The 68,934-nt window shown below is 38.9% G+C and overlaps 1 pseudogene; it reads right to left on the bottom strand.

The window, feature by feature from the left end:
- Positions 1-25,512: 25,512 nt before the first annotated feature.
- Positions 25,513-61,926, bottom strand: LOC104854340 (annotated as a pseudogene).
- Between the last annotated feature and the right edge of the window lie 7,008 nt (positions 61,927-68,934).

The raw sequence follows: 68,934 nt of genomic DNA, 5'->3' as shown, positions 1-68,934 counted from the left end.
TACCAGGGATCAAACTCAGGTCCTTGCACTTGCGAGGCAGGTGCTAGAACCGAACTAAATCCCTGGTACAACATCAATTTTTTTTTAAATGATGCCTGAAGTTACTCTAGTATGCAGACAAATTTTTTAAATTGGTGCTATAGATGCTTGTTTCTCAAAGTGATCTTCAAACCATCATCTTCACCTCACCTGAGTAAGTTAGAGTTTTTTTGGTCCCCATCCTGGATCTATTGAATCAGAACCTGAATTTTAATAAGATCTCCAAATGGCTCACAAGCATATAAACATTCAAAGAAGATTGCAATGGAATGAATTCGTCATAAACAGTTTGCCTCCCTGTATTTAATAATCTCACAAGTACAGAATACTTTGCCAGTGTCTCTTGCAGCTAGAGCCTGTGTGTGTCACCTACACAGGACCAGTGATGTGCACTGACCCTAAATTTTGAGCAGGAGACTAATGATTCCTTAAAGCAGAGACTGCAAGAGAATACATTTTGGAGAGCAGTGCTCTAAGCACCAGCAACAGCAACAGCATCTTGAACTGCATTTATGCAAACTGTGATGTAATTCAGGGCCCAGTGGTGGTGGCTGAGACTTCTTTACTGGATAGTTCTCCAGCGTGATTTCATGTGTCATTATGGGAGACATATACTTTCAACTTGGTTGTTCAATCCTTTTTGACACCTTGTGAGCTATCTACTAAAATTTAATAAATTCCTTTCCTGCTTAAATTAGCCAGACCTTCTGTACCTATTGCTTGGCTGAAATAGGTAATGAACAAGGTTGGTCAAAGTATTTTTAAGGTTAACAGCTAAAACACTTATGTTTTATGACTCGTTGCACTGCGATTATGTAAAAGAATGTCCTTCTCTTGCTTTGAAACTTTTGTAAGTTTCCACTACTTTCACAAAAGCCTTGTGCCAGTGATGTTTTGTGAGGCATTATCAAGGGAAGGGCCTAGTTTCCTTCTCTTTTGTAACATGGTGTAGATATGGCTTGTTTGCTGGACCACAAAATAATTCACAGATGAAGTGATTTATCAGGAACAGAGGCTTGGAGCCAGAAGCAACCTAGAAAAGCATAAATTATACTCTTAGAATTTTCAGAGAGCTAAGAAGAATTATGTTCTTTTTCTACTGAATATAAACTAGGGTTTGAGCCAATTCTATCTAAATTTCAAGGTATGATGCCTCATTTTCTACTTGATTTGTATCATATGGTCCAGCATAGCAACACACATCTAACACACACTTGGACATATTTGCAAAGCAATGTTGTGTAAGCTGTGCTTGCTCACCTTTAACCCTAGAACCTGTACAATAATCTGTTAACTCAACACTTAATCTCCTAAGAAAGTCATCTGAATTTTGGAGTTGATTTGAACTAAGCTTACCTAATGTTAATAATGGCCTTGTACAACTTGTTTCATTGTGTAACTCTGAAAAGTGATTGACTTGGAGGTGCTGGGGATTTAGCTTACTGGTGCTTACACCTGCCTTGCAAGCACAAGGTCCTGAGCTCCATCTCCAGTACCAATAAAAAGAAAAAAAAAAGTAACCATGGAACATGGTAGCACATGCTTGTAATTTCAGCCCTCTGGGAGGCTGGGGGAGGAGGATCTTAGTTCAATCACACAGCCTGGGCAACTTAGTGACTTAGTAAGACCCTGTCTCAAAATTTAAAAAAGGGGGAGCTGGGAATGTAGCTTAGTGCAAAGGCCCTGGGTTCAATTCCCTGTAACACACACACACACACACACACACACACACACCCGAAAACCAGTACTGACAATAGGCACTGATATGGATATAGTACTTATTATGTGCAAGTCATTGTTATAAACATCTTCTCTTAGTTCATCTAATCTTTATAATAATGCTGCGTACTATTATCTTCATTTTACAGAGGAGAAAGCAGAGGTAAACAGAGGTTAAATAAACTGCCTTAGGTCACACCCTTGGGAAATATCTGAGCTGCAGTTAAAACCAAATCTGCAGTCTTTTTCAAGCACTATGATATATTAACAAACTACATGGAGGAAGAAATAACTAATGTGCTATGACAAAGTTTTATATATTCCATAGTTTCTGTAACATTAGCCAAATAAAGGAGCTGTGAAATCCTTTATGATTAAAGTGGTTTTTCTGTCATTTCTGGTATATCTGTATTAAGTAGGCTTAGTAACAGAATGTCACACATTCCATCAAAATAAAGCAAAATCCTAATCTAAACCCAAGCTAACTGCTATGACCTAAATATTTGTGTTTACCTTCCTCCATTCATGAGTGAAAATCCTAGCCCTTAAGACATTGGCATTAGGAAGTGGGGTCTTTGGGAGGTGATTAGGTCCTGAGAAGAGAGGTTTATGAATGGGATTACTATCCTTATAAATGAGGTCCAAGGGGACTTACTTGCTCTGTCTATCATGGAGGACACAGCAAAATTTGGCAGCGTAAAGCCCAGAAAAGGACCCTTACTGAAAACTGACTATGCTGGCACCTTTACCTTGTACCTCCCAGCCTCTAGAACTATGACAAGTAAAATTCTGTTGTTTATGAGCCACTCGGTTTAAGATTTTTCTGTTATAGTAGGTCAGACAGAGACAGTAAATTGGTATGAGGTGTGGCATGTTCTTTTAATGAATACTTAATAATGGGGAAGTGCTTTTGGAACTAGGTAATAGTAAAGGCAAGAAGTTTTCAAGTGCATTCCCTTGAAAGTACCTGGTTGTAAAGATTGATTCTGGTAAGGGCTCAGAAGGAGAAAAAGGAAGCTGTAGAGAAACCTCAATCTTAGAATATACCTAGATATTTGTGAACAGATGTTGACAGAAATATGGACATTAAAGCCATTCTGATAAAGTGTTTGGTGGAAATGAGGAACTTGTTTTGGAAACTGGAGGAAAAGCAATCCATATAAGGTGGCAGGGAACCATCATGTTCATCATGTCCTAGTATTTTGTGGAGTGTGATTTTGTTACTGCAGCTTGAACAGACTAAGGACATTGTCTTAGTCCATTTTGTACTGCTGTTACAGAACATCTGAGACTGGGCAATTCATAAAGAATACAAATTTATTTTTGACAGTTCTGGAGTTTGGGAAATCCAGAGTTTCAGCCTCAGGTGAGGGCCTATTTGCTGCATCATCCCATGGCAGAAAGCAGAAGGGCAGTAGAACTGCAAGCAAGTAAAGATGCGGGAGACAGAGAAAAGAGGGGAAGGGCACCAAACTTATCCTTTTATTGGGAACTGACCTCCCTCAGTTGCTAACTCATGCCTGTGGTAACATTAATTTCATTAACTCCCTAAGGATCTAAGGTCCTACCTTTCAACACTATTATATTGGGGGTTAAGTTTCCGACACATGAATTGTAGGGGACATATCCAAACCATAGCAGGCCCAAATTTAAACCATGACTCAACTGACCATTGAGGAAGTTATCCACTTGCTAAGAAAATTACCACATTTCCTTTGGAATTTTGTCTTTTGGCAACCCTCCTAGTACTTTCCTTAAAGTGTTGGGGTCAAATCTAAAGCGTTTGACAACTTGATCTCTAGCTTTGATCTACCCCAGTGGCTCCCTAGTGAGATATTGTTCCCCGTCATGTTGAGGCTGCTGCTTCTGTGTTAAAGTGTCACTGAGCAAACCTGTGCAAATTAGAAGCAGCTGTTGAACATTTGAAGACGCAGAGAGAAAATGCTGACAGAACTTATTCCTCCTCTTTCCTTAGCCCTATTCACAGTAATCTCCATTTCTATAGTTTTGTTTCATGTTTTTTTTCTCTTATCCACTCTTGCAAATACAAGTCATACATAAATATGTTTCTCTTCCTTAAAACCATTAAAGCTAAGGTTTAAACCTTCCTTTAACTACCATCACTTGCATGTCATTTCCCTTCCCAGAGGTAACCACTGTTAGTAGTTTCCCATGAACTCCTTCAGGTCTTTTCCTAAGGATTTTCATATACACTGATATAAAATAGTTGGTATTTTTACTTAATAGGAAATATGTATGTGTAGTATGTATGTATGTAGTTAGTATCTGCAGTACTGAGGATTGAACCCAGGGCCTTTGCACTGAACTACATCCCCGAATTAGGCAGCGTTCTTATCACTGGGATGTATGTAATACCCGACATTCACAACTTAAAGGAAAAAGGTTGTGTTAGTTACTTTTCTCTCTTTGTTGAGGCAAAATACCAGACACTCAAAGTTAAAGGGGAAAGAGTTAATTTTGCTCACAGTTTGCAGAGATTTCAGTCCGTAATCAGCTGGGTCCAAGGCAGAGTGGCCCATGGCAGAGGGGCATCACAGAGGAGAAACAGTTCATGGCACCCACATGGTAGCAAAAGTAATAAGGGGACCTTAACAGCATCTTTCTGCCCCTTTTATCTTACCCAGACTACTGAGATCAGTGTGGTGCCAAACCAATCAGTGTACTGGTTTAATAATCACATGCCCTTAATACTAGCATTACATATTCTAGATTCAGCTACCTCTGAAAAAGCCACCTATGGCTACGTGAGGCTTTTAAACCATAATGGAAGTATAATTTAGCTCGTGGTTCAGGAAATTTAGGCCATGGTTAGCTGGCTCCAAGGCAGAAACATCATGGTGAAAGGGCATGAAGGAAAGCTGCTCACTTTGTGGTGTCCAGGAAGTAGAGGGAGAAGGGAGGACTTGGGGGAAAGACACAACCCCAGTGACATACCTCTTCCAGCTAGGCCCTGCCTCCTAACACTACATTTATCTATGAATTCGTCAGTAGATTAATCCCTTAATGAGTATAGTGTCCCCTTCATCCAATCACCTTTCAAAAGCCCTCCCTCTGCATACATGAGATTTTTGGAGGATATTTTAAATATAAACCATAGCGTTCTTCCCTTGGTTTCCAAAAAGCTCATGTCCATCTCATTATCCAAAATATATTTAGTCCATCTTCAGGAGTCACCAGTCTTAACAGCTTCAGCAGTGTTGAAAACTTCTAGACCAAAGTCTCCTCTGAGACTCAAGGCAAACATTTAGCTGTGAGCCCCTGTGGAAAAAAACAAAATGACATGCTTCTAACATACAATGGCACAGGGTAAACATTTTCTTTAAAAAAAAAAGAGAGGAATAAGGGGATAGAAAGGAACCAAACCCCAAACTATGAGGGCAAACACTAAATCCTGTAATTTTATGTCCAACACCTGGACAAGTTATAGCTAGATGTGAACAGAAAAGGGCTTGGGTAGCCCTACCCCTATGGCCTTGCTGGTTAAAGCCTATGCAACCTCTCTTTTGGGATGGCTTTTCTTACTGCTTATGGCTTTCCTTGGCAGATGTTCCACATTCCTGGCATCTCAGACATCCTGGGATCTCCAGTATACCTTTGGTTTCATTCTCAGAGTTTTAGGGACTGCTCTCTTAGGGACTCCTTGCCAGGCCTACCAAACCTTCCTTTGAAATCTAGGGTAGAAGCCTCCCTGACCCCACAACTCTTATATTGTGCATGCCAGTAAAATCAGCATCATACAAATAATGTCAAGGTCTGCTGCCAGTTTGAGCAGTTGCTGGGCCCCCTTGGGCCATGGCTGTAGTGACTTCTGAGTACCAGAAAGACTGAGCACAATGAAATGTATCCTAGGGATCTAGTTCCCTAGGAGGCCCTTCTTGAGCAGGAATACAAGGAACTCTCTTAAATGAAAGATTTATACTTTTGCACCATTGAGTCTGGAATGAGTGGGATCTTGCTGGTTTATGAGAAGCTCTGAAGCTTTTATCTCTGTACAAAGTAATTGATTTATTTTTTTCTGGTGCTTGTCTCTTTAGCAGCCATACTTCTTTGGCTCCAAATTTACATATTATTCCTCTGGGCCAAAACTTAAATTTTTCAAATTTTTCTGTTCTGCCCTTTGCCCCAGATTCTCACTATAAATATGGCTGTCAGCACTCAGCAGTACTTATACCACATCCTGAATATTAGGCTGTCTTGAAATTTCCTCTACCAGATTCATTAGTCCACTTTACTTATGTATTTATACATTTTTGTATCAGGGATCGAACTCAAGACCTTGCACTTGTGAGGCAGATGGTGGCACCACTGAGCTACATCCCCGGACTCCACTATATTTAAATATAGTCTCCAGGGCTGGGGATTTAGTGGTTCCACCACCTGCCTTGCAAGCGCAAGGACCCGAGTTCAATTCCCGGTACCCAAATAAATAAATAAATAAAATCTCCCACAAAGTTTTAAGACAGACAAAACAGATTTTTTTTTTTTTTTTTTTTTTACCGGAATGAAACACATTTTAGTCAGCTTTCCCTTTGCTGAACACAATACCCAACAGTTTAAAGGAAAAGAGGTGTAATTCAATTCATAGTCAAGGGATTTAGTCCATAGTCAGCTGGCTCCAAGGCAGAGACATCACAGTGGAAGGGCCTGGCAGAGGAAACCTGCTTGTCTCATGGCAGCCAGGAAGCAGAGAGAAAAGGGAAGAGCCAACGACATGCCTCATGACATACTTCTTCCAACCAGGTGTTACCTAATATCACATTTAGCTTTGAATTAATTTAACAGTGAATCAATCCACTGATGAGTATAATGCCCCCATAATCAAATCATTTCTCCAAAGCCCCACTGTTTGGGACCTGACGCTGCCATCACGGGTTGTATTTTCCAGGTTCTTCATGTCCTTAAAATGACATCATGCTCTTATCTTAAATTTCCTCCTGTTTCCTTCTCCCAAGACTGCAGTAGCTTAGAGAAGTTGAAGTTCAAGTTTCTGCAAGGCTGAGTCCTAAAAAGGCAACCTGGCCTGCAGTAGGTTAAAAGTAGCCTGCCTTCTCACAGATATGCAGTAGCCCAGCCCAAAACCAATAAAAGGACCTTCCTTTCTTTGTTCTCTCTCTCCTCTCTCTCTGATCTGCTCTCCTGAATAAAGTCTCCTGAACAAAGTTTCCTGTGGGACCTTTCAGTGTGTGGCCTTGTTGTTGAGCGTCATCGCTGTTCCTCTTCACCCACTTCTACATATATGAGGCTTTTTTTGTACTTTTAGCTATAAATCATAACAATCCGTAGGGCTTTTAAGTTTACCAATTCTTAAATGTTGAGACCAGATCTTATGAAGTTGCTTAGTTGCCCATGATGGGCTTTTTTTTTTTTTTTTTGGTACCAGGGATTGAACTCAGGTCCTTGTGCTTGTGAGGCAGGCAGTGGAACCACTGAGCTAAATCCCTGGCCCTGAGCTTGAACTTTTGATCCTCCTGCCTCAGCTTCCCAGAGTACTGGGATTATAGGCATGTCCCACAACATTCAGTTTAGAAAGTACTTGTACTGTTAGAAAACATGTAGTACTTTTACTATACTTATAGAATATACTTTTGCTACATAGCTATACTTTCGTAGTATATAGAGAGAACATTAGTTTGCTGTGTATATTTTTAACATAAATGTAATCATAATGTCTACAACATGATTTTTCATTTAATAATAGAACTCAGAAATTTCTAATATCAGTATATAGATTTATATAATTGTTTGTAACCATGGCATACTTTTACATGATATGTATATGCCTCAGTTGTTTGTTGCTCCCTGGTCAATGGATAGATTTTTTGGTACTTTTGCATTGCAAATAATATATAATATGTCTATTTCATTGGACTCACTCAGATATTTTTCTGGAATGAACAACAAGAAGTATAAACTCCTGGGTCATGGGATATGGATGTGTTGGGACATAGTAAAGCTTGACATACTGATTGCTTTGCACTAACAAAGAAGCTCCAAAGCTTCTCTGACTTTCTCCCCTAATATCCTTCATCCCGTATCTCAGGCCTCTTTCTCTCCCAGACTACATGGAGGGACTTCCTGTGAAATTCCCTTATCTGACTAAGGGTGTTCCTCCAGAGGAGTGAAATTATTTTGGGCTTTCATCCTTACATCTCATTAAACAGAAGATTGACTCCCAGAAAAAGGACATCTGACACCTGGCCTCAAGAGATTACCATAAAAACTATCCATTCTTTTGAAGGCTCTTATCTGCCTGAGAGACTTTATTTGCAAAGCAAGAGAGATTTTGTTTGTCATGCATTCCCTCCCTTCACTTCTCCTTCACTATGATGAGTTACCTGAGGTAGTTAATTTATAAGGAGAAAAGGTTTATTTTGGCAAATGTGGCAAACAATGGGGAAAGTATGTGATAGAGAAGAACTACTTACATCATAAGCTAGGAGGCAAAGAAGAAGATAGGCTGGGGTCGTACAGTCCCCTGTGGGGAAGTCCTAAATGACCTAAGGACCTCTGACAAAATCCCTCCTCATAAAGGCTCATAGTGAACCAGGAATCAAGCCTCTAACACACTGGAGCTATTCAACATCTAAGCTATAGCACTGTTCCATGGCCTTTTCCTCCTTGTGGAGCCTCCGGGCATCTCCATTCTTTCTTGTGACCACTTTCTACCCAAAACTCTAAGGCCCTACTTCCTTCTTTAGCTTAGAATGCCATCTTAGCTTCAACCATCTGGCCCTGCCTTGAGTTTCGTACTTTGCCACCTATGTGCTTGGGTGTTAATAAACTTGTATGCTTTTTCTTTTGTTGTCTATTGTCAGTTTGTTTTATAAACTGACATTACCAAATCTTCAGAGTGGAAAGAGACGTTTCTTCTCTCCTCCCTATATGCATTCCAAATTTTAACATATACCATGAAACTATTGTTTAAAGTGTTATACCAGTATATACCAGTTTATACTCTACTAGCTGTGACTGAGGGTCCTCATTATCCAATTGCCAATATTTTTTTTTTTTTGGTACCAGGGATTGAACTCAGGTCCTTGTGCTTGCAAGGCTGGCAGCGGCACCACTGAGCTAAATCCCTGGCCCCTCCAATTGCCAATATTGATATTACCTTTTTTAAATTTACCAATTGATTGCAAGAAATGGCACCTTATTTTCATTTTCCTGATTGCTTGTGGAGTTTGCCTTTTTCTACTGGTTGTTGAATGTTCAGATTTCTCTTCTACAAATGGTCTGTTCATCGTCTTTGCTTTTTGGGGGGGCGGGGTGTTGCTTGTCTTTCTCATTTTGTTTTGTAGGAGTCTAACTTCCATCTTTATTTTCCTCCTTAATTTCTCAGGCAGTGGGTTCAATAGCACTGGTGTCTTTATGAAGTTCTAGTCTAGTATAATGAGCTAGAATTATACTCATTTTTAAGAATTTCTCCCTAATCCAGGCATGATGGTGCATGCTTGTAATCTCATCCCTCTGGGAAGGAAGTTGATATAGGAGGATTGCAAGTTAGACAAAGTCCAGGCTGGGCCATTTAGTGACTTAGTGAGAACTTGTCTCAAATTAAAAAATAAAAAAGACCTCCTGGGGTGGGGAAGTATAGCTCAGTAGAAGGCCCTAGATTCAATTTTCAGTCCCCCACCCTACACCCAATAGAGAAAGAGAAAAGCAGTGCTGGTGGTTGGGGTGGGAGGATTTCCTCCTAAATTCAAGAGGTTTAAACTACAAACAAGCAAAAATGAAATCTCTGATATAAGTATCAAGAATGTTTTGGTGTCTTTAAGCATCATCTCTTTTCCTGGACATCATCCTAATAAACCAGGTAAGAGATGTTATTCATGTCAGTCCATTCCTCACTTTCAGACTGTTTTTTTAAGGAATGCAAAGAGATTCCAAAGAGAACTGTGGAGTGTGATCCCTAAAATAGTTTTTTGATTTGTTGTATTTGAAAAGGCAGTGCAACAATCTAAAGGAACTTTGCTGGGGGGCAACAATATGTTGAGGTCCAACAAACTTTGAAATTCTGTTCTTGCCCTTGACCTCAATTTAGAGTGAGAATATCTCCAGAGAAAAGAACCGAGATGCCAAGTGAGCAAATACAACATTCACAGGCCAACATTTAGAGATCAGCAAGAAAGCTTCTGACAAAAGCTTGATTTATGTAAAGATAATTAATCTCTAATCACCCTAAAATGGAGAAGCTAAGATTTTCCTTTTTCCCTCAAAGGATTTTCCTGTTTCTTATGTGCATTTAACTGGAAAAAAAATGTCATTTTAGAATCCCTTTGGTAAAAGTTTTGTGTTTCTGCAGCTAGAATTTCAGTCAGAATGAACAAGAAAGAGGAAATAAGAGGACAGACGAATAAAAATGTATAGAGAGAATCACAAAATATACAAAGAAAAGATACATCATAAGAATATTTTTTTTAAAAGAGCGATAGTTGAAGGCAGCTTTCTTTTGACATTTCCCACTTTTGGTCAATCAACAGTTTTAGAAGGTCTTTCTTTTGATTCCTACCACTTTCTTTTAGAGCATAAGACATATCCTTGATTTTCAAACAAAAAAATCAGACCCTGTTCCCTTCATATTGTGCATAGGTGATTCCAGTTGCTATATGATTAATGTCCATGACACCTTAAATCTCCACCAAATTCTACTGTCAATGCATTGCTCTTTTTCCTCTGCTCTCTAATCTTCTGGGGTTCCCTAAAATCAATTTTATTATGTTAAATTTATTTTTTAGTCGGGCTCTTACAACTCTTTAAGGTGTGACCCTAACCTACCTAGTCCTCATCAGAGTGTTTCACCAACATTCCCTACTTATTCAGTCTCCTGTGCTCCTTTCATTAAGAATGTGCTCTCAGGACTAGCTAGCTGCGTGGGCGCCCCTGCAACACCCCCATCCTTGACCCCCCCAACCCTGCTCCCAGGCCTCATGATTGTGCCAGTCCTTGCATCCACTCAGCAGAGGCACAGGTGGTCATAAAGGGCATTTTTCTGAGCTCCAGACTTTGAACATCTTTAAAGAAAGGGCAGAGGGAACCTACAGTAGAACTTTGCAGAGTTCAACCCTGAAGGAGGTCAGGGAATTCACTTTGGCTCTTGCAGCCCGAAATCAGTCTGAATCTCAGGGGTCTGCCATCAGCTAACTGAGATCAAAAGACTTAGTTCTGTACACGGCTGCACACCTTGTATATTATGACAGCAGAGATATAGTGTGAAAGAGGCCCTTCAGATTCTTTTTTTTTCTTTCTTTTCCTCATTCCACTCTGCAGATTTTTTCTTTTTTCTGTTCTCTTATCCACCTCAGTCTCTTGCTCCACCATATTATTCCTCATCTCCCCTTCTGTTCCTTTTCCTTCGCTAACTCGGATTTCTTCTTTTATCATTTTTTTCTTTATGTTCTTTTCTTCTCTCATTTTACTTCACTCAAGGGTCAATAGTTCCAAAGGAAAGTGAGCCCCTATTACTGTTAAGTTGTTATATTCTTGTCTTTATTCTTGTACTCTTGTCTTTCCCTTTGACTTTAACAGTTCCCTAAAGATTGTGTGGTCGTTTTATGTCCTCTGGGTTCACTTGAAACCTTCTCCAATTCTTTCACTTATCTATTCCTCTCATCCTAACTCTGTCTAAGCCCCCATCCTACATGGTAAAGATGCTATATTGAAGAGTTTATTCACTGCAAACATATTTTGGGCTGCTTCTTGATTTTAATTTAATTCTCATAGTTTAAAGGTAATAGATTAATGACTACCACAAGTGGTCAGTTTGTAAGTTGTGCTTGATCTTATTGTGTTGCTGATTGTATCAATTGGGCTAAAGGATTGTGGTTGATTTGATGAGCTGTTTTCTCTGATGTTATGAAGATGAGTATGTCTGTGGGTCATTAGAAATCCAGAAGCTAGGGCACAACTATATCAGGAAGATTTGGGTGATAACCCAGAGATTAAACCAAGGACAGCCCAACAACAAAAATAAAAATGAGAAAACACTTAAGCAAGACACAAAGACAGACTTCCAGTTCACCAATGGCAAACAGTAGGGCAAATGAGGATGAAAAGGCCGATAGTGAAGAACCACCAGGACACCTGAACTCGAAGCACAGGAAGTAACAAAACAGATCAATCGGGCTCTGGAAAAATTCAAAACAGAAATAATTTCCCAAATAACCATAGAGATGGTGAGCACAATGAAAGTTGTGATTTGAGACTCTAGAGCAGAAACTGACAAAAAAAAATAGATGAGCTCAGGACTATGATAGAAGCCATGAAGGCCCAGCATAAGAAAGAAATGGAAACAATAAACACCCAACATAGGAAAGAAATGGAATCCATAAAACAGATTCAAACAGATATCCAGGAGATTAAACACTCTATTGAAAGTGTACGCAACAGAATAAAAAAATGCGAAGATAGAATCTCAGATATAGAAGATAGGATTGCAGTCAGTGACCATGAAAAGAGAGATCTCTTAAAAACAGTAAGGGATCATGAGAAATCCATCCAACAACTCCTAGTTGATGCAAAGAAGAGTAACGTAAGACTGATAGGAATCCATGAAGTAGCAGGAGAAAGTACAAATGACTTAAAAAAGCTGTTCATAGAATTAGGACAGAAAACTTCCCAAACAGAGGGGAAGAATTTGACATTCAGATAAGTGAGGCACAGAGGACTCCAACTAGCCATGATAAAAAAAAAATCTATACCTAGACAAAATAATCAAGATCCCAGAGACCAAACAGAAGAGCAAAATACTACAACAGTAAGAGAAAAGAAACAAATCACATGCAAAAGAAAGCCCATCAGAATCACAGCAGACTTTTCAACACAGACCCTCAGGTCAAGGAGAGCCTGGGTGAGGTATTTCAAGTCCTCCAACCTAGACTGATGTATCCTGCAAAACATCCTCCAATCAGACTGATATATCCTGCAAAAGTCTCTTTCAAAATGGATGGGGAAATAAGATACTTCCATGACAAAGAACACCGGAGAAACTTCATGAATACCAAACCAGTACTACAAGGAATTCTAAACAATATCCTAGAAAAAGATAATGAAGGTCACAACACCGTGAGGCCCAACAGAACAAGTCAAATAAGCAAGGCAAGAAACTAAATGGAGGAGGGGGGGAGTAAAAAGAGTCAACAAAAGGCCAATAACATGACAATAATAAGTCAGTACATATCAGTTATAATCATCAATGTCAATGGCCTCAATTCACCAATCAAGAGAAATAGACTGGCAGAATGGATTAAGAAGCAAATCCAACAATATATTGTATACAAGAAACATACCTAGTACAAAAAGAAGCCCATAGACTGAAAGTGAAAGGATGGAAAACAATTCTCCATGCGACAGGAGCCCAGAAAAAAGCATCTTTGACAAAGGAGCCAACCATCCTCACTGGAGGCAAGATAGCCTTTTTAATAAATAGTGTTGGAAAAACTGGATCTCAACCTGCCAAAGATTAAAACTAGACCCTTATCTTTCACCGTGCACTAAACTAAAATCCAAGTGGATTAAAGGTCTAAATATTAAAAAAGAGACACTAAATTTGCTGGAAGATAAGTTAGGCAGAACTCTTGAAGACATTGGCATAGGAAAAGACTTTATGAACAAATCCTCAGTAGCATGGGAAGTAGCAGAAAGAAACAACGACTGGGATCTCCTCTTATTAAAAAGCTTCTGCACTGCAAAAGAAACCATCAACAGAACTAAGAGACAACCTACAATATGGGAAAAAAATTTTACCAGCTGCTCCTCAGACAAAGTACTATTATCTAGAATATATAAAGAAGTAAAAAAAATCACCCCCCCAAATAGAAAGACCTGATTCAAAAATGGGCATCTGAAATGAACAGACATTTCTCAGACAAAGAAGAAAAATTGGTAAGTAAATATATGAAAAATGTTCCTATCACTGGTCATTTGAGATATTCAGATAAAAACAACACTGAGATTCCACCTCACCCCACAAAGAATGGCTGCTATCAATAAATCAACCAATAATAAATGTTGGTGGGGTTGTGGGGAGAAAGGAACCCTTCTCCATTGTTGGTGGGAGGGCAGACTAGTGCAACCACTATGGAAAATCAATATGGAGATATCTCAAAGAACTAGATTTAGAGGTTCCATTTGATGCAGCCATCTCTCTGTTGTGTATCTTTCCAAAAGAATTAAAAGAATCATATCACAGTGATATATGCACACCTATGTTTATATCGGCACAGTTTGTAATAGCTAAAACTTGGAAACAGCCCATTTGCCCATCAGTTGGAAACTGGATAAAGAAGAGGTGGTTTTTCTATAAAATGGAATACTACTCAGCCATAAAGAATGAGAAATTAAACTCATTCATAGGAAAATGGATGCATACTGAGGATATACTCCTAAAGGAAATAAATAAATTGCACATGTGTAAATACCAAAGTTTCTCTGGTGTGAAAAACTACAATAGTACATAAGATCTTAATGATATAATTGACAATGTGACATAGGAAGAAAGGGATAAAGGTGTAGGGAAAATGGGAGGGGTAGGGGAAAGTTAAGGGAAAAGGAAAAAAATGAGAAAATGAAAAAATGGAAATAAAGTATTTGTAAATGGGAAGGGAGAAGAGGGTGAAGGGAGGGCAGGGATAAGGGGAAGAAATGAGAACCAAGACCTGTCATGTAAAGGCACAAGATCCCAATGATGAAGGTAACTGTACTGTATACCTAAAATGTACCAATAAACTCAATGAGGAAAAAAAAATGTCCTCCCAGCTTTGCTTTTCCTCTCTAAATTCTTACCTATTCTTAAAGAGCTAATCGAGCTTTCCCCTTCTCTGTGAAATTTTGTATCCCGCTTTCATCTCCCCTTCTTACAGCCTGTTAAAGTACCTGCACTATGTAATGTGCAGTTTTGGATGGCAGCACCTGTGAAACAGAGCGGGAGTACAAGTGTTTGGATTTACACCGAGTTAGCATTGTCAGTGCAAATAGAAATCTGCAATGTTGTTTCTTGAGATTAGATTAACTTTTTATTAAAGCCACAGCCTCACTTATATGGTCTCCATTAGTCATCACTAAGATAATACATAGTGTAATATTAACTATCTTAATTTTATCTTTTAATGATTCCGCCTGTTGTAGAAATCCCTGAAGGCAGAACTATATACATTATTTTCCATAGGAGTGTGTGTGTGTGTGTGTGTGTGTGTGTGTGTGTGTAACTAGGAGTTAAACCCAGAGCCTTAACACAGTGCTACAACCCAGTCCTGTTAAAGTTTTTTAAATTTTGGGACAGGGTCTTGCTACATTGCCATGTTGTCCAGACTAGGCTTGAATTTACAGTCCTTCTGCCTCACCTCCCAGAGTGCTGGGGTTATAGGCATGTGCCATCATACCGACTTCCCACAGTTTTTAAGACAACATTAACCACAAGGTGTGATGAAACTCTCAATATTTGTTGATTAATTATTGGCTGGGTTTTTTTAACCCACTTTTAGTTAATATGGTAAGATGCCTCTATAAGATCAGTTCAGGTAGAGAAGCTCCAATACTACTGTGCAGAGATCTCTTTGGTTAGGTTCGGTTTTCCTGTGATGAGTCTTTGGTTGGGTGTTTATGCTCTTCTTAACATATTCAGCTTAATATTTGAGGGTCTTATCAGTGTTCGACCTCCTGGAGTCTTGATACTTAGCACTACTCTTGTGTTTGCAGAGAGGTTTCCCACCCCACTAGCTGGGCTTTGCTTTCTAGCCTGTTTCCTGTTTTCTTTCCATCTTTGCTTTGTCTTCAGTGTCTCCAGTTTATCTGTATTTTCTATTTTTTTCCTGTCAGTTCTTTCTTGATTCCTGATGCTCAAATTCTTTTTCTTTTTGCTAAATTGTTGCTTGGGTGACTTGATTCCAGTTCTGAGAGAGGCTTTATTTTTCTGTTGGTCTTTAAAATGTTGTCACCATTTTAAAATCTATTTGTATTTATTTTTGAGACAGTGTCTTATTAAATTGCCAAGTTGCTCAATTTGAGCTTGAACTTGTGATCTTCCTGCCTCAGCCTTCCAGAGGATGTTTCTGAATTTCCTTCTTTTTGTTTAAATGTTGGCTACACTACACATAAACTTCCACATTGGAGATACCAACTTTGGTATTAATTCAGTAGTATGTAAATTTGAATTTGATTTTTTATCTTAGAATAAATACTCTCAAAGTAAAGTTTAACACAATTTTAAGTACACATAATACTAAATTACAAATCTTGCCTTAGCTTTAGAAATTTTTACGTAATCTTAAACATTATTTAAAAGTTAACAAAAGATTTCTTGGCTATGTTTTAACTTGAAAATCGTTTAAATATTCTTGATGTTTCTCCTTATTGTTTAAAAGGAATGCTATTCTGTTAATAGTGCATCAAATGTTTAATGGGTATTTGTGTGAAATTTGCCAAGCAAAAACAAAATTCCCCCAGAATCCAGTATCACCAAAGCTTTTGTTTCATGCCACAAATTAAACAAATATTTTTTTCTAATACTGAACACTGAATTTTATATCAAACAGTCCCAGTTTAAGTAAATATCCATCCCTATAAAAGACAAAATTAATACTAGAAATCTTTTTTGTTTGTAAGAAGAGCTAAATTCAATAGGTTCCAGATGTTGCAACTGGACCACAGATGTATCCAAAATAACAAAGAAAGAAATACATTTTTTGTCTGATTCCTAGCAGAAACAATTGCTACTTATAAATTCACATTAGGGCCACAAAAGTTGTACTCTTGTACCCCATAAGTAAACACTAGTGTTTTAACACAGTGCTTCAAGACATAGTATTATAAAAGTACCACACCTTCCTATCACAGAATTGGCAGCAGATATACAAATTACTCAGATTTCTCTCTCTCTCCCCGCTCCTTTTTTTTTTGGAAAGGGTCTCACTATGTAGTCCAAGCTTTTTTTGAACTCACTGTGTAACCTAGGGTGGCCTCAAACTTGCAGTGACCCTCCTGCCTTAACCTCACGACTGCTGGGATTATAGGCTTGTGTCACCATACCTGGCACAATTTTCTCATTTTTAAAAGTCTACAGCTATCGATGCCATAGGAGCTGTCAGGGACATTACTGCATTTAGATGTGCAGAGTCCAGGTAATTTTCTTAAATTTAACTTTGAGCAACACTCTCCCACAAATTTCACAGAGAATGTGGGAATCTGGGTGAGGTATGCTTTCATTTGGCCTGTTGGCATGTGCGGTCATCAACATATACTGTGAATGTTCAAATTTTAAAAAATTATTACAGTAAAATGCATATTTCCATGACTCTTACTCAAAATACTCCCCTCTTGTTCTGAACACACTTATTCTATTGTTTGGGCGCTATATCTTTTACTGTAATTTTAAAACATTTTAAATGTTCACAGTATTTTTCAATATTGTGTGACAGCCTCTGCTGGAGTCATTCCTGTTGGGTAAGTTCAGTGTATGCCTCCCAAGATCAGCTGAGAGCCTCTTTCCATTGATTCTCTTGAAAATGGCTGCCAATTGACGATGTTTTGTAAGGCCTAATGATAGCAGAGGGATAAAGGGCACTGCTCTGTGCTGGACCCACACAGGCTGTGGCTGCAGGATGATCGCTGAGCCAGCACTTTGTTTTGCTGGCCCTGGGGAGGCCTGTCTGACTTAGCCTTTGTGTGGTTAATACTCCTGGTACCTGGCCCCACGCATATAGGCCCTCGCCATACTGCAGATCCCCTGGTTCTTGTAGTGCTGGGTCCATGGAGTGTCCACCCCCATGCCCCTCTGTGAACTCCATCTCTCTCTACCACATAGCATGGCAAGGTAGACAGGGTAGTTGGGGTCATGGGGGCACCCAACTTTTCCCCTGATCCAGCCCAGTTGCCCTGTCATCATTACTCTGAGCTGCTGCCCACCACAAGGCTGCTCCTTCAAGGATCTCTCAGCGTCTTTCTTTCTTGCTCACTCCTTCCTTCCTTCCTTCCCTCCCTCCCTCCCTCCCTTCCTTCTGTCCTGTCACACATATGCTGAATCTCAGAGCTTTGACTTGAAATGAGTCCTTTAGGATGCACTGATCTCACAGCCTGCCCTGCCCTTGTTTTTCCCACAATGCATCAATGCAGAAAAAGGGAGCGGATGCCTTTTATTTTTTCTGTCTTACTAACCTCTTTCTCCTTCATTCCAGGACTCCCCTCTTTTCTGGGGTTGTAATGGCGCCAGGAAAGGCCAGTTTTCCCTAACAATCTTTTATTTGTTCTCTAAATGTCTAAGGGTTAGTGTTATTTGGAGCACAGTCTCCAAACAATGGTGGTGTAAATATGGCTGAACATTATTATTTTTTAGTCAAAGTCTGGAGGTGGGCAATGTGGGACAGGTATGGCTCCCTGAAATTATTAATTCTTAGAGCTGCTCAGGTCCAGTAACTCCACCACATCTGTTTCCAAAATCACCTTATGGTTGAAGATGGAGGCTCTAATTCCACCTGTCAAGGCTGCATGTTAGATGGAAAAGGGACTTAAGAAGGGTGACACATGAACCTCAGTCAGTTTTTAAGCTTTCAGAAACAGCTGCAGCATATGTTTGATTTTATCTCACTTGCTTCCATGACCAGAATTTAGTCATATGGCCACATCCAGCTGCAAGGAGTGGTATAAAGTGGTACACAAAGGATAGCCAGAAGTATCTGCCTTGGTGAGCTTTCATTATTCCATCTTTAAGAGAGTTATAGGAAGACATTTTTGAGTTTCCAACTTTATGGTGATAGAGAAAGGGTGTTTGACTAAAAGTTATATTTCAGTTCAGCTTTTTTACTAGGTTATTGTGTGCTTTGAGAAAGTCAGTGCCCCTGATTTTGGTTTCTTTTTCTATAAAGTAAGGAGATATACTAGATGTTTCCTAAGGTTCCTTGGAGCTCTGATTATGCACATGGCCATAAATCCAATTGTAAAGACCTATATTTCATAACTTTTACTTGTGCTTTATATAAAAATATTTTATATAATATTTAAATCTAGATATAAGAATCTGTCACGAGGGCTGGGGATTTAGCTCAGTGGTTCCGCCACCTTCCTCACAAATGCAAGGACCCGAGTTCAATCCCTGACACCAAAAAAAAAAAAAAAAAAAACCTGTCATGACAGCCAAACATGGGAATGTATGTTTTTCAGTTCAATTTTATGCACATTATAAATGTTAATATATAGTGTTAATATAATAAAACCACCTGATACCTGTGGCATTTATCCTTAACTCTTAACTGTAGTTGTCTCTGATCTGATTTGTTGACAGATAAAGATCATCCTAACCTAAGTGAATGTAATAAGATGGCTAATGTATCGGTGACTACTGAACATATGACCTATTGGTATTAGTTCAGAGATGCTTTGAAAACATTATGAATAGTAAGTTTATAATAAACAGATTGATAAAGAAAAAATGACATCAGTTACATATTCTTAGGCTCTGAGACTAACCTCAACCTAAGGTCATAACTTACCTAGACTCACCCAGAAAAATTCTGCATGTTTTCAGGGACAAAATACTTGATTGAGATAAGCCACTGGTCCTGAGTGCTCTACTTTTTTAAGTCCTTAAGAATTAGACCTACAAATAAACCTGGAGTATAGCTCGGCAAATTCAGCAGACTGAGTGCATCATTTGGAGTGGGTGGAATTAACCCACTGTCCAAGTGCCCTCCTCAAGTGCAGATGGGGTTTCATGTTGATTCCACATCTGCTTTATCTTCAAGGCTTCTATAGAGGACATTTCCTGTGTAGGTGATTTTTTCAAGAATATAAATTTCAAAATAAAATTTTCTTTTTTTAATTGTATGTTTTTTGTGGTCAGGAGGAATTGGCAGAGAGTAAGACTTCAGTTTGTGTTAGCAACTTTTCTAGAAATCATGGTTAGCTACAATGTTGATCTAGAGTTTACAAACTGAAAATTAAGTGAACGCTTTGGTCTCCTATTTCTAGGATTTATTTTCTTCCTTGAGCTATAGACAGAAGATCTGAGGACAGCGTCTGTTAAGCCTTGACCTCCTCTGAAGATGGTAGATGAGAGACATCCCAAGGCACTCTCTTCTGTCTTCAATGCTACAACCCTGTGATTATTGTGAGGTTAGAAGGGGCATGATGGTACTACAAGAGTCAGGTGAGGACAGGCACATTGCAGATAACTGTGTTTACACTGAAAACACTGAATATTCAAATTTAAATATGTGTGTAGAACTTTGTTTGAAACTGAGATATGAATTCATTTCTTCTGTCTCCATTTTTTCCTGTATCTTACTAAACCCAAAGAATATTAGTCATAAGTATCTTGACAATAATCCCATTTGCCTTTGCCTTTTCCTCATAACCTGTGTTAACTATTGGCTTCAGCATGTAGACTATTTGAATTTATAGATTCTTATATTTTTCCATCCCATTTTAAAAATGTATTATTTTTAGACTAACTGGCTATACCCATCACTAGAAGAATCTACTGTACTAAGAAATACCCAGCAAATTATTTGGAAGCAATTTTTTCTTTATTTAGAGAAGAATCACTTAAAATGGTCTTCTCTGCTTACCTAGAGATACCCATTTTCTTGCAGAAAGAGTGCAGTCAGGTTTTTAAGTACTCTCTTAAAAGCCGATGATTCACATGAGATTTATTTTTACATACTAGGAAGTCAAATAGTGAACAGTAAAATTGAGAATAAAATATTAAATATGATCAAATTTAATTAGTATCCTGTAAACTAGTAGTCCAAGGAAAAGTGAGCTTTAACCAAGAATGGAATAAAAATACAAAAATGGCAAAAAAATAAAAGGTCAGGTTAAAACCTCTAAGATTTAACAGAAATCAAACATATAATTCTTTCACATAGCTTTCTTTGGGGGGCAGGGTCTCACTATGTAGGCTAGGCTGGCCTCAAACTAGAGATACTTCTGCCTCAACCTCCAAAATGGTGGGTTCACAGGAGTGTACCACCATGCCTGGCTTTTTTTTAATCATTTCAATCACTAAAGAATACTATGGCTTCCACACACTTGGATAAAAACCATTTGACATTAGGGCGTTCACCAAGAAAGGAAGGCAGAGGCATCAAATAAGGTAGCTTGGGACACCAACCTCTTCCCATAGCATAATCATGTGGTTTCATAAGGAGATGGATGTGGATGCTTAATCTGGGGGCAGAATTAGGTGACATCGTGGGGACTTACAGACCAGCCAAAGACATACTGGGTAATGGCACAAATTACAGGTTGGCTGACTTAAACTCAGCCTCCAGCTCCTTCTCCCTGACCTATCTCAGCTACAGAGTCTGTAAAACCTGAAAGTTTAGATCTCTAGCCTCTGTTACACCAGGAAGACCAAATAACACACTTCAGATGAATGAGAGATACAGGCAAAAATCGTCAGAGGGAGGCTTTAGAGCAGTGGTGGCGAAACTTTGAGAGCTTTCAAGGACAACAAACAGCTCACTGCGGCATGTGTGCCAATCGGTTCACCACTACTGCTCTAGAGTGTTACTTCCTGAAAAAAATGGGAAAACTTCTCATCAAGAAATGCCCTTACCCATTGTCCCTCCCTCTTTTCCTTCTTAGATGTGGTAGGGAGGCCTGGAGAAGGAGTGGCCACTGGAGGCAGTGAACTGACAGACATGGACACAAAATCCATTATGTTAAAAGTGGAGGGACAGAAAAAGAGAAAGCTTGATCCTTTGATAGCGTCACTGAGCTTCTCAAATATGTTTAACTCAAAACTTCATGTTACATGAAAAAACACATACTGCTCAAACTTTATGGCCACCCCAAAAGCACTCTCATAGCTGTGCGACCCACTGCACAGGTGGCATTCCTGGTCTTGGCATTACATCTGAGAGAATGGACAACCAATAGAATGACATACACATCGCTGAGAAGGAGGCCAGGAGCCTGGGGCCTTCTGGACAGGAAAAGCCTGAACCTCCAGGCCCGATTATTCGAGAACAAAGTCTTTGCAAATAGGGGAGTGTTGAGGAGGTGAAGGGAGGGCAGGAGTATGGGGGAAAAGTGAGAACCAAGATCTGTCATGTAAAGGTGCAAGATCCCAATGATGAATGTAACTGTACTGTATAACTAAAATGTACCAATAAACTCAATTAAAAAAAAAACCCAAAACAAAGTCAGGGAAACGAGGTGGGGTAGAATGAAATGGCCTTGAATAGGAGAAATGGTCCCAATGCAAAGGGGCCCAAAACATCCCAAAGAATTCACTGAGAGGAAGCGTAATTTAGGTAGTATGTGAGGATTTGGGGAGCTTGCTGATTCTGGTTCTGTAGATGACTTATTCACTGTTCACTGAAATTCAGTAGTTGTCCTCCATGGGAGAGGATCACTCCACCCTGTAAACTTGGACATGCTTTGGCCAGTGACATACAGGAGATGCTAATGTGTGTTACTTCTGGCAAGGCACAGAATGTGTGGTTTATCTTTTTTCTACGGCTGGCAATGTTCCAGAGAGTGGCTACTCTGTCAAGTGGGGACCAGACAAACCTACAGGGACATATGGCCAAGTGAGAAATAAACCTTTGTTAGTATAACCAATTCCATTTGGGTTTTGTTGTTGTATCTAAAACATAGCAAGCTCTCTGAGACCTCAGTTTGATCTAATCAAGGGCACATAATGATATCAAACTCGACAGATACATCCTGTGCAATGAATGTCTCATTTCCCAAACTGGGTTCCACTGAGGGCTGGGTTCCTATCACAGGCAGTGATAGGATTCAGTGGGAGAAAAATTGATACTACTGGATATCTTTCTTTCTTTCTTAATTATTGTCTTTAATAAAACTACTAAATACCGAACCTATGGTTATTATCAGATTCATGGAATAATGTCATTAAATGATCTAACATTACTGAGAACATTGTTGTGATGCGATAATATTGAGAACTATCTATTGGTACTTTTGTGACCTCTCTCCTTCCACTCCAAAGTTTTATACTAAAGTAGCTTTCTGTATTTGGAATTTTCATTGCTTACCTTGCCCAATCCAGTCAGTCAATCATGAGTCATCCTGTCCTCAGGGTAGATAGAGCCACAAAAGATAAGAAAATAGAGGTAGTATATTTGAATGTTAAACTCAAATATAGGTGAAAGGATGTAATTTAAAGACAGAATAGATCAAAGGAATCCTCCAAATAGAGGGACATATATGGGGAAGATTGGGAGAAACCACTTAGAGGGTTGCTGCATATGGGTGAGGGACCATAAACTTTCCAAGCATCAACATAATATGTCCTGGGTCTAGATGTCCTCCCAAAGCCTCATGCAGTCATAGATGTGTGATGCTAGGCTTATGGGCATGTGATCACTAAACCACTACACAAGAGTGATTGGTTTGGCACCACCCTAATCCAGGTAGTCTGGATTAGGTAGAATAAAAGGGGCAGAAAGATGCTGTTAAGGTCTCTTGTTGCTTTTGCTACTTTGTGTGTGCCATGTTGTTTCTCCTCTGCCTCTTTTCCAGTAGCCACTCTGCCTTGGAACCAGCTTATTATGGACTGAAACCTCTATGAGCTGTAAGCCAAATAAACTCTCCTTTAACTTTATATGTCAGGTACTTTGGCTCAGTGACAACAGAAAAGTAACACATGTCCCTAGTCCCAGGAAGCCCCCTACTTTCATGTGTGGGCTGGCTGTGCTTCCTACTGTGGTTGAGAGAAGACTGATGACAAATAATTTGTTAATCTTTCTAGCACTAGGGACCAGAATCTGTGCTCAGGGATTTTGTTCAAAGCCCTTTCTGACTTATGATGAGTGGAGAACAGGCAGTAATCAGGAGACTCTATGGAATGCAGAATAGGGCCTGGACACCAAGTAAAGGTGGTGTCTTGAAGAGAAACCTCCTGCTGGGACCAAGCTAGGGCCCAAAAAGATCAGTCAGAAATCTCCCAGTGTGGCCCTGCTCATACAAGAGTCAGATCTGGACTGACACAGAGACAGAATATTTAATCTAAATTTTGCTACCCAGACAGCATTTACCTAAGTCTGACTTAAGTATTTTGTCTTAAAATTTTAATTTGACCACAAAAATTGAAAACATACTTTTACACAAAAACTTGTTCATTAACTCTCATAGCAGTATTATTCCTAATAGCTAATAAGTAGAAACAATTCAAATGTCCATCAACTGATGAATAAACAAAATGCATTTTATACTCCGCATAATAGAATATTATTCACTGATACAAAAGGAATGAAGTTAACTGTTCATGCTGTTACATAGATGAACTTTGAAAATATGATGCTAAGTGAAATAAGCCAGACAAAAAAGGAGGCATATTACCTAATTCCATTTATAGGAAATGCTCAGGCAAACCCATGGAGACAAATTGCTTTGTAAAAACTGGAGGGAGAGGACGGGCAGCATCACTTCCCTCTTTTGGGGATGTTTCTTTTGGAAGTGATAAAAATATTTCAAAATTAGTAGTGATAGTTGCATGACTTGTGATTATGCTAAAAAGTACTTTTTTTTGGTACTGGGGATCAAACTTGGAACCTTGCACTTACGAGTCAGGCAGTGGCACCACTGAGCTAAATCCCTGACCCACTAAAATGTACTTTCAAAGGTTGTAGAACCTCACATCCTAATAAGAACACTTGTGTGATAATATTTAGTTTTACAAAAATATAAATTTTCAGTATCCCATAATTTATTTATCACAGTCCTCCTGACAAATGAACATTATTCACGAACATACTGTATACACAAATAGAAAGAAACATACAGTGTTTTAAATGATGCACAATAAAATCTGGTAATGTAAAATAATGTATGTGAACCCTTGCTTACTCTAAAGACTAAATTTAATCACTTATTTAAATAGTAATTAAACATAATATTTTATGGATCTTGTTCAGACTACAAAAGAGGGAAATTATTACCATATATATATGATTTTTATATTAGGCAGTTTTCTCTCATGTGACAATTCTAAATACAGAGGCAGAATGCTGTGTATTTTAAAGGAATTAATAGTGCTGTGAATTAGAGAGTTTATAGTTATTACTACTGCCATTTTTCACTATACAAATCACATTATCATCTTATATAACATATTTTTAAATATATTGGAGTGATAATTTTATAATATTAACATGCTGTGAGCTGCCTAAGGAGCAAGTTAAGTTGCTGCTTACATTGCTTCCTGTAGTGCTTTGTTGATGCTAATAAGGGCTGTTCATTGCAATTAAAAGAAATTAGATATGAGTATAAACAGTGATCCTAGAAACAAACACCATCATTGGTTAAAATTTTGTCCAAAGAAGTCAATTTCTGTGCTGAAAACTATTTTCACAGAACTGAAAGCCACTCAACTTTTAATATATGTACATCTTATCATCATACTTATGACTAACTTCTCTAAAACCTTTAAATTTTATCCTCACTTTAATGTGTGCTCCCATTTTCATCTTAACCATTTGCATTACCCGAAAATGCTTTGAGGTGGCACTGAAAAATTCACCAGAGAAACCCTTTGCTCACCAGGAATGTTCAGCTGCTGACCAGTGATCTAGACCACCGTGATGCAGAGTTGTACTTGACAAGAACGCTCAGGAAGTTCTCATGCTGTGAGCGTCACTTCTGGGAAAGCAGAGTACCTTGCCAAACTGTGCCCACAATTAGAAATATTATTGCTATGTGTTCAAGAGTGCTAGTAAATGATGTTCTCTTCCATGTTATCTGCTCACTGGAAAGTAGTTTGGGTCAAGGTAATTATAACTGATACTCTGGTAGTCTCCATCTACGAGTGTCTCCTTGGATATGTTTTATGCTGCAGTTATTACACACGAAGCCCACATTTGCACAAACCTACTTTCAGCTTGCATTTGTTGAAGTTTCTGCCTGTTAAAGTTTTTTAACTATAATGGTTCTTTATATTTGGTAAATTCCTCTATATAATAGGAATGCCTTCTTCACCTGATGCCTCCTCCCTAGCAGTGTTCATGTATCTGTGAAAACAGGATCATTAATCATCTTTATCAGTATACACTGGTGGTACATGTAAAGTCGTGAAAGTAGAAATTTTAAAGAAATTCTTATTACAGAAGTGCTGTCATCTGCTTGTTGAAGACTTTTTGGGAGTGTGTGTGTGTGTATGTGTGTGTGTGTGTGTGTGTGTGTTCTGCCTAGAACTAGTATGCCAGCTTTGAAATATCTCTTCTTGTCTGGTAACCTATTTTGCCATCCTGTTGTCAGTGCATCTGTAATTTTCTGTCAGTGCCAAGATTCTACTTTTTCAGGAGGGTGTGCATTTCAAAAGTAACTATTCAAAATTTTCTGTTCTTCAGCTTTCCACAACAGGTCAAATACTTCAGGTTTGGGATCACACAGGTGTCCTCTTACCATCTGAGAACAACTATTTGAGCCTTTTGAACCATCATTCAAAGGCAACAGAAAGTATGAAAAGGATTCTCCATCCTTCATAGGATCTAAAGGACTTTTTGATCTAGCAAGTAAACCTACTTTATCAAAACTAACTTGGGCCAGGGATGTAGCTTACAAATGTAAGGACCCGAGTCCTTACATTACCTGCCTTACAAATGTGAGGACCCGAGTTCAATCCCAAGTACGTCCCCCCAAAGCCAACCAAATAAACAAACAAAAAATGAACTTAACTCTCCTAGTATGTCTGTTGTGATTTTAAATTTTTCTTTCAAATTTCCCAAGGATGGTGGTATATTAGTCCCACAAAATCTCTGGCATTTACACAATTCTGTGGATATGGAAGTCTTTTCCCCCCAAATGGAACTTTTAGTGCTTCTCTCTAGTATTTGCCTAAACTTTCAAGGTCTTAGACTCTTTGAAGATGCTGAGCCCAAGTACAATTGTCTATAGGATTCTCTGACAATCTTTGTTGTATTTCAATACCATATGTTTTGATTCGAAGTAATAAACATCAGGTTCATCATCTTCCTCTTTTGTAATGTGCTAATTGGTAGTCTCTTTGGAAAATGGCATATGTCCAATATTGGTGACTTATCCTTTGCTGCCACGGTTTTGAAAGTGTTAAAATAAAACTTTTCATTTTGAGAAAGTCAGTCAGGATTTATGGGGGACTGTCTTACATTATCACTAACATTTGCATTTGTTTCATCAGGATTAAGATTATACTCCTCAAATTTTCCATTTTCTGTGCAAAGAGAACTGTTTTTAGTGGGACTGCCTCAGGGAGGGGCTATCTTCATGGTGAAATTCTTCAGGTATTGCAGTATTCTTGAGCATCTGATAAAGACATCATTTGAGCTGAAACAATCTTGAACAGAAGATGGTTCTGGTTCTCCAGAAACTGACATAGTCTCAAGATTTGTGTCCAGGGTTTTACTTAGTATTTTCATTATACTGCATTTTTTGAGGCACTGCTATCTCCTACATCTACTTTTTCTTCAGAATCCCTTAGAGATGACTAGATTGCAGAAATGGGTCCCTGAAAACCTAGTTTGTAGTCAGCTTATTAACAGACAGGCAGGCAGTCACAGTTTTGTAGTTTTTTAACTTGACTTGTACTTGTGAATTTGTGCAAGGCCCATTATATTCTATATAACTGCCTTCTTTCCTATTGTCATGAAACACTGAAGTCTGGGTTTCCAAATTCTCATTTTTAGCTACTGATTTTTCCCATGATATATAGGAACTGCACAAATATGTTTAGAGCTCCCTATTTTGTTTAGGCTGACAGTCACCACCGTTTATAATAGCTGAATCACTCTCATCACCATTGACAACCAATAACCTGTAATTTGTTCAACTACTGCAGAATTAAGTGGCCCTTCCTCATCAATATTCACCTTTTAAACTTTCCTTTTCTCACAATCATGCAGTATAAGACATCAACACGTTCATTTAGTCCCTTGAAAATCTGCATCACTGCCCCTATTTTACTCTATTTTGCTGACTCTTTGCCTAATTTTATAGGTAGATCTTCTGAACTTTTTGGTCCTTCAGATGTAAGGCAACTTTTAATTCTTTTTATAACTAATGATATAGGTTATCTTTGCCATTTCTTATAATTTTCTACAGCCCGCCCTTCTATGTTACATACTTTTGAAGAAGAAAGTTCTCTTTCCTGGAGCTTATCCATGATTCTTAAGTATTCTGCTATTGTCAGTCAGTGGTTCTTCCATTATTATTACCAGAGAGGCTCTGGTCTCTTCTTTGGTGATCTTGATCATATTTGAAAATGAGCAAATGAGAAAAGAGTTCTTCATCAGGAGCTGCTGCAATTACTTAAAGCTCTACCACAAGAAGATTCATCTAAATCTGTTTAACTCCTCCATTGATCTTGAACATGAGTAGATTTGAAAGCAGCCATACTATGGCAAATTCCTACAATATGGTCATTACAATCCACTCATTAGGAAGCCTATAAACCAAAGGTCTATCATCTGGAAATATTATCTCTTTTCCTTATATCCTGAAGGAGTTGGAGCTATGTCTAGAAGAAAGTTTAAGCATAAAGGTTTCAGACTCTCAGCTTCAGCTGTGAAGAATAGTAGAAACTCTTAAATTCCTAGCTGAATTCTACTAGTAGTAAGAAAGGCTCTTGTAGAAATGTGCAGTGGCTGGTTTCTGCCTCCTTCATGGCTCTTGCGCTAGTGGCAGCCACCACAAGAAGCCTGATAGTACTTCTGGGTCAGTCCCTGCCTCATGTGCTTACCACTTCCCTATATTTATCTTTGATTGACTGTAAAAATATTTATATTCTATAAACTTGTTCATGGTAGATCTGGAGTTGAAAGAAGAAAGTTTTAAAAAACAGGTAGTCTTTTAATTGAAGAAAATAATGTATTTAGGCCAAAACAGTTGAATTTTAGAGCCTGCTTCAGTAATCCCAAAACATATAGAGCGTATTGTTCTTTAATTGTTGGAAAATGTGAATTTTTTAGATTATTATGTAGTAGAGACAAAATTTAGGAATGGACTACATGTTGTACTTGATCAGTAGCTGTAGATCCAGTGTTAGGCACATTCATGCTTTAAAAATTCACAAAAATGTTTTCATGTAAGACAATTTGATGAAGCATAAAAAATTGATTATATATGATTTATTCTTTTTTCCTTTTATTAGTACATGTTTGCAGTATATAATGATTAAATTTATTATGAGGAGTTGGTACGCGTGTATAACACATCTGAATTCTGTTTTTATTCCTTACCTCTCCTCTCCCTCCCTGTTACCTCCATCTATTAGTCCCATTTTCCTACTTGAAAAAGCTCTAGTTCCGTTTTTTTTCTTTCTTCAATTTATTTTCATTTCTTTTCTCTCCTGTCCCACTCTTCCCCCATTTCTCATTCCCTTTCACTTTGAAAAATATCTCCCTACTTCATATCATCTACCTTTTTTATTCTTTATTTATATTTTGGTTTTCTCATACAAGAGAAACAGTGTGATATTTAAGCTTGTGTCTGATTTATTTCACTTAATATTGTCATCTCAAGGTGCATCCATTTACCTGTGAATGACCCAACTTTGTCCTTCTTTATAGCAGAGTAGTACTCCATTGTATATAAATGCCACATTTTCTTTATCCATTCGTTGATGGGCATATAGGCCACTTCCAAGATTTCACTGTTATAAATTGTGTTGCCATTATCATGGGTGTATATGCATCACTGTGATATGATGTCCTTAACTCTTCTGGGAAGATACCTAAAAGGAGAATGGCTGGGTTGAATGGGATTTCTAGTTTTAGTGTTTTGAGGAATCTCCATACTGGTTTCTGAAGTGGTTGTATTAGGGTACATTCCTCCCAACAATGTAGAAAGGTTCCTTTTTTCTCCATGGCCTCACCAGAATTTGTTATTATTTAGTTTCTTGATGATTGCTGTTCTTTCAGGTATAAGATGGAATCCCTATGTTGTATTAATTTGCATTACTTTAATGACCAGATATTGAACATTTATTGTATTTATTGAACATTTCATGTATTTATTAGCCATTTGTACTTCTAGGAAGTATCTGTTCATTTTATTTGCTCATTTTTTGATTGAGTCTTTTATTTGGAGGAGTCTATTTTCTTTTTTGAGTTCTTTATATATTCTGATATTAGTCCTCTGTTCAAGGAATAGCTGGAAAAAATTTTTTTCCCATTCTGTGGGTTCTCTCTTTACTCTGTTGGTTCTTTTGCCATTAGAGCTTTTTAATTTGATAGGATCCTGTTTGTTATTCTTAGTACTATTTCTTATGCAACGGGGGTTCTGTTCAGAAAGTCTTTGCCTACAGGTATGTCTTCCAGTTTTACCTAGTTTATCTTTTAGCAGATTACATGTTTCTGCTTTAACATTTAGATCTTTGATCCACTTTGATTTTAGTTTAGTTCATGATGGCGTATATACACCTAGGATTAATCTTCTACATGTGACTATCCAGTTTTCCCAGTGACATTTATTAAAGAAGTTCTCTTTCTTTCAGTATATACTTTTGGTCTCTTTGTCAAAGATCAAATAGCTCAATGTGCCTAGGGTTGTTTCTGTTTCTTCTACTTTGTTCCTTTGAATCACACGTTTATTTTTGTGCCAGTACCATGCTTTTTATCACTGTAGTTTTGTAATATAATTTCTTAGATGGGATCATGATGCTCCCTGCTTTGCTTTTATTGCCCAGGATTGCTTTTATTATTATGTGTCTCTTCTGGTTCCATAGGAATTTTAGGATTGTTTGGTCTAGATCTTAAGGAATGCTCTTGGTATTTTGATTGGGATTGCATTAAATCTACACATCAGTTTTGGAAGTATAGCCATTTTGACTATATAGGCAGAACCAATGATTTATTCTTAATATAAAATTATTTGTTTTGGTTTTGTCTCAAAATTGATTTGCAAGTCAAATTTTGATCATTGTCTCAAATTGATCTATGCGACTATTTCACTGTCTTTGTTAATGAAATCTAGGGATTCATTCTGTCTCCTGAGTTCTCATTAATGTCCTGCCAATGAATTATACTTCCCAAAGTGTTTTTAGTCAAGGAAGTTTGGAAAATACTGCTGTGGCATAGTTTTCTGCATAACTTTACAAAAGAAAGCTATACTTAGCAAAATATCAGGTGATAATACAGCAATTAGCGATCCATACAAACGAAAAAGTTCACTTTGAGCTTGGATTCCATATCTTTAGTAGGTCATTAGGGGCCTTGGCTCATACTCAGCATGATGGGTTCAATCTCCACATTCATTTCCACAATTTCCTTGGAGGGCATTTCAGTGTCTTTCATGGACCAATAAATGCACTGCCAAGAAGCAGCTCATGTTTCTTCTACAGTGTATTATTAAGCTTTATGTTGCTGGAAAAAAAAATACCTAACGTACTAGTCAGTGATCACTAGAGTGAGATGTTGAAGAGTGCGAACATCTGTCTGTGTGCTGGAGACCCGAAGGATCCAGTCAAGGGCCTGTAGCCCTTGGCAATGTCTTGTGCAACTCCGTATCAAGGATCTGCACCAGAAAGCCCCAGAGACCATTGGTGGGAGCTAGAAATTCTGGACTAGCAGGTTGAAGGATCTGTGCCAGAAGGCTAAGAGAACTTCACTGGAGCCAGGAAGCCACGTCCAAAATGAAGATGAAGATTGAAACTCTACCAAAGGAAGACTGCAGCCAAAACTCCTTTGAAGAAAAACCCCCAAAAGGAACTTCTTCAGGAAAATTAGCAGCATTAATTAGTCCACCACACTTGATATGTACAACTTAAAGAGATTTATTTCAGAGGTTTCTGTCTATGATCAGTTGGCCCCAAGGCAAAAACATCATGGTGGAAGGGCACAATATAGGAAAGTTACTCAACTCAGAGCATCTTGGAAGTGAGAGCAGGGGAACAGCCCAGAAAGGAAGGGATCAGTAACTGGATACAGTTTCCAAGGCTATGCCCCCATGACCCACCTAGGGTCTTCTAGGCACACCTAGAAGTGTATGTATGTTACTAAACTCCTAGGTGTCTCTCAACCAAACAAATTGACAATCAAGATAATAATTACTTCTTATCCCTTGTCAGCTCAACACCCAAACATATATTAACATGTTCACAATGGGGCTTTAATTTGTATGTCTCGTTGTTGGGTGGCTTGACTCACTTGGTGATGCATGCATGATGATCCCATTGGGCGGCTCTTTTTTAATTTAATTAGTAAAAAGACTGCTAAAAGTGATTAGATTCATTTGTACCACCAGTGGTATAAACCACCTAATGGGACAGTCATGAATATATCACTGGTGGTTCAAGCCAGTGGGAACGCATTAAACCATACTTAATCTCCAAATAAACACAATAACAAGTTCATAATTCCAACTAACTTGATGTCATTATCCTATGTACAGCTGAAAATGGACTAATTTCTTCCCCAAAGTCTCAGCAGTTCCAGCATTGTTCAAAAGCCTAAATCCAAAGTTTCTTCTGAGACTCAAAGCAAAGTCCCAGTTGTATTATATAGTGCAAATTTTTTAAAGTTACATAATCCCAAGATACAGTCATTCAGAATAAACATGCCAATGAGAAAGACTAGGGAAATAGGAATTTGACTACAGCAAGAATGAAACCCAACAGGGCAAACATTAAATTCCTCATCTCCATCTCCAGTATATAGGGCACATGGTGGAATATGTGAGCTCCAAGAGTTTGGGCATCCCTGCCCTTGTGGTCTTGCCATTGTAGCCTACATTGCCTCTCTTAGGCAATGTTGTTGTCCAGGACTTTCCTCAGCAGATGTTTCATGCTCCTGGCATCTCCAACTTCTTGGGGCACCTTAAGCTGCACTCTCACAGCATCATGCATTACCCACTCAGGTGCTCCTGGCAAGAACTCTGACTTCTATCACATTGTCTGGTCTCTCAGGCCTTACAATAAAATCTGGGTGGAAGCCTTCATGATCTCACAACTCTTGTATTCTGCATGCCTGCAAAAGCATAATCATGTGGACAACACTGTGGTCTGCTACCGGTGAAAGCAATAGCAAGGTCCCCTTAGACCAGTGTTGCAGCAGGTCTGAGTTTCTGGATGGCTGAACACAGGGAAACATTTCATTTGGGAGGATGATGAGTGAGCAAGGTGCCCTAGAGCTCTTTTCTCAAACTCTTTCACAGCAGTTTATAATTTTATACCTTCCGCTTGTAATGGATGGGGACCTTGCTGATTCCTGAGATGCCCTCAAGGTGTCTTTCCTCCTGTCTTCGTTCAAAGTACTTGATTTCTTTTTAATGACATTATACTTTTCAGTAACCATATCTCCTTGGCTTCAACTTCACACATGCTTCTTTTCTGGCCAAAACACAAGTTTATCAAGTCTTTATGCCTCCTTTTTTGCTGCTGATTATTACTGTAAATCTTGCTTAAAGTAGCTAGAAGTATCCATGTCACAGTTAGGAGGTAAGGCTACCTTGAAATTCCTCCCCAAGATCAATTAGCTGTCACCTTTAAACTCAGCCTCAAACAAAATTTTAGGCCAAAATTTTTAGACAAAATATATGTAACATACATGGCTTCTAGTTTAGTTCCCATCTGAACTACACTCATTCCCATCTGAAACCTCATAACTGCAGCTTTTACTGTTTGCACTCTTACCAACACTCTGTTCTTCTGAACTTCCACCAGAATCACCCATCAATCTCTGCTTGCAGCATTCTAGGGATTCTGTACCCTGTATCTCCAGACCTTTCCAAATTGCTTCTGCAAACCAGTTCCTAAAGCTTTTGAACCACATGGTCAGGTATAATCACAGCAGTGACACTACTTTTTTGTCACCAGTTTTCTATATTAGCTTCACATTACTAGGATAAAACAGTAGACATATGGAACTTAAAGGAGGAGAGGTTTATTTTACATCATGGTTTCAGAGTTTTCAATCTCTTCAGCTGGCTTCAGGGCAGAAATGGAGAGGAAAGCTGCTCAACTCATGGCATTTAGAAAGCAGAGTGGTGTGAAGAAAATGGCTAAAGGGTAAGTGGGAAGGGGAGAGGAAAGGAAATAAGGGAAAAGAAAAACTGTGAAAAAATGGAAACAAAGTCATTGTAAATAGGGAAGGGTGAATGAAGCAGGTGAAGGGAGGGCAGGGATATGGGGAAAAACAAGAACCAAGATATATCATGTAGAGGTACAAGATCCCAATGGTAAATGTAACTGTATTATTTGCTTTAAATGTACCAATAAACTTAATGAAAAAAAAAAAAAAGCAGAGTGCAGGGGACTAGCCTGAGAGATAGTCACTGGTTACAGCACCATGACAAACCCAAAAGTATGCTTTACTTATCTCCTAGGCATCTTTCAAGTCAATCAAGTTGACAGTCAAGGTTGACTGCTACAAATCACCTTTCATTGCCAAAGCAAACTGCGTGACCAGTTTTCAAGGGGATGGAAATATACAATGCTATGCACTTGGAAGGAAGAGAATCTGATTAAACTGCCTGAGCACCTACACTATAGGCTAGTCATTGTGTAGTGGAACTCTAAGGAGAGCCTCCAATATAATTTCTATCTCACTACTATCACCACTAAAATAGTAAAAAAGAAGATTAAAATTAATTTAATAGTGCATTTTTTTAGCCTTGTGTGGTGGCACATGTCTGTAATCCCCACATTCTGGAAGGCTGAGGCTAGAAAATCAAAAGTTTCTGAGCCCAGCCTGGGTAACTTAGTGAATTTCGTGAGGCCCTATCTCAAGACAAAATAAAATAAAATAAAATAAAAGTCTCAGGTTATAGCTTAGAGCAAAGGCCCTGAGCTCAATTCCTAGTACTGACTTAAAATAAGATGTTTTAAAAATTTCTTTATTGGGGCTAGGGATTTAGCTCAGCAGTTCAGTGGCCTGCCTTGCAAGCGCAAGGACCGGAGTTCAATCCCCGGTACCAAAAAAATAAAATTTATTTATTTTTGGTAGTATTGAGGATTAAACCAGAGCCTTTACACTGAACTACATTCTTAGTCCTTTTTTGTATTTTACTTTGAGAGAAAGTCTTACTAAGTGGCTAAATTATTCAACCTGGGCTTGAATTGCCATCTTCTGGCCTCAGCTTCCCAGAGTGCTAGAATTACAGGCATGCACCTCCATATCTGGCTGTGCATTTTATTTAAAACAATTCATCTAAAACATTGTTTTAACATGTAGGGACAAATATGATTGAAACATTTTATTCTTTTTCCATACCAAGTATTTAAATCTAGTATATAAAACCCATATTGATTTATTTTTAAAATTTTTTTACTAGAACATGTTTATAGTTTATAATGATTACATTCCTCATGAGTTGGTACATTACATAATACAACTTAATTCATTTTTCATCCTCTTCTGCTCCCCTCTGTTCCTCATCCCTCCATCTCTTGGTTCCATTGCCATTTACAAAAGATCTATCTCCCTATTTTCTACTATCTATTATGCTTCTCTTTATATTTTCATTTCTCATAGAAGAGAAACCATGTGATATTAAAGCTTGTATGTCTGATTTATTTCACTTAATGAAGTTGCGCCCATTTTCCTGCAGATGACTCCAGTTTATCCTTCTTTATGGCAGACTAGTACTCCTTTATGTCTATATACCACAGTTTCTTTCTCCATTCATCTACCAATGGATATATAAGCACCTTCCAGGATTTAGTTATTATAATTTGTACTGCTACAAACATGAGCATTCATGGATCTATAATATCTTTAACCATTTGGGAAGATACCTTGAAGGGGAATAGGTTGGCCAAATGGAATTTCTAGTCTTAGTTTTTTGAGGAATTTTCATACTAATTCCCATAGTGTTTATACTAGTTTACACCAACAATGTACAGGGTTCCATTTCCCCCACAGCCTCACTAGCATTTGTTATTATTTGATTTCTTGATGATAGCCGTTCTTTCAGGAGTAAGATGGAATCTGTGTTGTTTTAATTTGCATTTCTCTAGTGTCCAGCAATGTTGAACATTTCTTCATGTATTTATTGGTCATTTTTGTTTCTTCAGAGGCGCTCTATTCATTTCATTATCTCTTTTTTTTTTCTTTTAAGTTGAATTTATTGGTACATTCTAGGTAGACAGTACAGCTACATTCATTACTGGGATCTTGTACCTTTACATGACAGGTCTTGGTTCTCATTATTTCCCCTTGTCCCCACCCTCCCTTCACCCCCTCTTCCCCTCCCCACCTTCAAACACTTTAATTCCATTTTTATATTTTCTCATATTTTTTTCCTTTTGATTAGGTCTTTTATTTGGATGGGACCTAATTTTTTTTACTTCTTTATATATTCTAGATATTAGTCCTCTGTCCAAGTAAGAGTTGGCAGATTTTTTATCCTAATTCTGTAGGTTGTCTTTTTACTCTATTGGTTGTTTCTTTTTCTTTTTCTTTCTTTTTTTTTTTTTTTTTTTTTTTTTTTTTTTTTTTGAGACAGGATCTCACTATGTGCTTGAGACTGACCTGGAACTCACTATGTAGCCCAGGCTGGTCTCAAACTCACAGCGATCCTCCTGCCTCAGCCTCCCAAGTGCTGGGATTATAGGCATGCACCACCACGCCCCAGCTGGTTGTTTCTTTTTCTGTAGAGAGCTTTTTAATTTGATGTAATACCATATGTTGATTTTGGTACTATTTCTTATGCAACTGGGTTCTGTTCAGAAAGTTCTTGCTTATGGTTTTGACTTCAAGAGTTTTATCTGTTTCATCTTCCATTGGACTAAGTATTTCTTTTTCAACATTAAGGGTTTTCCTCCATTTTGATTTTAGGTTAGTAGATGGTGAGATATATGGATGTAGATCCAATCTTTTACATGTGGATAGCCAGTTTTCCCAGGACCATTTATTAAACTTTATCTTTGCTTCATTGTGTGTTTTGGTCTCTTTGTCAAAGATAAAACAGTTGAATATGCTTGTGTGTGTGCCTGTTTCTCCTTCCTCTATTCTGTTCCATTGATCTATGTGGCTCTTTTTGTGCCAGTATCATGATGTTTATATTACTGTAGCTTTGTAATATAACTTCAGGCCCAGGATTGTAGTCCTTCCTGCTTTACTCTTCTTACCCAGGATTGCTTTTGCTATTCTAGATCTCTTCTAGTTCCAAATGAATTTTAGGATTACTTTCTTCAGTTCTGTGAAGAATGATTTTGGTATTTCGAGTGGAATTGCATTAAATTGTATATTATATTTGGAATAGTCATTTTGAGAATATTTTCATTCTGAGAATATTGATTGTGTCTATCCAGGAAGAGGAGATAATCTTTCCATTTTCTGATGTCCTCATTTGATAGCCTTTTGCAGAGTACTATAGTTTTGTTTGTTTGTTTGCTTTTTTATAGAGGTTTTAGACTTCCTCAATTAGGCTAATTTCTTTTTTTTTTGATTAGGCTAATTTCTAAGTATTTAATTTTTGATGCTATTTGGAATGGTATTTATTTCATTATTTCTTAATGAGTCCATTATTAGCATAGAGGAACACTATTGATTTTTTTTTGTGTGTGTGTGTGGATTGCTGAAGTTGGTTATTAATTCGGGCAGTCTTTTGATGGAATTTTTTGGGTATTCTATGTAAAAGATTTTGTCATCTGCAATTAATAATAATTTCACTTCTTCTTTACACATTTCTTTTTCTTTCTTTCCTTATTACTCTTGCTAATGCTTCAAGCACTTTGTTGAACAGAAGTGGTGATTATGGGAATTCTTGCCTGGTTCCTGATTTTAGAGGAAAAGCTTTTACCTTTTCCTCATTTAACATAATGTTGGCAGTAGGTTTGTCATAAGTGGCTTTTATTAGATTGAGATAAGGTCCTTCCAAACCTATTTTCTTCGGGGTTTTATCATGAATGGAGGATAGATTTTATCACAGGCCTTTTCTGTACCTGTTGAGATGATCATTTGATTTTAGTCCTTGCTTCTCTTTGTGTGATGTATTACATTTTTTGACTTGCATATGTTAAAATATCTTTGCATTCCTGGGATAAAACCACTTGGTCATGATATATGATCTTTTTGATGATTTGTTGCACTCTTGTTTGCCAGTAAGTTCTTGAGAATTTTTTCATCTATATTCATCTCAATGTGGTTTTGGAATCAGAGTAATGTTAGCTTCCAGGTATGTCTTTGGGAGCACTCCTTCCCTTTCAATTTCATTAAAGAGCTTGAAGAATATTGGTGTTAAGTCTTCCTTGAAATTCTTATAAAATTCAGCAGTGAATTCATCCAGATTCATAGTTTTTTAAATTATTGATTCAATTTCATTGCCTATTATTGGATTATTCAGAATAGTTATATATTTTCTTGGTTCAGTTTGGTAATTCATATGCATCTAGGATCTACCCATTTCTTTGAATTGTCCAACTTATTGGTGTATGGGTTTATAAAGTAGTTGCTAATAATTTCTGGATTTTGGCAGTGTCCATTATGATTTCAATTTTTTCATTCCTAGCTGCATTGATTTACCGCCCCTCCTCTCATTTTTGGGAAAGCTTGGCTAAGGGTTTGTCTATTTGGTTTAGTCTTTTGAAGAGCCCGCTCTTCGATTCATTAATTCTTTAAAATATTTTTAGTCTCAATTTCATTCATTCCTGTTCTGATCTTTATAATTTCCTTCCTTGTATTAACTTTAGGGTTAGATTGTTCTTGTTTTTCTGTGAGTTTGAGGTGAATCACTAGGCTGTTTATTTGGGCAGACTCTGTTTTCTTGATGTGGGCATTCACAGTTACAAATTTCTCTCAGCACTGTTTTCATCATGTTCTGTAAGTTCTGGTTTGTTGTATTGTCGTTATTGTTTAGTTGTAGGAACTGTCTTATTTCTTCCTTTATGTCTTCTATAACCCACTGATCATTCATAATGTGTAATTTAATTCCATGTTTTTGCACAATTACTGTGTTTTCTTTTACCATTGATTTCTAGTTTCATTGTGCTATCACCTGATAATATGCATTGCTGGAGCCCAGGGAGAATTGAGGCCTAATTGGCCTCCTCTGTGAGCACAAAGACAAAAGGCTGCGCTCAGAAATGATTGTGTATAGCAAGTTCTAGGGAAAACTCAAGATAGCTGAGGTTGAGTTGTTTACCAGACTATGTACTAAGGGATATTGGAAAGCAAATGGATCTTGTGTTACTTGGATTGCTTGTGTCTGTGTCTGAGTTAAAAAAAGCAAAATGAGCCAGACCCTGGGGCTAGGCTCTTCTGCCTACTCACATATTAAACTGACTCTTTGTCTCTTTGTCATTCATCCTGGTTTGCCCCTGGGTCAGGGAGAACAAAGTAGCATGGGGGTCTAGGTCCTGGACTAGGTCCTGCTGTGTGAGTGCCTACAGTACATAGGATAATTTCTGTTCTTTTGCATTTTCTTAAACTGCTTTATTGGCTAATATGTGGTATATTTTGGAGAAAGGGGGTGTGATTACTAAATCAGTGCACTGATTGGCTCAGCACTGTCCTAGACCCATTAGTCTGAATAAAATCAAAGGGGCAGAAAGATACTCTTAAGGTCCTGTTGTTGCTTTTGCTGCCATGTGGGCACCATGAACTGTTTCTCCTCCGAGATGGATGTCTCTCTGCCATGGATCAGTCTGTCTTGGAGCCAGCTGATTATGGACTGAAACCTCTACAAACTGTGAGCAAAATAAGCCCCTTCCCGCTTTAACTTTGGAAGTCAGGTATTTTGTCTCATCAACCAGGGAAAAGTAACTAACATATCCTGTGTTTGCATTATTTTCCTGTTGCGGATTCCCTTTTCCTCCTGCTTAACTGCTCATCCTACCCAGTCTATTCGTTTCATTAGATATTTTTGTCTTTGGTAGCATCATTGTCTCTTTTTAGGGTATCCTTGAGAATTTATTGGAGTGCTGGTTTGGCGATCACAATTTTTTTTAGGTGTTCTTTATCATGGAAATTTTTTATTTCTTCATCAGTTTTGAAAGATAGCCCATAGGATATTTCAGTATGGGTTGAAAGTTGTTCTCTTTTGGGGCTTGAAATGCTTCAAAGCTCTCCTGGCTTTTAAAGTTTGTTTTGAGAAGCCTGCTATAATTCCCATGGGTTTACCTTCATAACTGATTCATTACACAAACAGGTTTTAAGATTTTGTTTTTGGGTTGGACTTCTGGGACCTTTACTATAATGTGTCGTAGAGAAGTTCTCTCATCACTGTTGTTTGGAGTTCGGTATACCTCAGTTATATGTATGTTACATTCTTTCCCCATATTTGGAAAGTTTTCTGCTATTATTTCAGTAAACCATTTTTTAAAATGCCTTTTGTGTTGTCTTCTGATTTTCATTAATTCCAGTTAATCCTAGTCTTTGTGTTATCTAGCAGCTGTGGATTCATTTTTCATGTTCTCTTGTTTGTTCTAGTTCTGACCGTCCTTACATTGGTCACTTCTGCTGCCCATACTTTCGATAGAATTTTTAATCTCCTGAATTTCTGTTTGGTAACTTCATATAGACTTTATTATTTTCTATGCTAATCATTCATATTTTGTATCATTCTGTTTAGCTTGGCTAAACAGTGTCCTCTGTAGATTTACTGCTCATTTGATTTATTATGCCCATTATCCAGTTAGTTATATTTGAGTGTACCAAGTGCCTTATTGATCTGTTTTGTTACCTCCTCTGTTGAACTTTCAAATAATTTGGATACATGGCTTTTGATTTCTTCCCCTTTGATACCTCATAGATCAGCTTTGGAGGAAGTGGGAGTTTTGGGGGCCATTTTGTTGCCCATCTCATGTTTCTATATTTTTATTTGTTTCTTTTCTGTGCTGAAGCTTGTGTGTTGATTGCAGTGGAAAGCTTTGTTTTTAAGTTAATGTTTCTTTAGTTAATGTCTCCTTCTCTATGATGCCCTCTGGGTGTGGCTAAATCTTGGCTTTTGCCTCTGTCCCAGTGTCCAGCCACTTCATTTATTTGGCAGCAGCAATTTTGGCCCAGTACTCAGTCCTCTGGGAATGGATCACAGTGTTATTGACACAAAGGCAATCCAGATATTGGCATCCAGAGAAAACCAATTAATAGCAACCAGTTAAATATGTCATCTTGGCTATAATAATAAAATCAACAATAATAATAGCATAATACCATCAAAGATAAACTAAATATTGACATACCCTAAGAACTAGTACTGTTCCATCCTTAATCATTGAAAAGATACCTATCACGTAGTATAAATACTATGACAATTCAAATATTGACGGACAGTAAATATCTATTAAGTGGGACAATGTTACCTGCACTAACAATAGAACAGTATTCAACAGTAATAGCATACAGTTAACTAGCTATGTAAGGATTCATAAAACTTAATAATTATACTAGTTAAGGTAGAGGGGGTAGGAAACCAGAAAATAAAAAAGTAAAATTTGAAGACTTAATCAATGGATAATGAGAAGGAAGAGAGAAAAGTGAGATGGAAGAATCCTATTGAAGAGTACAAGAAATTTAGTAGTATTAGAAAATAATCACAGAGGGCCAAGAATTTAGCTAAGTGGTACTGCCACTGCCTTGCAAGCACAAGGTCCTTCAAGCCCCAGTACCAAAAATAGAAAACATTCATAGCAAAGAACAAATAAGATAAAGAGAAAAGCAGAGATGTAAATTCAGGAAATAAGTGAAAGATAAGGAAAAAATGAAAATCTGTAGAGGGGGAAAAGAAATGAAGAAAAAAAAAAACCCAATGTTCCCCCAAAACTGATAAAAGAAATAATTTTAAAAATATTTTTTAAAGATTGAGTTAAAGACAAAAATTACTGTGTTTTTCAATGAGTGGTGTCTTTGTAACTACCTCATTATTGGGACAAAATACTTAACACCTGCAAGTAAAAGGAGCAAAGGTTTATTTTAGCTCATTGTTTATAGAGGTTTCAGTCAACAATAGTCAGCTAGCTCTAAGACAGGGTGGCATGACAGAGGCACCTGGCAGAGGAGAATATGTCCATGGCAGGGCTGGTAAGCAGCAGCAGCAGCAGCAGCAGCAAGCCTTCCTTTCTCTTTTATTTCATCCAGGCCACAAGCCTTTAGGATGGTGCCGCTCACAACCAGGATGGGCCTTCTCATTATCCGCACCCAGAACTGTTCTAAACCAATAACTGGACTAATTTAGTTATCACACCCTTAATCCACATTTACACACCCTAGATCCAGCCCCACCTATAAGTACATAAGGCTTTAGGGGGACATCTAAATGCAAGCCATAATATGTGGTTTCTTTCCAGGATGTGCCATCTTGGGATCCAGTAAGTCAATTATTTTCTCTGCCTAGCTTTTTGGCTGGTGGGTTTGTAAGGTACCCTCCCTGCATCAGAGGCCCCTTGTCCGTTCACACCACACTATGGTAACTGTACAAGCCAAGGCATGTCCTTGTTCACATTAGTAGATGGGAAAAACAATTAGACCTTTGGTCTCTGCTAGATGTAGGCTATGTGGTATGGGTTTGAGCAGATTTTGGGACTTAATGTCAACATTTGCCTGGCCTGGTTTTTCACTACAGAGGGCGGCACCTGTGTCCTTCTCAGTGAGAATTTAAACATTTATCTAATATGTTGCAGTGTCCTGTGGTTGTCTCTTACCCACTTACTTTGGGAAGGTGTTGGCCTTGTCTAGTATCTGGTTCACTGGTTAATCTTTCTCTCTACTGCCTCATACCAAGGGAAGCAAAAGGTAGAGCTGGCTTGCAGTTGGCGGATGGATGTTGTTGGGCAGCAGCTTGCTTCATTGTCTTCTCTTCTGTCTGTGGGTGTTGTTGGCCTTCTTCACTAGCAGGTCAGGTTGTTGGTCAGTGCCTCTGCTAATGTGTGCAAGGGCAATCAAAACACAGAGCGGTGGTGGGTGTCAGGGTAGGGTGCAAAATCCACAGGTGTGTAGTTCATTGGGGGCCAATGGCATGGCCCTGTCTAGTCCTCCTATCTTGAGTAATGTCTCGGGTGTTCAGTAGCCACATGTGGCTGATGGCTATTGCATTGATAGTGTAGCCATAAAATTTGTGGCTTGGCATTGTGGCTCTAAGGGCAGAATTATGAAATTTCCTTGAAAAGACTTTTAACATTAAAAAAAAAGAGCACATATGTTTTAGCATACAAATGGTGTTTAAATTATTACTGCATGCAGATTTCTCTGGGCTCTGTTAAATCCATGACTCTGCTTCCTGCCAGGATATTGCCCCAAAAGGAGTAGACTAGGACTTGGAGACTTTTGTTCCAGTTGTACGAGATATTAATTAGTTGAAAGATGTTGAACAATTCACATTGCCTTATTGGACCTCTGTTTCCTCATCTGTAACATGGCATGCTCAGATAAAAGAGTGCCTTTGAAAATCCCAAATTCTATGATTCTAGTTAGGTATTTCCTTTCATTGGGACCAGGGCTTGATTTTTTTTGTTGGTGATTTGTTTGGTTAAGAAAAATGGCCTCAGCTGGTGGCACATGCCTATAATCCCAGCACTCAGGAGGCTGAAGCAGGAGAATTGCCATGAATGTGAGGCTTGCCTGAGCTACATGGTGAGACCTTGTCTCAAAAAAAAAAAAAAAAAAAAAAAAAAAAAAAAAAAAAAAAAAAAAGAAAAAAAAAAAAAGAAAAAGGCCTTTTGTATATACTCCTATCAAGTAACCTGCCAGGTGTTTAGGACCACTTTTTCCAACATGGAGAGTGACTATGCCCTGCCCCAATGTCTGAGGCCATCATTATTGAGTAGACATTGGCAGAAGGAACTCCTCCACATTGAGTGGCAGACTCAGCTTCTAAGATACTGTCCAGGGCATGCTACTGGAAAGAGTTGCCCAAAGTTTAGGATGTGCAATCAAATCTTTCTGGCAGTGGCTCCTGTTATGGCTTATATTTAAATGTCCCCCCAGTGCCTCATGCAATGAGATGGGACTTTCTTTTCCAGAGGTGGCTGAATCTGGAATGTGTGATGCTGGGATTAAGGGTGTGAGATCACTGCACCACTGCACTTGAGTGATTAGTTTGGTCCCACCCTAATCTCAGCAGTCTGGATGAGATAAAAGGGGGAGAAAGATGCTGTTAAAAGCAATTGTTGGCTTTGTTACCTAGTGTGCGCTGTGTTTCTCTTCTGCAATGCCTGTTTGCCATCCCTGCCTTAGGGCCAGCCAATTATGGACAGAAACCTCTACAAACTGTGAGCTAAATAAACTTTTTCCCCTTTGACTTTGGGTGTTGGGTGGTTTGTCTTAGCAATAAAAGAAAAGTAACTAACATAGATCCCATGAAGGGAATCTGGTGGATTCCATCTTCTGATATTTCTACTGGCATTCCTCTGGGTATTGCACCTAAAGTCAGGAAAACTTCCAATGTTCACAACTGATTATTGAAACACAGGGTGCCTCTCAGTCCATAGTAATTATTTGAACAGTACAGAGGAAGGGGAATGAGAATTTTGTGATCTCACCACGTGGTGATTTGATTGTAGATGAAGGCTAACACATGAGAATGGAACCTAGCTTCTGCACCTGTGAGGGGTTGGTGAAGGTGGTGACCCCCTTACATTTTGAGTTAATTTTGGCACTGAGAGGTCCTAGCTGAAAGGGCCTCAAAGACAAACTCTGAAGATATGGACACCTCAGCCATTTGTCTTTTTCCTACAGATTTTTAGAGCAACAGCAAGGGAAACAAGTGTCTGCCTTTGGCTTGCCCTGAATTCACTCACCTGCAAATTTCATTTCCTATGGTTATTCAAGGACTCTTCTCAGATAAGGCACCAGGGCTAATTAGAATTCATTTACTGTTACCCTCACACATGGGAATAAAGAATTGAGAACCAGGTCATTAGGTGAGTGTAAATAATTGTGAATTTGCAGGGCAAAATGACTTACTTAATGGTATTAATGGTGGCTCTGTATCATATTCAGATTAAATGTGTACAGTATTTTCTAGTCTCTTCAAATCCTTGCAAAAAATACACTGATTATATTAGCTTCCAGGTCTTTTTGTAACTAAAGGAGGCAAGAAATTGGGAATTTAAGTCCGTTTGCTTAACTATTATCTTAGAGCAAGGATACTGATTTTTTAATATTTATACAGAAAATCTCAAACCTTCAAAATTTTTTGTACCCTCTGGGCATGAATTCATACCCAGGTTGAGCTTTCACTTAAGGAAAACACTGGCCAGGGATTTAGCTCAGCGGTTCTGTGGCCTGCCTTGCAAGCTCAAGGACCCGAGTTCAATCCCTGGTACCAAAAAAAACACTCATTTTTAAAAAACAATATGATAAAGGAGGACAAAACTGTATAGTTCAGCTTTCCTTCTGAGATGTCTTATCAGTAAATTCCTACATTCTTGTATCAATCTCTGGCAGGCAGGGCAAAGTAAAATATGTACAGTAATGTGAGTTCAGGTGAGGTAAAGTGAGGTTGTTTACCTGACAAAGTGCCTGTGTTTTTGTTGTTGCATATAGGTATTTACTTCTCTGACTGTGTGTGTCCGTGTTACCGAATGGACCAGAGCTGGGCTGTGCATTTGATGTGTATAGACCAGGTCTCGTTCCAGCTTCGTCATTCTTGGACACTATTGTGGGGTATGAGTCAGGAGCTCTTCAGACGGAATTCAGGCTGAGGTCACTGAGGGCTGCTTCAGGTCTTTCACAGGATTGGCCCGCCCCTCTGTTGGAGAGTCTCCTCTCCTAGCTCCCACCCCTGCCTTCTTTCCCATTTCTTCCATCCCAGTTCCAGCCAGTCCCACATCTTACACACTGTGGCTTCCCTGAATATGCTGTGTACTTTCCCCTAATATCTGTGTTGTCGTTCTTGACGTTCTGTCTGATTCAAATAATCTTCCACTTCCTCTTCACTTACTTCCTAGATGAACCTGTGCTTATTCCTCATACTCACTTTATAATGCCACATGGCCTTGTACAAGTTTCTTATGACTTCTGGACCACTGCTTCATCATCTACAAAATGTAAATAAAAACAAGTGCCTACTTCATGGAACCACTGTGACCCTTGAAAAGCCCTTACTGAACACTGTACCTGGCACACAATAAAAACTCAATCAGTGGTAGCTACTAGTGCAGTCATTTATGGTATGGAACAATATAGAATAGGGGCAAATCTTGCTTGGCAAGATTTAATGATGAGGACCAAAACACAGTCTCTCTTTTCTCTATTCCATTTCTTCTTTTTATGAAAAATTTCTAACACACCCAAGGTACAAGTCATGGTATAATGAACATCTATTACTTGTCACCCAACTTCAACAGTTAGCAATATACTGCTTTGCTTTATTCCCCATCCCTCACTCTTTACTGATTGTTATTTTTCTACAGCTTTACTAATGTAGTATTTACATGCTGTGAAGTCCTCACACTGTAAATGTGCCATTCAGTGATTTTCATACATGAATGGGGTTATGCAACCATCAACCACAATCCAGCTTTAGAATCTACTCCTTTTTGATTTGAAGAAAGTAAATGCAATTCTTGTCCCTATTTCATTACTGTATTTTACTCTTCTTTTATCAAGGCTTATAATGATAAGAGTAGCTCTCACAGAGGGAGGCTTGGTGTGTATGAGTATTTTTATATTTTCTGTGTCTGCTGTGAAAGTTGTTTTCTCTACACTGCTAGTGTCTGTTTTGGAAACAAAAGGGTCTTTGGATTTAACTGTTTTAATCTTTCCCTCCCATTGCAATGAAAACCATCTGGCATTTTGAAAAGGTAGAGGATAAAGTCAGAACTAATAAGCTATAAAATGCTCCTGGAGGCTGAAGATATTTGCTTATGATCTGTACAGAAATGGATGGGGTCAGTTCTAAAGATGATCATGAGTTACTGTGGTGAAATGCAGTCCTTTTCTGACTCCACTTCTTCATGCTTTTCACATTGTGCCATATTAGCACATTGTATTTACCAGGGGGTTTGTAGTTATTTGCAGGATCTACAGTTTTGACTCTCATTTCTTTGTTTAAAAGATTGGACAAAGCAATAGTCAACTCTGAGCCAGTACAGAGTATTGATGTAGCAATAGCTCATTCATTTGGTCAACAAACATTTATTGAGGTCCTCCGATAGCAGAGGTTATCCTAGCATAACTGCTGGGTGTGGTAGAAAGAATAGATATGAATTCAAGTCATAACTGTGCTATTTAACTCTTAAGTTTCAATTACTTTCTATACAACATAGGAATAGTAGTAGTTTTTACTGCACACTATTATTGAGAAGGTTAAATGAATCATGCACATAAAATATCCACACTGTGCATGGCATCTTTCTGACTGTAACTGTCATTGCCCGTCTTTATTTAGGTGTTGGCAGGTTCATCAGTGTTTTATGTCAGGTTCCCTAGAAGCAGAACCTGAAGTGAGAATTTTTGTGAGAATGATTTACTTAGGGAATGCATGTCAAGAAAAGCCTACAAGGGAGGGAGTGAAACAAATAAGATGGGAAGGAAGCCAAGGAAGGTTACAAACTCTACAGTGCTGCAGAGTTGTTCCCCCGCTGTGGCATATGGCAGGGGCCAGTTTCTTGTGTCTTGTGTCTGTTAGTCATTGCATGCAGGCTGCTCCTGTGAGGATTGAGGGTATTGCTGATCCTGCCTGAGGTTTATTCTCATGACAAAAGAAGCAGCTATGAGCCCTTTGTTCCATCCTGGAACATGGCTGCACTGCCTGGTGGAGGGGTGTGGTGAAGCAGAAAATGACCTTGCCTTGCACAAATGGCATGATTTGTGTATGTGTGGAGGGGTAAGACATGTCCAAACCACGAGAGGTGGGGAGGAGCATCCTGCTGCCTTTCTAGCTAGAGAGATTTTGTTGAAACAGACTTTGTGGAGAAGGGAGCATCTGAGCTATTCCTTAGTAAAAGGAGGTAGAAATGCAATAGTGACATTAACCCATTCATGAAGGTAAAGCCCTAACGCATCCTAATGTTCCACCTCTAAATACCACTGTACTGGGGATTAAGTTTCCAACACATGAATTTTGGAAGACACATTCACACCATAGCACAAGGTCAACCACATTTTTCTACTAGGAAGTCATTATTAGGGAAAAGCTATTTTAAACCCAATTTCATGGGATCTTACTGGTCTTTTACAGAGTGAATCTGATTATGTGCTCCTTTTAAAAATTGGTTTTAAATTTATTTAATTATTTTTAAAAATTTAAATTGAATTTATTGGTGCATTCTAGGTAGACAGTACAGTTACATTCATTACTGGGATCTTGTACCTTTATATTTAATTATTATTTACTGAGGACTTACTATATGTTGGGCACTACACAAACCATGATTGTGAATGAGACAAATATAGTCCCTGACCTGTAGAGCTTCATGGCAGGAAACATTAGAAGAAAGAACATCACCAGGATGGAGCAGAAATACATAAGAAGGAGCTCCAGTTAACCTGGGAGGAGAAAAGTACAGTGGGCATGTCTGGGTAGAATGGTTAAGATGAGACTTGAGAGAAAATGAGCTATCCAGGACAAGGGGAATTCAATTTTTGGATGGAGCTCTGTGACTTTTTTTTTTTGAGCTCCTGTTTTTAGTTGGATAAATTCATATTTATTTTTAGAATGCAATGAAATTAATAGTGCAGAATTTTGCAGCACTTACAGTGATCAACAATAAGTAATTAGCTGGATTTCAAGAAAGGTATTCTGAATGGAAATGAACAATACACATAAAAATATTTTAAAAATTAGACTTGAGACAATCTTCCCTTTAGTGAAACTGACTGTGAGTTTACCAGGTACCTCAGCACCCATAGAGAGAACATTTTCTCAATCAAAAATAGCATGTTCTACAAGAAAAATAGTCATTAAACTGTTAACAATTTCAAAATTATTAACTATAACATGTGCCATGGAAAAGATTATAGGTTATTTTATGAAAATAAGACATTGAAAAATACATACACTGAAAGATATTAGTGATGAAGTTAGAGGCATATATAGTCAAGAAACTGAGTGGTATCTTGAGTCACAAACTCAACTCTTCCCATGATTCTGGTTGAGTAACGAACTGGGCAAGAATCAAATCAAATTCCTCCATAAGGTCAACATTGAACCTAACCTCTGAATTTGATTTGGGTCTTGTCCAGATCAGTTTGTAACCAGAATCATGGAAAGGATCAAGTTCATGAACCAAGGCACCACCGTATATGCATATGTGTCAAAAATAATTATTCTACTTTGATTGTATTTTAATACTCAGACAACCAATATAAAGTTTTAAATTCAGCTTACATGTGTACAGTCGATGTTACTTTTATTTTTGAAAATAGTTTTAAATAGATCTACTTTAAAGGTCCATCAATATAGTAAAATCAAATAATCATTTAAAATATTTCACAAAATTACTTTATTTAAATTCTTTTTTGAACATCCTCTTTTACACTCTGTGATAGATTGACTAATGGTCAACTTAAGTAGGAACAGCCAGCTAATCTGAGTCAGGGTGGTTCTGGACGTGGAAGACCCACCTGAGGACTGTTGCCAACGGCATGAAAGGAGAACTGGAGGGGAAGATTGTATGCTGTTGATTTTCGTGGAGAAGTTGCCTTGGCTGGTTTTCCTGACTTGGCTGTTCTCATCATCAGGGATGTCTGCTGTTCTCTCTGGGGGAGCTCGGGTCTGTGCCTTGAGTACTGCTTCCTGGCACCGGTGCAGATCCCTCATCCTTCTGGCACAGATCCTTCACCCAGCTGGCACAGACTTTCTAGCTTCCACCACTGGCCTTTGGCCTTCCCAGAGCAGGTCTTTGATGCAGACTTGCCATGGAGTCCAGGTCCTTGGCTGAATCCTTTGGATCTCTAGCACACTAGACGGATCTCTTGCATTCTTCTGCATTTGACTTTGTGAGTGAATATTACAAAATAATCCTGTAAATTATGTGTCCTGTATTAAATCTCTTCTCTTGCAAATCACTGACTACAACACACTCAAAAGCTATAAGATTATCTCTCTACCTGTGTCTTCAAACAGTGTATTCAGGTCCCCACTGTTGATATACTAAAAGACACAGCCTTCTGCCTCTTTAGAAAGCAGGAGATGGCTTCCTCATTTTTGTCTTGTCATTTATTTTTTCTTGAAACTGTCCATGTCTTTTTGAGGCTACATAAACCAAGCACTTACCATGGACTGACTTACCCAACCTTATAGTATGATATAAGCATTTTTGTTGTCATCAACCCACAAATGATGAAATTGAGGCTCAATTTAATTTAACTTGCCCAATGGCATATAGTTTGTATGTGGCAAACTTGAGATTAAAATGTATGTCATTAAGTACTGTTTATCTTTCTCTTTTCTCAATCTTCTTGACTGTCAGACCTATTTTTTCTTTTTAACTACTGGAGATTGAACCCAGGTCTTTCACACTAAGCTAGAGCCCCAACCTGTTTTTGTGTATTTTAGACAGTTTCTTGCCAAATTGCTAAGTTGCCTAGGCTGAGCTCAAACTTATGATAACCCCTGCCTCTACATCCAAGAGTCCTGGGTACACACCACCCATGCTGGACTCACACCAGATTTCTTCTAATGGTTGTAGTTCTTCAGGGTTCTTCTTTGAGCCTACTTCTTATTCTCAGTTCCCATACTTCTTACTGGTATTTGAAAATAAGAACCACTGCTGCATTAAGTGAACTCTGACTGGAAAGAGGTGATGCAGAATTTGGATCTGTGAGCAATAGCTAGGGAGAAAAGTTCTTATGTTCATGCAAAGGTGTATTTCTGACTGAGGATTTGTCATGAATCTTTATGGTGTTTCAGTGTTGAAGTTGAACAGAACTCTTTTGAAGAGCAGGGACCAGTGCTGATGTGGTATTAGAAGGCCTGATTTTCTCATTGTGGCTTCCAGTTGCTAACAATATAAAGACACAACCTTTGTTTATAATTAATATAATTGTCTTAACCATTAAACTAAAGTGTATAAAAGTATATTATAGGAGTGGGGATTTAACTCAGTGGCACCATGCCTGCCTGGCAAGCACATGGTCCTAAGTTTAATTTCTGGTACTGAAAGAAAAAAAGGATATCATAAACCATAAAATGCTAAAAAAATCAATTTTTGTATCAGTAATCATGGAGCAAGATCTTTGCATTTCTACTTTTCTTTGCAGCACTATATTATTTCAACAAATCTTTCAATAACCCTATGGCTTAGGTAGCATTTTCCTTGGTTTGCAAATAAGGAACTGAACTGATTTAATGCTTTTCTGTTTAGTCAGCTTTATGTGATATAACATAAAACTATAGACTGGATAGCTTAAACAACATAAATTTATTTTCTCATAGTTTGGAAGGCTGGTATTCAGAGATTAGGATTCCAGCATGGTTGGGTTCTAGTGAGGGTTCTCATGACAGAGTAGGAGAGAGAGCATGCTAATTCTCTGCTGTCTCCTTAGGACACTAATCATATCATAAAGTGTCATCCTCATGACCTCATCTAAATCTCTCTCCCAAAGGCCTGTCTCCAAATACCATCACATTATGAGGCTCGAGCTTCAACATGAATTCAGTGGGTCAAATTCTGTCCATAATGCGACTCCTTTGTTCCTTCAAGATAATGAAACTCATCTGGTGTGGGAGGGTGAGGTAGGAGAACCTCAAGTTTGAGCCCAGCCTAAACAACTTAGTGACTTTGTGAGACCCCTACTCAAAAGAAAACATAAAAAAGGTCCGTGGAGCTCAGTGTAAAGGCCCTGGGTTCAATTCCCATTTAAAAGAAAAAAAAAAGTCATGATGCTTATAAGTGGCAAAGCCAGGGCCAGAGATTTATCTCAGTGGTTCTGCTGCCTGCTTCATAAGCACAAGGACCTGAGTTTGATCCCCGGTACCAAAAAAAAAAAAAAAAGAAAAAGAAAAAGAAAAAAAAGTGGCATAGCCAGAAATCAACTTTCCACTTTAAAGACTGAATTCTATCTACAAAACCAGAGGCATTTCACTTTACTTTGACAATAATTCAGTCAGGGCTTTCACCTACTATATCCAGTATTTCTTATGCCACAAACCATTTACATGGAGATTGTAGTGTTCTTCTGTTCACCTCTCAGGCCTTTGTGGAAATCAAATTTAAGAGTATTTCTTCTCTAGTAGTAATTTGTTATAAATTGTACTAGCTAGCAGATCCTTTGCCCATCCAAAAAACTCAATAGTAGCCAAAGGACCTCTAGTTTTAAGGTACATAATAACTTCAGAAAGTCTTAGTGTTCTAGAAAAATAAAGTTTACAGTAGTTGCAATTGTGGTATTTTATTAAACTGATTAATATACTAACTAGTATACTATGATATTTTAAGACCCCTTTACAATAATGTGTTTTACTGAACCAGAGAAAGTCAGGAAAATTTCATTTTACTTCTTCATAAAAAGCAAGGAAACAATGAATTTTGTTTTCTTGGGGATTTTTACTTCATGATTTTTTTTCATCTTCAGGAATTACAGGGAAAGGAGTTTGGGTTTTATTCTTATGGCAGAGCCATTAAAAGCCCTAAAAGCAAAGTTCCTTTGGGGGAAATGATTATATCAAGGGAGCAAACCATGCAGTTATCCATGAGGAGTTTCAGAGTGGGGGTGGTGAGGAGAAGTAGACCAGGCAGAGGGGATGGCAAATCCAGAGCTCTGAGTGGTGCGCTTCAGAGCTTCCAAGGAGATCTGAGTGGTTGGAGTGGAGTATACAAGGGGGAGACTGTGGTGACAAGTGGGGTCCAGAGCCTCTGCTCTTCATTCTGAGTAAAATGGGGAAACAGTAACTATATGAAGAACATAATTTGACTTATTTTATAAGGATTATTCTGGTGGCTGAGATATAATAGTCTGTGTGGGTGAGGGAAAGGATAGAAGCAGGAAGATTAGCAAGGAAGGTACTGTAATAACTGAGCCAGATGATAGGAACTTAGATCAGAGTGGTAGCAGTAGTGCTGGTGAAAAGCGGACAGAGTCCGGGTGTACTCTGAAAGTAAAGTCGTAGATTGGTGATGGCATGGGTACAGATACGAGAGAGAAGAGAGTCCAGGCTAAGGTAAAATTTATGGCCTAAGCAACAAGAAAATGGACTTGGTATATTTTGGAAAATAGAAGATTGCAAGTAGATTAAATTTCAAGGAGATCATTAGCCAATTTTGGACCTGGACATTTCCTAGTTCATAAGGGTGCAACCTAACAGTGAGGTTGCTGGGATCTGCTGGGTATTTCCATGGAACTCTCCATACTATGGCCCACAGACTCCCTAGAGAGAAGGGTGTTACCCCCCCTTCTAAGGGTTCCCTTAGAAATAGTAAACTCTCAAGAGATCAGAATGAAGCCCCTCTAAGGACTCCTTTAGCCACCTGAGAAATAAGGACTAAAAGGTATGATAAGTAATGTGAATTAGGAAGAAAAGGTGGAAAGGGGGAGAGGTAGGGGAAAAGAAAGAGGGAAATGGAATTAACATGAGAAAAAGAAAAAATGGAAACAAGTCTTTGTAGATAGGGAAGGGTGGAGGGGTTCGAGGGAGGGCAGGGGAATGGGGAAAAACCAGAACCAAGGTGGATTATGTAAAAGTGCAAATTTCCAATGATGAATATCATTCCATTGTATACCTTAAATGTACCAATAAAATTAATTTTAAAAAAAGAAATAGTATCCCTTACATTTATCCCTGTGATACTTTGGTACTTTGTTTAACACAGTAGAGGTAGAAAACTCTTTTTAGCATTTAAGAGAAAAGAAGAAAAAGATCTTTAAAAAGCTCTAAGTGCAAGGCATCCTCCCAGATGATTGAATTAATCTTTATTGGGTGTTCCTTTGTTCTGCTCAGGCCCTCAGGCATATTTCTAAATCATCTAAGTTTCTGTTATCAAGATGGCTCCCTGGAAAAAGCAACCTATAGCTATTTTTCTCAAAAGAGTGGGGAAAAAAAACGCTGAACAGGATCTCTGGCAGTACCCAAACCTTGGGACCATGGGAGACACTGCCACAAGTACAGCACCTACACACCAGCCCCTCTCATACCTCCAGTCTCCACAGAAACCCATCCAGGTGGAACATGGTGGTGGAGAGGTGGGATGAAGAAGAAGCAGGGAGGTGAAGGCTGGGGGCATTGAGGTTCTGAGGGTCACCAGCTGGGCCGATCTCAGCAGGCAGACTGGAGGCGCCTGACATGGTGTACTGCTGGTGCAGCCACTGTGGGGTGCAGTAGGACCAGCTCCAGTTGTGTAGCAGGGCCAGGGTCCCATATGAGAGCCTCTGGCCATGGCAGGGTTGCTGCTCTGGACTGACCACAGTATGGGCTCTGTGTGGCCAGGGTGTGTGGGCTCCTTGCCAGTAGCTTGGGCTTCTGCGGCGTGTCTGAAGGAAGGTGCAGAAGGGACCATGGAGTGGGGGCACAAAGCTGCAGGCTCTTGGCCACAGCTGGCAAACACAGTTAGAGGCAAGTGACAAAGTGCGTGTAAGCATAGGCTGCTCCAGGAGGGAGCTGTAGGAGTCCCCAGCTTCTACTGATTTTCCTTGTCTTCTGGCTGGCTCACCAAAACTATTAATGGAGGCAGGGGTGACCAGTGTCCCTTTCAAGTTGTTGTCCTGTTTAAAGAATTGGACAAGACAAGTGAAAAATGTAACAAGGTTTTACATTTATTAAAGGTAAGAAAAGAAGGGAAAAGAAGTGCTCTGGAAAGACATATCCTGCAGATTGAGTGTTGGCCAGTTGAAGTAGGGAAGGAAGTACGCCCTGCAGAGTGCAGGCCAGCCCAGTGAAAAAGCTTCCAGCAGGCATAAACTTAATGGCTACTGTCTTTTATATCCTCCATTCTCTTTTCATATCTAGACCATCGTATCAAAAACCCACCCAGATTTGTGCCAGATAGAGGGCTCAAAAGCTGCTCTGGGCATATGTCCGGAATCTCCATGATTGACAGTTCTCTATAATTGACATGTCATGTCCAGTTTCCCAGCCCCTTTGCCATGCCATGATTTCCTGCTTCAGGATCCAAAGCCTGACTACAATAGGATAAAAGAGAGTTGAAGGAGAAGAATAGTGGACAGCAAACATAGATAACTTCTAAAATTTTTGCTTATTTAACTCTTTATATTTGAGAAAGCATCTCTCTGGCCTTGAAATTACTATGTAGCTCATCCTGGCCTTGAGCATGACATTTGTCCTGCCTCAACCTCCTGAGATAACTCTTTTGAGGAGTCTGATTCCAAAGGACAGAAGAGAAATGGAGTGTTAGCTGGGTCAGTGGAGTCACCAGAGGGATTCATTTGTTTCTAATATAAGAGAGATAATGCATGCTTTTGTGCTAGTGGGATTCCCTCAATAGAGGGAATGGAATTCATGTAGAAAAGGAGGAACTGGCCTTGAATAGAGGGCAGAGTTCATAGAGTATCAGGAGGGAAGGCAGTATCCATGGGAACACATACTTGTGGGTAAGTAGATGTGATGGAGGAAATTTGGTTGCTTTTACTTTCTCGGTGAAATAAGTTATTGATGTGGATGGATGAGAAGCTAGAAGTTAGAGAACAAATTTGTCATGAATGGTAGGATGAATGGGTCAGAAAAAATGTTATATACTCGTGGGCAACATTAAAGTCATATATGATGGTGATTTTGCTCTGTTCATTTTTTTCAGCAGCTTGAGTACAGGTTCAGAGTAGGCAGAGTTGGGTTTTTAGCCAAGCAAGAACATAGGAGCTGAGAGTGTATGAAAGACATGATTATAATTGATCTCAGAATTCAGACTGGATTAAGGATATCGCTGAGAATATGAAGAAGAGTAAGGGAGAATTTAAGTTGTAGGAACAATGGATTTTTAGATCCCAGAACAAGGAAAGATTTGGGGATTTAAAATACATGGGAGGCAGCGTAATGGCCCATAAAGAGGTCTGTGAATACATTAGGTTGTATGACAAAGGCAATTCAAGTTAAAAATAAGCTTAAGATTGCTAGTCAGCAAACTTAGGTGAGGAATATTATCAGGGTAGGTCCAGGGTGCTAACAGCATTCTTAAAAGTTGGAAGAGGTGGTAGAAGAAGAGAATCAGAGGCAGATGTGACAACATGAGGCCAGAGTGGCATGGTGTTAGAAGGATTGGATTTACCTTTGTTAGCTCTGAAGAAGGAAGTGGTGGTCATGAATTATGGAAGGCAAATAGCCCTTTAAAGCTAGAAATGACAGAAAGGATCCTACCCTGATCCCGCAGAAAGGAACAAAGCCCTGTCGACAGATTCTTGTCCCTGTGAAACTCATGTCATACTTCTGAGGTGTATAACTGTAAGATACACTTGCACTGTTAATGCTGCTAAGTTTGTGGTAATTGATTATAACAGCGATAGAATGCTAGTACAGGATATTAGAAGCAATGAGCTAGAAATTCAGATTCTGCACCTGAGATTTCAAAGGGTTTGGAGTTAGTTTTGGTGGTTACATGGTGAGGAATATGGCCATGGTACAAATCTGGTGTAAGGTTGTCACCTAGGTTGCTGGACTCAGACTACACCAGTGGTGGCGAACCTATAGCACATGTGCTGCAGTGGGCTCTTTGTTATCGAGGGCATCAAAAGGTTGAACTAGACTAGGTGAAACCCAAATCTTTGTCATGATTTTGTACAGTGGTCAAAGAGATGTGGCAAATTATGAATGTGTCGGGGATTTTGTGTTTTTTCTCTGGCAGGCATACCCAGCAGGAATCGTGGCCCTTTTCTTCCCACAGCTGATTTTTATTAATGTTTACTGCTTACTGGTATAAACTGTGCTGCTCAGAATTGGATTAGGGGGAGATCTGGTCTAAATTAAAGCTGTGATAAATGAGCATTGTTTACATTTCCTCACACCCGCCCTTCTCCACACACACATCAAATTACTCTGGAAATGAAATGCAAAATAAAATGAGGACGGATTCTGTTCTTCATTAACATGTAATTATAAAATGCTGGGGCTCCCCTGCTGGGTGGCAAAGTAAAGCCCATAGCAGGGAAGGGAATGCTAGAGGGTGGGCGATTCTTCATTTCTCTTAACTATCGGTGAATCATTATTTTCACATTTTTACTGAGATGAATGAAAATGAGAACTTAGGTAAGATCTGTCTCTCCTCGTGGAATCATAATGAGGAAGGGAAAATAAGCAAGCAGAACTACTCATACTGCAAGACTAGAGCCTAATGGTCTCTCTCTTTGGAATTCCCTGCTCTTGCTTTTTTTTTTTTTTTAATTAATAAGCCAAGCAATCTAATAAGTGACTTCAAAGCCAACTTTACTTCCTGATTTTAAACCACTTAGTCTTTTGTATAGATGTACTATTGATGTATAAATGTAGCAGTGATAATAAAAGTGGTCTTAATTTACTTCAGCCTATTTTAAAGATCAGTCTCTGTGGTGGGAGAGGAATAGCACAGCATCCTGTCTAGGCCTGGGATCGTGCAAACTGTTAGTTTGTCAGGGGTAGAAGAAGTCGTGCTTACAGGAGCACAATGTCTTTGCCTGTATAAAGGGAGCCGTGCATAATGTACACATTTGTGATCCCAGCACTCTGGGAGTTTTAGGCCATAAGAGTGCAAATTCAAGCCCTTTGTGGGCACTTTAGCATCTCAGTGAAACCCTGTCTCAAAATAAAAAGCACACATGCACACACAAAAGGGCTGAGAATATAATTCAGTGCAAAGGGTCTGCCTTAAATCCCCAGTACCAACAAAACACAAATCTGTTTAATGGGGATGATAAAGTTCAATGGGCTATACAGAGTTATGCGAGGTCTTGGTGGGATTTTAGAGAAATGCTTGCAGACTACCTAGCACAGAGCTCAAGCAAGGGTTATTATCATGATTACCATCTCTAAAATGTAGAAAAGAGACTGGAGGAAACCTGTCCCTCTTATTCCAGTCTCTTTCCCAGGCCTTGGCTCTCGTGGGTTTAGTTTAAAACTTTTATGGGGTCTAGAATTTGATTCTTAATAAATCATTTCTTTCTACAGTACTTTCCCAAATTCTAAAAAGGAAAAATACTAACTGGTTTTCTTGTTAATTCATATAACAACAAATGAGATATTTGTAAGGACATTTTGTTAAAAGGACATGCTTTTCCTCAAAGAGCTTATCAATGTTTTTTAAGGACAGAGCTGTCCTTTCCAATATTCTGGCCACCAGCCACATGTAGCTATTTAAATTTAAACCAGTTAAAATTAAATAGCATTAAGAATTCAGTTTCTCAGTTGTGATAGGGATGTTTTAAGTGCTCAATAACCACACGTGGCTAGTGGATACCACACTGGACAGCGAAGACAGAGCATTTGCATCACAATCTACTATGATCATGTTAAGTGACCTAAACTGGAACTCAGTAAACAGGATAGAAAGTAAAAGAGGAGGCACAGCATTAAAAGACAAGGCACAAAAGTAAGGAATTGAAATTACATTGATTTCATAAATCTGTAAAGAACCAATCCTGCATTTTGCTATCATAAAGTCAGAAACACTGAAAAAAAAAAATTGCCCACAAACTGTTGATGGTGTGTGAAGGAAATCTCAATAAATACTACTAAGCCATCAAAATTTTTACTGGTGTACAGCATTTTGCAGAACAGAAATTCATTCATTTAACAAATATTTATATATATGTGTGCCAGATGAGGGAATGGGTGTGGATATCTGGGGAATGAGTGCTCCAGGACTTTAGGGAGGAAAATAGATCAGGGTCATGAAAGTGAAAGAGAGAAATAGACTGGAAAGACAGGGAAGATTAAGTCAATCAGAGAAGGCACACCTAGAAGGAGAGAGTTGAGCAAGCCTTAAAGAATGGAAGAAACTGGTGACGTGGCTTCCTAGAGGAAGAGTGTCCTGAGAACACAGATTCTTAAGTGAACGCGTGCCTGGCGCAGTCAAGGGACAGCAAGGGCCAATGTGGCTGTGCAAGAGTGAGAGGGGAGCAAGGGGAGAGTGAGAAACGCGAGGTTTGGGAGGTAATGGGGGAGGAAGACCGGGTTGTATTTAACTTTAAATGTTACTGTCACATTCTTTGAGTTTCAACTGGCGTGCAGCTGGGCCCTGTCAGATTTTTTTTTTTCTTTGCAGGACAGACTGATTTAAACAGGTTTACAAAGACTCTTCTGGATCCTGATTTGAGAGTGTGGTGGGTTGGACCAGGCTGGTAGCAGATGTGGGAAAAAAGAAATATCTTTCTTCACCCATGGGTTGTCTATAACGAAAGACAGACTAACAAGAAAATAACATGGGTTTATTTAATGTAAGTTTTATATAACACAAGAACTTTCAGAAGTAAATGAAGGCTCAAAGAAATAAGCAAACTTGTATTTTTATGCTTAGATTTGATGAAAAGTAAGTCTTGGAGAAATATAGCTGGGGGACAAAGGCTCTTATCTAATGGTAATACACTGGGAGAAATAGTAAGGCCTGTTCAGATTCTTCTGTGAGCCTGTGTCTTCGTAGATGCTATGATTAAATTATAGTGCTCCCTACAAAATTCCTGTTGAAACTGTATCCCCAGTGCAACAGAACTTGAAGGCAGGATCTGTGGGAGGCTCCTTTCCTCATGGAGAGAGTCCTGGTCACTCTCTCTCGTCTGGATAAAATGTCTGGCGCCTGAAATTTAAAGGAGAGGTTTATTTTGGCTCACAGTTTCAGTGGATTTATTCCATAGTTGGCTGGCTCCATGGAATGGCACAGTGGAAGAACTCATGGAGGAAAGCTGCTCAACCCAGGGTAGCCAGCGTGAGAAGGGAGAACTGAAGAGTAAGATGTACACATCCAGGTCATGCCCCCAATGACCCACTCCAATCAGGCCCCACCGCCTAACAGCTACTGAACTCATCAGTGGATGGATCCACTGCTGATATAGTAACCCCATGATTCAGTCATCCTCCAAATACACGAAGCTGTAAGGGGACCTTAACAGGTGGGATTAGTCCCTTATCAAAAGGCTACAGACGACTTGCTAGATTCCCATCTGTCACTCCATCCCTTTCACCATGTGCAGACGCCACTGTGAGACAGTCTGATCCATGGAATAGGCCCCTATAAGACATTAACCCTCCTGGTGCTTTGATCTTGCATTTCTCAGCCTTCCAAACTGTGACAAATAAGTAAGGTATATATTGTTTTATAGCAACAGGAATAGATTAGAACAAAAGATAAAGGTACTCCTTTCCCCTTGGTATCTGAAGGAGACATCCTGAATGAGGGTCTTATAGCCTGGTTTAGAGAAGAGTGAGAGAAAGTTAGGAATGGCCTTTCTAGATTTCATGACTTGTTTTAGAGGAGAAGACGGTGTGAGAATGGCCTTTCTGCTTCTGCTGTTTTCTCAAATACCAAGGGACCAAATTTTGAGGTAGTGTGTCCTGAACCCAGTCACAGAAAAGTTGAGAAGTGTTTGGATGCTGGATATATTTTAAGACAGAGCCAACAAGATGTGTTGACAGATTGGATGCATAGTGTGAGAAAATGACAGGAATCTAGATGACTAAAATTTTTGGCGAGAGTACCTTCAAGGACAGAGCTGTTTCCAGAAGACTGGAGTTGGGGAAAGGTTTTTTTAGGGGAGATGGATATAAAATTTAGTCTTACATATGTTGTGTTTGAGATGTCTTCAAGTGGAAAGGTTTGATAGGGGGCTAGATACAAGAATATGAAGTTACCCCCCAAATCAAATGTTTAGAATATAATAATGTAAAATTGAAAGACTAATAATTTGCATTTAAAGAAATTCTGTAAGTAGATAAATCAACTAATATACCAAATTATCAACATTATTCATCAACATGGAATTGCTATGTGCCTATGTGTCAGGTCTTTGAATCAAAATGTCTACTACTCGGTTGAATACAAGCAGAAATGATACAGAATTATGTGCCCTGTTTTCTGTGAATCTTGAATTTTGTTAAGATACAATTAAAGCAATACGTTGAAGCTCTGAAAACAATGTCCTGTAATGTGATATAGGGGGAATAACTATAACTACCGATCTGCTAGATGTCAGATATGCCAAGCTTGCTTTCTCCAAAATTGAAGAATGAATTTTAATGAACAACAGAGGTTAAGAGTGGGAAAAAAGTTCTTCAGAGAGATAGCTCCTGGTAAACAGGAGGGGTTCTGAAAGTGGGTTGCCATGGGCTTCACTTTACAGAGGAAGTTTTATAGGGCAAAATCACCACGTGAGTACAAAATCGCGAGGTAGGTATAATGTGGGTCAAAACTCTAACAAACCAGTAAGATTGCAAGCACAGGTACTTAGGTAACATTTGAAAGGGGGTTCGCGTGCCCTTTCGGGTGTCCCTTCCCAATTAGGCCACTCATGCACCGAGAGGTCTGGCAGGAGATCTTTATTGTAGGGAGGCGAGCAGGAGGCAGGAAGGCAGAGAGAGAGAGAGAGAGAGAGAGAGGAGGAAGAAGAAGCAGAAGGAGAGAGGAGAACAAAGAAAGGAAGGTCCTTTTATCAGTTTTGGGGTGGGCTACTGCTTATTTATGAGGAGTGAGTTACTTTTAACCTATCACAGGCCAGATTGTTTTTATGGGCCCGGTCCTGCAGACACAGGTTTCAACTTTCCTGGACCACTGTGGCCTTGGTGGGGAGGGGAACCAGAGATAAGGGCATGAGGTCATTTTAGGAGCCAAGATGTACCAGGAGAATGCAGCCTGTGAGGCAGCGTCACAGCATACTTTAACAAGATCAATTCCCTAACAACATTGATCCAGTGGGGAAGCAGGTCATGCATGTAACAAGTGTACCTGGAAAGAACAAAGATCTTTTTTGGAAGGGGTGGATCAGGAAGTCTTGGTCACCTACCTGGGTGGCTAATGTCTATCAAGGCTTTATTGGACCTGGTGATACCAGTTATCTTATCCCTTGGGACAGTGTGTAGGCCCAGTCATTCTGTCTTTTGTCTTGAAGCCTGGCCTTAAAAAGATGTGCTTGGAGCCACCCTTGTGATGTGTCCTCCTCCTCTGCACTGGCTCCCTCAAGGGCCCTGCCCTGCCTGCCTGCCTAGAATATTTCCATCTAACAGCTGTCTGTAATAATGGGGGTATGGATATGCTCAAAATATGTTATATGCATGAATGAAAATGTCATATTGAAACTCAATATTTTGTAAAATTAATAGGCACTAATAAAATTCAGAACAACAAAAGAAAAGAATACCCCAAAGTGTAGAACTTTCACACACGGAACTAAAGCAGCAGGTTTAAGGTCTCTCTGACCTTCTCCCCCTTTTAATCTCTCTTACCTGAAGTGTAGGAACAAGTTTTCTCTGAAGTTCTCCTACCGACATAAAGACTAAATCCTCTAGAAGATTAATTCACAGAATGATTAGAAATTATGCCACACCAGATCCCAGGCAAGCTTTGTTCCAATAGACTGTCTGTTCTTCCAGACCGTTCTTTTCCCCTTTAATCATTTATCCATCCCTCCATAAAATTACTTCCAGCCTGCACTTTCTTTTGCCTTATGAAGAGGTATTTAAGCCTTAGCTGTCTGGTCCTTCTTGGAGATTCATACTTCATGTGACTCCTGTGTACTTGCACATTAATGAATTTATATGTATTTTTTCCTCCTATTTGTTGTCCATTTGTTTCGGCAGAGACTCAGTATCAAACCTTTAGAGGGTGCATGAGAAGTCCCCTTATCTCCTAAAAATGTATACATGTAGTGACATCTGCATCTTCCTTGTTCAGTACAATAGCCATGAGCCGCATATGTCCAGCAGAGAGCTTGGGGTGTGCCTAGCCCAAACTGACATGTGCTCTATGTGTGAAATATACATTCGAGTACAGAGATTTAATATGAAATAAAAGAATGTAAAATAGCTCATTAGTAAATGTATTTTATATTGGTGATGTTTTGGCTATATTAGCTTAAATAAAATGCATTTAAAAATGAATTAACTAATTTCTTTTTACCTTTGTAACATGACTACAAGGACATTTAATGTAATGTTTGTAATGTATTTCCATCAGACAATGCTGATCTAAAATATTTTCTATTTTCCTTAACATTTTTAAAAACAAATGGCTTTTCTTGGAAAGAATGTGTTCTCTTTTCTCTCCAGTGTCTTTTCAATTGTGAAAGGACCCAGAAGTCATTTTGACATAGGTCCTATTCTCCAGGAGCTTTCCCACAGCACTTAGTGGTTTCAAAGCAATCTTTAACGCAGAAACCACCTTTTAAGGTTTTTAGTTGGTGATTTCCCCCCAAACTACCAGATCGAAGGCAGCAATTACGTCCACATTGTCTGACTAAATGCTGCTGGTGGGTGTCATTAGGGCTGGTTTCAGGCAGCTCTTAGGGAGCAACGTGCATTCTCCCTGAATAGATAATGAAGGTGGGGCTGAGCCTTGTGAGCTCTTCTGTGTGGCTTGACACCTCACTGGCAAGATAAGAAGGAAGAATGGTTCTAAGAACCCCTGGGAAGTATGGGGGACCCCTGCTGTTCTCTAAAAGTCATTCCAAGAAAAGACTTCAAAGAAAATCAATTGTTATCACATAAGACCTTTCCTTTAACTCACTATACTCCATTGTATGCTTGTTTTTTCTTTTCTTAAGAGGGAACAAAGCAATGTGTGAAAAATTGAATATCATTCCTGTGGTGTCTTTGAAAGCCAGTTTATAAATTTTTAATATGCATTACTATAAACCATAGTCTTAAAGAAAATAGAGTGTCAGTAAAAATCATCCACAAGGGCAGATGGCAATTTTTGAAGCAGAGAGAAAGGACTTTGTTGGAATTGAATGATATGGGTTCAGGAAAAATTAAGTGTATTTGAAGAAAGGACAGACATTAAGCTCGCCATGCCCACCTTGTGAAGTTCCTGGATAGGGCTTCCTGGCCCTTTCATGCTTTTGCTCCCCTGGGGCTTGAGGCTTCCATTCTATAAGCAATCAAGGCAAGATTCCTTTTGAGCTGGACAAGTACTGTACATAGATTTTTCCCATTGAGGTAAGAGAGGAAAAATAAAGATGGATAGAAAGGAAATATGAACATCATGGTCGAAGTTACCCAAGTTTATCCATATCTGTATTCCATATTATTTGTACTCCCTAGATTGGTTTGTTTTGTTTCCTCCCAGGCCCATTACGTACAAATCCCTAAAGATACTATAAGTTCATAAATTTGTATAATTGGTAAAGAGCAACAATGTGACCTTATGATGAAGAATCGGGAGATGGAATTCTGGGGACAAGGAGAAACGCAACCCAACTGGAACCCACAGCAAAGCAGGGCTGGAAGTAGGTTTGCTGTGAGACGCAGAGGTGTGTGAGGGAAGTTTGGAGAAGGTGCACTGGCAAGCACAACTACTCCAAATGCGAGGAGGCAAACAAAGCCATATACAGAGAATCAGCCTGAAGGAGAAATGCACCCGCTTGACTACAGTATTGTTGGAAAGGAAAGCGGGGCTGCCTCTGGACTGCAGCAACGCTTACATCCCAAGTCTGGTGAGACGGCAGGAGCCTGTGCCTCAGCCTTAGCCAGGTCCCTGGGATAGGATCCTAACCTATTCTGTTCTCTCTTCTAGGAAAGGGAACCCAGAGGGTAAGACATTCATGGGTTAGGGCACCAGAGAATCACCTGCAAGACAGACTGAGCTAGCACTAGCTGGCCCTTGGATAAGTAAAGAACAAGGGAACAGCACTGATTAGGGATGTGGAGCTGGCCACTATAAGAGCTGTGCCTCAGAGAGATGCAGGTTGCATTTGGCAGGATTTGAGGGAGCTATGCCAGAGAAGCACTCCCTGTTGTTCTCACAAACACCAGATGTTTGGGGTCTGTGATATTCCTCCTCCCACCCTTCACCATTTGGTATCTTTAAGGGCCCCTCTCACCCCACACTTCAGTCCAGAGGCAAAGATTGTTAAATGCCACAAGTCCTAGGCACCACAGAGTTGGCAGATGGTAAAGCGATACTTTGTGGTATGCAGATAGGGAAATAGGGGTGGAAATATGCTAATTAAAAATATATAAGGACAGGTGGTACCGTAGGAGGGAAAAGATAGGATAAAGCGCTCATTGAACTTTATGTATGTATGTATGTATGTATGTATGTATGTATGTATGTATTTATTTTGGTACTGGGGATCAAACTCAAGTCCTTACACTTGCGCTTGCGAGGCAGTCACCAGAACCACTGAGCTCTCATTGAACTTCATTAATAGAGAAACTTACAAAAGCAGTTTCTGCCTTCACAGGCAGACTACAGTTGGGGCAATCAAAAAGACAAAGAAGGGAGAGAGAAGCGAGACTTGAGAGAGGTACCAAGCAACACAATTATCCTAAGAGTTTATCAAGAAGAGTTACACACTGAAGAAGTCAGAAATGAAAGACCAGGAAAACCAGCTCCCCCTACCTGCCAGAATGCAAGGGCAATAAGAGACAGCCACCTAAGGACTCATTTAATATGTAAGAAACACACACATGTGCACATACACCTATGCACACAGTCATGTATATATGTGCTCACTTTAACAATAGTATAATATTGTAACAGATATACACATGCACACAATTCCCCTTTACTTAGTCATTAAGTAAACTGCCTTCCTAATAGGCTCTCCCCCTTCACTTATTAATTTACAAAGGGACAGGAAGAATCCAAATGACCAGAAGGCCTAGGTAAAGATCAAAGCCAGTCAAGGGAACAGATCCGATATCAGCAAGTGCCCACCTGGGGGATGGGAAAGACACTAGACCCCAATAAAAGGAGGCTAGGGAGGGAGGCTCACAGCTCTGCAGCCCTCTACCACCTCACAGAAGCTATCTCTCTTCTTTGTTTTTCATCTTTTCTCCCCAAATAAACTGTCTTTTGTTGTATCACACTTTGCCTTTTTAAATTCTTTACTGATGCTGGTTTTAGCATCATTGGGATGTATGTTTTCAGCAGAGCAGTGGCATGGCATGACATGGCGTGGTGAGCTATTTACCCCTAAATGTAAAAAATACATCCTTGAAAACTCAATGAGGCTGGGCATGGTGGCGCGCACCTGTAGTCCCAGCGACTCAGGAGGCTGAGGTGGGAGGATTGCTTGAGTCCAGGAGCTCTGGGCTGCAGTGCAGTATGCCGATCCATTGGTGTCCACAGTAAGTTCGGCATCAATATGGTGACCTTCTGGGAGCAGGAAATCACCAGGTTGCCTAGAAGGGGTGAACTGGCCCAGGTTGGAAAACTCAGAGTAACAGATGAAATCAAGAAAGACATTAGTCCCTTGTATTATAGATAGCTAAGTTAGGTAAAAATATTATAGGCAGTCAAATAGGGCTAAGCCTCGAGAGTCATTACAACCATGGCAAGAGATGTATCCATTGGAGACAGGCCTCAAGATAAAGATGAAATGATCGGATGAAATGTTCACCCCAAAGGACAAGATAAGCAGTAACACTTGGTCTAATGAAGTCTAGATAGACACCAGTCATCCCAGTGCGTGACCACGACCTCTGGACCCATCATTTCCTAGAAAAAGTCTTTGTTCTTTTGTTATGTGACTTGTTCCCCATTGGATCACTATTATTTAAGTGAGTACTTGTAGCCTTATTGGTTGATCATAGCTGTAACCCGCATTGTACCAACATGATTTTTGCTCTGTAAAAGTTCCCTGTAAAGCAGAGTCCTTGGCTACCCATTTGAGACCCCTTCTGCCTCTCAGGAGCTATTCTCTCAATAAATATTTCCTACTCTCTTTTTGTTTTATTGTTGTTTTGGTTTTTTTAGTACTGGAGATTGAATTCAGGCCCTTGTGCTTGTGAGGGAGGTGGCAGAAACACTGAGCCAAATCTCTGGTCCAATATTTCCTACTCTTAACCTCCAGTGTTCCTAGAATTAATTCTTTGATTTTAGAGAATGCAAACTTGGGACATCAAACATCTAACAGGTTTGGAATTATAATATTTTCCTTATGTCATTTGGAGTTCCTATTTCATCTATATCATCCATTTATCATTTGAATCAAACAATAATGCCAGTAAACATACCAAAATTTATGAGATACAATGAAAGCAGTCCTAAGAGGGACATTTATAGCTGTGAATGCCCACATCACAAAAGAAAGCAAGTCCAAGTAACCCAGTGATGCACCTCAAGGTCCTAGAAAAGCAAGAACAATCCAAATACAAAGCTAGGACAAGGAAGGAAATTATAAAGATCAGAGTAGAAATTAATGAAATTGAGACTAAAAAAATATAATGAACTGGTTCTTTGAAAGAATAAATGAGACAAATCTTACCCAGTCTTTCCAATAAAGGAAAGAGACCTAAATCAGTGCAGTTAGAAATAAAAAAGGTGAGATAACAATGAACACTACCAAAATCCAGAAATTATTAGCAGCTACTTCCAAAATCTGCACTCCAATAAAGTTGGACAATTAAGAAAAAACGGACAGATTCCTAGATAAATATGAATTACCAAAACTGAACAAAGAAGATTTTAAAAGCCCTAATAATCCAATAACAGGCAACAAAATAGAAGCAGTAATTAAAAAAAAAAAAAAGCCAAGAGAAGCCAGGTCCCCATGGATTCACTGCTAAATTCTACAAGAACTTCAGGAAATATCTAATGTGAATATTCCTTAAACTCTTTGATAAGTTGAAAGGCAAGAAGCACTCCCAAAGTCATTCCTGGAAGATAGCATTACCTTGATTCCAAAACTAGGAAAGGACTGCGCCAAAAAAGACAACTGCAAGCCAGTCTTCTTCCAATAAAAGAATGGTTCTGAGACAGTGATAACCCTACAAACTAAAGCATAACAAAAAACAGGCTCAGATGGATTCTCTGATGAATGTTACAAGAATTTCAGAGAAGAATGAATGCCAATATTCCTCAAAATCTTCCATGAAATCGAAAAGGAAGGATCTCTGCCAAACTCATTCTTCGAAGCCATTGCTATCCTGATACCAAAACCAGTGAAGGACTTAAAAATAAAAATCTGCATGTCAAATTCCTTAATGGATGCACAAATTCTCAACAAGATACTTTCAAATAGAAAACAAATCATTAAGATCATATGTCATGACCAAGTTGGTTTCATTCCAGGGATGCCAGGATGGTTCAATATATTTTAATCAATAAATACAGTACATCATATAGACAGAAATAAGGATAAAAATTACATGGCCATCTAATTAAATGCAAAAAAGGCCTTTGACAAAGTCCAACATTTATTCATGATTAAAAATCTTGATAAAAATTGATATAGAAGGGCCTTATCTTAAAATAAAGCCATTTATGATAAGCCCATTGCCAACATCATACTAACGGGGGAAAACTGAAAGCATTTCCTCTAAAATCAGGAACAAGACAAGGATATTCACTCTTACCACTCATATTTGATGTAGCCTTGAAACTCTAGCCAGAGTAATTAGGCAAGAAAAAGAAATAAAAGAATTTTGAATAGGAAAGAAGTAAAAAAAAAATTATCATTTGCAAATGACATGATTTCTCACAAAGAAGATGACAAAATCCTCTTAGAACTAATAAATTCAACAGTGTGGCAAGACACAAAAATAAAATATTGCTATACACCAAGAAGGGGCCCGTCATGAAGGAAACCAGGAAAACAATCCCATTCGTGTAGCATCAAGAAAATAAAACATGTAGGAATTCACAAAACCAAGGACTTGAAAGACCTCTATAACAAATCTATATTGCTCTGAACAGATTGAAGAGGTCACCAAAAAATGGGAAGACGTCCTCTGTTCTTGAATAGGCAGAACGAATCATGTTGAAATGGCCACATTACCACAAATGATATATAGATTTAATGCAGTTCTCATCAAAATGATGTCAGCCTTTTCCACAGACTTATTTTAGAAAAATAATTCTAAAATTTATATGGAATCAGAAGTGACCCAGAATGGTGAAAGCAATTCTGGGCAAGAAGAGCAAGGCAGGAAGCCCTGCAACCTCAAACTTTTAGTTATATTACAAAGCCACAATGATAAAAGCAGAATGATAGTGGCACAAAAGCAAAAATATTGACCAATGGAATAGAGCAGAAACAACTCCAACCACCCCCAACTATCTGATTTCTGACAAAGCAGCCTATAATATATGCTAGAGTAAAGATGGCCTCTTTAACAAATGGTGCTGGGAAAACTGGTTATCCACTTGCAGAGGAATGCATCTTGATCCATATCTCTCAGTCTGTACTAACATCAAATCAAAATGTAACAAAGAAGTATATAAAAACAGGAACATTGGTAAAACTCTTGAAGAAATGGGCATAGGCAAAGAAGAACATTGGTAAAATTCTTGAAGAAATGGGCATAGGCAAAGACTTGCTGAAAAGCTTGATT

This window comes from Fukomys damarensis, unplaced genomic scaffold (assembly GCF_012274545.1).
Source record: "Fukomys damarensis isolate Sample0158 unplaced genomic scaffold, DMR_v1.0_HiC HiC_scaffold_28, whole genome shotgun sequence".
Lineage (NCBI taxonomy): Eukaryota > Metazoa > Chordata > Mammalia > Rodentia > Bathyergidae > Fukomys > Fukomys damarensis.
Note: the sequence above shows the minus strand (reverse complement) of the source record. Positions and strands in the feature narration are given on the sequence as shown.